Here is a 70,530-nt window from a genome sequence, read left to right on the forward strand (position 1 = left end):
CGGAATGTGGATCTCCAGGAGCGGGGCTGGCCACCCCTGCTATAGGGGGAGCTAAGCGCAGGTAAATGCGGTACTGTCTCTTTAAGAGTCGGCTTGCACAGGGAGAAGTGGAAATGAGTTGTAGGCCACGCCCACGCCCATCTGGCACTGACTGAAATACTACTAGTCATGCAAAGTTGAGTTGCATTTAAATGCTTAAAATACATTTTATAAACGTTAAAAGAGAGAGAGGCAGAGAGCGCGCAACAGTGTGGGCTGGGACTGGCTAATTGGGTTGTTTGTGATACAAGTAGCAACACAAGTCGAGGTCTGTGAATTAGCAGTGTGTGTTGGATTGCTATGAAGAACATGACTCTGAGGCGGCTGAAGCAGTTAAGCCGCAAGGAAGAGGAGTGGGGGAGCGCCACGGACCGGGATGTGTACAGTGCGGGGAAGAATGAGATTTACCAGCCGGCTTCGGAGACATTCAAAACCCTGGATTCGTACAAAAACACCTCCGACGTTTACAACTACAAAACGCTGGCTTACTCCGGAGGAACGCTGCCCAGGAATCACAGGAAGGTAGCTATGTGGTCTCTTAATCATTTCTTTTATAACTTTTAACGTTTATAAAATGTATTTTAAGCATTTAAAATGTAAACGTTTTGCGGCTTTTATTAGTACCACCTCACCTTTTACAGCAACGCTGTGTTTGATGCAGTAATAGGTTTCGTAAGGATGTCCTTCTAATCGTATCCAGACCCAATGTATTCCTTCAGTAAACCTCTGTAGGGTGTATACCAGCGTCTCTCTGTCTTACTCTCTGTAAGGAAGAGGTTCTGTTTTGAAGTTTCTAAAAGGCTACAAGCCTTGCTTACTTCGAGAGTATACTATACCGCTCCTGCTGCTCCCAGCTGTAGACGGTGAACTTTTCTATTGCAGTACTCAATTTATAATGATAATGTCGTGTGGACAATGGACATCAACCTGCAGGTTACTTAATTATTTTAAGAAACAGGGTGTGTGGTGTGTGGTGTGTGTGTGTGTGTGTTTAACAACTTAAATAAACGCTATCGCCTCTCTACATTAAATACTGTACATTCGTTTTATAGAAGTTTCGCGATGTCGTGTTTTGTTTGGCACACTTGTTGCATGTAGGGTAATTAAGCACTCCTACAGATTGAACAAGAGCCGGTTCAAAAACTTAGTGGTTCTTTGTCACCCTAAAATATTCTAGAACCTACAGCACAATATCGGATCTAGAATATAACTTCACATGACTAGATTTGCATGCGCGTGTATCTCGGATTTAACATCAGTTATGACCTTGAAACAACACCTGTAAAACTCAACTCTTCCCTTCTGGTCTATATAGCACTCTGCCTTTTAATGTGCTTTAATTTACACTTATCTGATCCCTATTTTACTGTATTTAATCCTGCACTTAATCCAATCTGTAGTATCTCACTTGCACCCGTATCTAACCCGGGTGTAACTATCAACACTAATCTGCTCTGTTGAACTGTCCCGATATCAAATCGTACTGTGTTTGGTATTTGCTCTTATTAGGACTGGAGTCATTGTGTTTTGTATCGAGCTCTTTATTGTACTGTAATTCTTTATTAATTTTGTATACAACTGAAAGTCGCCCTGGGTAAGGGCGTCTGCTAGTAAACACATAGCAAAAGCACGAGCAGCATCCTTTATAAATACACGCGATTGTGTGAATTCAATGGGTTGCGACTCGTGTGTGTGGGTTTTTTTTTTTTTTTTTTTTTTTTTGTAACGCATCTTGACGGCACATGTGTGTAATGATAGTCTGCAGTCAATTAGCAGCGGAGACAGCGAGCCTGCGTGCGCCTTGTCAATTCGAGGGGAAATGCATGTGCAAAGTTTTAAAAGGGCGAGTTTGATGCCAGATTGATTTGTAATTTTATACGATAGTGTATCTCTCTCTCTCTCATATTAATGAAGGGTGCGGTTTTATATACACGGCTGTAGTTTTATTGAGACGTGTGCAATTTACCACTGGAGTCAACCTCTTAATGGTCAGAAGAAATCTCAGTACGTATGTACTCTGGGTCCGCGTATAGGCCTCTGGGTCTTAACGAAGAACAATAACAAACCTGAAAGGGGCTCTCTTAGAAGAGCAAAATCAAAGGGACATTCTCTCGGAGGAAGAAAAAAACGGTATTTCCCAGACACGTGTGTTCAGCTTACATATTTATCTCTCTTTGCTTGCATGTGAATGCAGCATCTTACAATTTTTTTTTTTAAATACACACCTTTTGACCAGTTCTGTCTGTTTAACCCTTTAAGGTACAAGTGACACGTGTCCCACAAAATAAAGCGATGTTATCTTTATTAATTTTGCAATGTTGTGGGTTTTTTTATTATAAATTCTGGTCAGTTCTGGTCACCTCGTTACAAAAAGGATATTGCTGCTCTAGAAAGAGATCAAAGAACATCAACCAGAATTATCCCGGGTTTAAAAGGCATGTCGTATGCAGACAGGCTAAAAGAATTGAATCTATTCAGTCAACAAAGAAGACTACGCGGCGATCTGATTCAAACATTCATATGTATAGACAATGTCAACCCAGGGGACTTCTTTGACCTGAAAAAAAGAAACAAGGACCAGGGGTCACAAATGGAGATTAGATAAAGGGGCATTCAGAACAGAAAATGAGACACTTTTTTACACAGAGAATTGTGAGGGTCTGGAACCAACTCCCCAGTAATGTTGTTGAAGCTGACACCCTGGGATCCTTCAAGAAGCTGCTTGATGAGATTCTGGGATCAATAAACTACTAACAACCAAACGAGCAAGATGTGCTGAATGGCCCCCTCTCGTTTGTAAACTTTCTTATGTTCTTAAATACTGACGGGTTGGCTCTGCTCGTCCAAATTGTCAGTTTCTTCCTCGTGATACTTGAGTCGCTCTCGGATGTATTTTAAGAAGAAACCGTTTGAAGAACCTCTCCATTCTTTATATACCTGAAGGGGTTCACTATTTCTTTGTCGGTTCGTGCTGTTAATGGTGTTGCGTTCATTTGAATGCTGCTTTGTATAATCTAGAACGTATGTGTCGGGGGCGCGCGCTTGTTTGCATGACTGTCAAACGCTGTGTTTTATAAGAATCATTCTGCATGCATATTCTAAAATGTTGCGCATTCTTTGCTCACAAAGGGCCGTGGTTTGAAGCTGTGTCGCTCTGACCACCCCCTCACCACACTGTTGCGCTCGGAGACAGGGCACACATTATGCCGCTCCGTTCCCCAGCCCGGTGCCTCATTTGTCGTGGGCTGGTTTTTATTTTATTGGTGCTATTATACATTGTCATTTACAATGAGGGTACTGTGCACACTGGCAAAGGAGCTGCACCCAAGAATGTATGGGCTGGCATTGGTGACATGGAGGCCCAACTTCAAAACTGGAAAAACAAAAAACAACTCGAACTTTGACCAAACATTTTGACAAGATGGAGCTTGATTATCAAACGTTGTAGATTTCGTTTAGTTATACTGCACAGAAATGTGGTACCTAATGGGTAAACAAGTAATCAAAAGTGAAATGATTGTCTTTTAATAAACAAACTGCCAATTGCCTGCTAACTTCCAAAGTCTACAAATTCCAGAACAGGTTTGTTACAGATTAATGGCGTGCTTTTGTTAAATTTAACGCGCTGATGTCGTTAGTGCAGAAACAGACCATACCATAAACATGCAAGGATTTTGAGACAGTAAGGAGAAAAATTGAGGTCTGCTTTTTGGGGTTAAATGAAGCCCGATTTCTGCTCCCTGAATGTAATCTTCATGACGTACCATTGGTTCTTTTTTGAAGGGTTAAGCTTTTTAAAATCTCTGTTCCTTTATGATGTTTTGCACAATGCACAGATCGTTTCTTTGTGCTGCAATTGCAGAAAACTGACTTTAATCACTCTCAAGTGATCCGTGATTAAAAGGGGGCTATTGAACCAGGTGCAGTTCTGACGCTGTGCGAATGAATGGGACCCACACGTGCCTCCCACACAACCCACATTGTACTGCAGTCGCGTGCGGCTCTCTGGAGTCTTTAAGGTATTTAGGGAAACAAATGAGATCATTGAAAAAAGCCCTGTGAAACGTGCAGGTCTCCCGACCGCGTTGTTAAAAAGCTCCCCCTTTGTCTTCACGCTGGGCAGGTTCTGAATGACCCATTGAACGACGCGCACAAAGGAGAAACCCCCATTTAGCAAAGCGTTAATAGAGCCTGAAATGGAGAAGATTAAATACATAAATAATTTAAAATTATGCAAATACAAGGCGGGCAGTGAAAGGGGGATTTTATTGTGTGTCCGGTCTAATTTGAGACGGATTTATGCACCACATTACGGGAGCTTTAAACATATCGGCGGGGGTGACCGTGTTTGAGATGTTAAACAAAGCTTTGTTTTATTGTACTGCCCGTGCTCTGTGTGTGTGTGTGTGTGTGTGTGTGTGTGTGTGTGTGTCATGCATGGAAAATGTGTTTTAAAACACACAGCTCTGTCTGTTTTGTAACCATATTTTAATACTAAATGATCTTATCAGAGCTGTCAATGCCTGGTCTGAACAAACTGTTGTCATACATTTGGTTCATCAGACAATGTACTGTATTATCCCTTCTAAGCATAACGGACCATATTACTGTTCACGAGTGTTTTTTAAGGTTTATTTAGGTGGAGACATTCCAAATATTCTATTAAAGGGAGTGTACTAAAAGTAGATGTTGCAACCACTAGGGTTTTTGTGTTGGCTTGTTTACTGGCACAAAGGCTTGCTGTCCTGGCACCAGTCCCGGATTTCCTCCTGACGCGTGCCTCCTTGCTCGATACCACCCCTAACCTGTGGCTCTTCTTTTCTTTGCCTAGGGGGCATCTTTGAAGTGGAAATCTCTGACTCACTCGCCTGCACAGCAGAGGTAAGGCGGAGTGGTTCATTCACCTGTATCTTCTCAAGCCTAGCTGCACCGTGCCAGTGTTATTTGAAAGGGGGAAACCCTGCAGACAATGCGCACAGAGCACTGCGGTTAGAGGTAAAGGGAGCTTCCTCTGTTCAGTGTAAAAACCTCCCGTTCACTGACTTGTTTTAAAACCAGATCCCGCAATGGCAAGTTTCATTTGTGTTTTGATAACGGCATGTTTATATTTGTATTGATTTTCTGCGTGGTTCTCAGGTTACGCACATTCTCAAAAAAAAAAAATCCCTAAAACCCGGGACGTTTTTTCAAACGTCAGTGTGTGCTTTTCAGTAGGAGGGGGACGTTTTTATGAATTCTTTTTTTACTTTCCCAGTATTTACTATCGTATGGATGGAAATAAAACAGCAGTTTGACCCATTCCAAGTTTTACTGGGTTTAATGACACACACCTGAGCTTGTAACCGGTACACTGTGGCTATAATCAAGCTTTTAGTAAAACCTGGAATGGGTGAACTTGCTATGCAGCAGGAGGCTTGTTTTCATCCTAATATAGGTTTTCTGGATAAGCCCAGAAGAGCAGCGCGATTTTTTTTTTTTTTTGCCTCATTTTTGTTGCCAGGCATTTTTTTTGAAGCTCGTCAGGTAATCGATCACGCGCTGTACTTTAGGCTACTGAAAGAGATTTAATACATTTTATTGGATTGACTGGCATGTAGGTCAAACGCTGAAACAGGTGAGTAGATTTGAGGAGTCGATCCTCTTTCGCCTGGAAATACAGGCTTGATAAGACACATTTTTACAGCTGTCAGAAATAAGCAGATCATATATATACAGGGCAAAGCCATGCGTTTTAAAGCCGCGCCTGCGTATTGGACTTCCCCCATGCAGCACATAGTAAATACTAGGCCATGTGCAACTGACGTCTAAACAGGTTAAGGGATTTTTCAAATAGTTATTTTATAATGTACACAAGGACCGCATTTGCACACCTAATCCACCAACCTGAAATGCGTTCTTTAGAGGAGATTTAACAAGAGCCTGATTGAAGTCGATTTGGGTTCACGACCCCTCCTTCCCCTTATGTTGGCTGTGTTGTGTCAAAACAAGTCGCATATACAGGGATGGAAAATAGACTTCCATTGCATAGCAGTTTGATCCATTCCTGGTTTTACTGTGAGTTTTTAAAGACACACCTGAGTTTGTTGCCTACGCACTGTGGCTAATCAAGCTTGTATTAAAACCTGGAATGGGTGATACTGCTATGCAATAGAAGTCATAGTATAAACTTTTTTTTTGATAATCTGCTTATTAGATCATCGAGCAGAGCTAGTTAAAAAAAAAAAAACCGGATGACGTAGTGACGTCTTTGTTTTGTTCCAAACAAAGGGGATTGCCAATGCTTTTGATAGGAGTTGTTTTCAGTACGAAGTCTGTTTTGAAGCACATCTGCTGTAACTCCTTGTAAAGTCTTTGCACTTCATTAGACTCCTTTTTACTTTGGAAATCACCCTTTGGAACGCTCCAGGGTTTTGTTCAGAAGTTTCCAAAGCGAGTTTGCTTTTTGTTTTTATTTCAGTGGAGAAGTTGAAATATTTTTAGGCGGCGATGTCTGAAAACAATGCAGCAGCTGTGCAGCCCGGGGCGCGGCCTCTCGCTCGTCCCGCTGTGGGAGCCGCAGTCCGCGTCCTTGTTCTGCTTTTCGTGCTGCTGGCTCTGAATATCAAACGTAGCGCTGTCTGTTGGGGCGAGATCTTTGCTGTTGTATTTCTTTTTGTTATTTAAGTACATAATCATTTTACAAACGAGAGGAGGATGTGTGGCTCGATGCCTTGTCCCAAGTCTAGCTCCACTTAGTTCCTTTTCAGAGTCACCTGGTCCTAGTTTCTGTGCTGATTTTAAAGACCCCTTAGTTTTTAAATAAATAAGTAATGCGAGCAATTGGCTGGATTCTCTGTCCTTTTTTAAATCGTCATTGGCGCGCTAATTTGAGCTGTATTTAAAACATGATACATTTCTAATATATTTAAATTGGGGGTGCAGTGTTTTAAAGTTTCAGCTCGGCTTTGCACTTCCTATGAGACATTCGAGTGGAGTCTGTGTGCAGGTATCTCTGGACTGTTCTGTTGGAAGGGTAGTTGAAATAGTTTCAAATCCAGTCTTCTGGAAGTCAGAGTATCTTCTATCAGATTCGAGGATTACCTAAAGTGGCTTAGAACCGCCCTGCTGGGGGCCAATAACTTCCAACACTGACTTTAAGATAATGCGCAGATGGTGTCTGTCATTGCTTTGAAGACCAGGTCCCATCATGTCTCTGCCTTCCCTCCCCTTCAATTAACACATGATGACTGGATAGAAGTGTAAGCTTGGTTAACGTGTGTTTTTACCATCAGTTTTCTTTGTTTTCAGGAAAATTATTATCCTGGAGAAGGAAGACAATGAAACGTTTGGCTTTGAAATCCAGGTGAGGGGCCGGCCGTTCTTCTTCTCATTCTCATAATTATTTTATTGAAAGTAACACCAATTCACTAAATCTTCACTGGTGTGCACTTTCACTCACGACACAGGTTTCCACTGTGCAGTTTCTAACTAATAATTGTGTGTGTTCTTTGTGTCGTTACCATGCCCAGCGTCAATGCATTTCTTTAAGGAAAGTTTTCTAAGTAGGTTGGAATTACCAGGCAGGATTGAATGGAATGTATTAACAGCTGTGACACAGACAGTTGGTTTTGGGGAAACAGTGTTCACATGAAATATCTGGGCACTCTTCTCACAGTTTGTTATTTTAATATCTTTTAAAAGCTGCTATAATTACAGCAGCACCCTGATTACATTTCAATAGCTTTTGGACATCAGTTCCAATGGTTTTGTTTGCCAAAAAAAGCTATTTGAAGTCAAAGCCAGTGGTATTTAACTGCCGCGTGTTTTGTTTTCCAGACGTACGGCCTGCACCACCAGAATGAAAACTCGCTGGAGATGTGCACATTTGTGTGCAAGGTGCACGACCACAGCCCTGCCCATGCAGGAGGGCTCAAAGTTGGTAAGTGCTTTTGGATTAAGAGGGAATTATCTCTCTCTGCATTGTAGAGGTGGGGAGGGGGTCTGTTTGAGACAGTCTGTCTCTCCCTTTTAAGAGTTCAATAATGAAGAGATTAGATCCCTGCCCTTTTGAAATCCACATCAACCCTTGTGAGCTTCCTGTCTTCGCTGCAGTCAGATTGCATTCTGGGTTTGTTTGCTTCTCGGTTTGCCAGTTTCACTTCCTGCTTGGAGGCGTCTCTGAATACAGTCCTTGCTGCTGTGGTTTCATACAGTGGCAAACCTCTCGGCAGAGACCTCCTAATGTTCTTGTGGTCAGAAGTCATGCCAGGTTGCTGCCACACACACACCAAAACAAACAATAAAAATGGAAAAAACAATGACCTAATTGTGACGCATAAGTTGAGCTACAGTTTGTTAAACCACGGAATATTTTCCAGATCAATTTGTCAACAGCTATTAATGTACTGTATATAGAGAATGGATTGTAGTCTGTAACCAGTTTCACTGTCGCAGTATATTACTTTTCTATATAGACAAGCAATGCTGAGAGGACTTGGTTTTAAGTCTCATGATGAGTAGGGCTGACTGATGTAATAAGAAGGTAACCCAGATTCACTCGGGACGGGTCCAATGCAGTCTCTCTCTCCCTTATTTCCCATGCGGTAAGCAGCTGAAACAATACAAGCAGTCAGTTACTTGTGAACATCTCCCTGGACCTCCTGTTTTCCAGCTCATTTAAATCAAGACGTTTGAGAGACAATTTGGTGCTTTGAAATGTTTGACTGTGCCTTTTAGTTTTACCCAAATCTGTAAACGTTCTACATTTCTGAGGTGGCCTGTGGTGGAGGTGCCCCGAGCAGCAGCAGTAGGCTGGACATACATTGATCCCCCTTTATATCTCCCATGTGTATCTCGCATGTCTCCTGATCCCAATGTGTTCTCATCCTTTGCTAAACAAGTGTTTATGTGGAGTCTGGCTGTGAGGGGGCAGTTTGTCTTCTAAATGGAAATCTCCAGTAAATCTTTCTGCTGGTTTTAATAACGCACACAAACACAGTGGGGCTCAACGGATCGAAACGGTGGTGGCTTGAAACGCTGCTCTTGTTTTAAATCATTAAAGAGGGGACTTTGAGAACCAACATCTCTAACAGTACGAGTAAGATGACCGGTTTGGTCCTGATTTTATATTCAGGGACAGTGTTAAGATTTGCCATGGTTTGGATCATTTTGAAAAGCTCCCCCTCTGAACTGTAGAGGTGTGATTTTATTGTGTAACCCCCTCGGTTGTTCCCTAACTCAGTCCTTCCATTCTGTGTGTTTATCAGGAGACACCATTGCCAGTGTGAACGATGCCAGCGTGGAGGGTTACAAGCACAAGGAGATGGTGGAGCTCATCCGCTCAGCTGGAAACTACATCAGGTAATAGACTGACTGTGTTGAAAGAGCGTCTTCTTGAGCCTTTTGGGTGGTTAAGAAAAGGCCAAGAAACAATTTTACTGTCAGGGGCAGGATCATCTGTACAAATTAACCTATTATAAATCTTTTAAAGAGAAACCCTATAACTTTGTTAATGCCATTTTCCGCGCCTTTTGAAATGTCGGATTGCAGCCTGTGTAAGATGAACTGCAATGTTATTAATTCTGACGCTTTGATTGGTTGAAACCAAAACATTAATTCCCCCCACAATTGTAGGCATTAAAATATCCAAATACAAGTTGCATGGTATGCATGTCAGCCTTTGATATGCACATCTTAAGACCCATGAGAAATGTGCAATGCCAGCACATGGAGCAATGGTTCAAACTGATACTCCTTGGTGTGGACATTGTAACGGGATACGCCATGTTTCCAAGACGATAATCCAGGAGCAGCATGTGTTTGAGCGACATTCAATCTGTACACTACGTTTAGATGCACTTGGTTCTGCTTCGGTGTTAACAAACAATATCCTTGTTCTCAGGCTGGAAACTGTGTACGGAGATTCGATCAGGAAAGCCGAACTGGAGACCAGATTACAGTATTTAAAGGTAACAGACTCTTCTGTTTTGAACCCCACTCCCTAATTTCCTGTTAACAATTCTGTGGATCGATGCTGCTAAGAAAGTGTTAATGCCTGTAGCATGACCTCTCAATTCTGCTTCCTTCTTTCCAGCAAACCCTTCATGAGAAGTGGGGAGAGTACAGGTCCTTAATGGTGCAGGAACAGAGACTAGTTCACGGTGAGTCCACTTTCATTCTCTTTCTCGCTTCTCGTATCGTGCGGTGCTTTTCTTTAACCCTTTTTAAGGTGCAAGGGACACGTGTTCCACAAATAAAATAACTCATTTTTGCAATGAGGTGCACGAAACAGGGTTTAAAGTGTACTGAGGGGTTGGATCCGGTCGTCCGAATGGTCAGTTTCCTCCTCGTGATGCTCGAGTCGCTCTCGCATGTGTTTTAAATAGGAAACCGTTTGAGCAGCAAGCACTCGATTCGTTGCGTATCTTAAGGGTTAAATGCCGTTGGCAGCCCCTCTTGCTGGTACGGCATAGGGGGTTGAAGTGTAGCTGCAACAGTACAGTGGAATCTAACCACCTCGCTGGCCACGGGGAATGAGGGCTCGATGAGATGACAAATTCATACCTTTTTCTGGGACCCTGTTTGGAAGAGAGATTTGTGTAGCTGACTCTTCTCGGTACCAAACCCAAGTGCTTGTCTTATCTTTTGATATCCCATCAAAAAACAGGAATAACCCTTTGGATGAAATACAGAGGCTAAGTGTTTTACACATCCAATCGTAGAATTAGGATTCTGACACTTTGTTTTCTACAGCTGCTATCAGCCTGCATAATAGCATGGTTTGGATTACAGGTCAGTTTGGACTGCCAGGGTTGGGGTGACAGTCCACCTGTAATGTGTATTTAAAGCATGCTAGTGTTTGTCCCGGCTCACATGGAGATAGATAAGCTGAGCCCACACTGGTCCAATAAGAGTTAATAGGGAGCTGGTCCTGATTTTGAGGAAATCTGGTTGAGGTTAGTGTACTGTGTAGAAATCGATTCGAGGTATTTGTCTACTGTACAGTTAAAGATTGTTTGAGTTTCCTGAAACCTGTGTACTAAGTTTCATGCCCTCAAGCGCTTCAGCTAAACTGGTTTGGCAGACGGGCAAGCTGTTCATTCTACTTACTAGTTTTTTGACGAGTTGATTTGTCTGCATTCCTACATGACGTTGCAGTTCACACTGAATTCCTGCAGAGGTTTTTGCTGTGCTGTACTTTTCGGGTTAACAGTGAAACTTTTTCTGTTGGTTTAGGGAAACTTAACCCATTGAGTTATGATAACTTGCTCTACATTTGTTATAAAATGTTTTCAAAAGCTTATTTAAGTATCAAAGATCCATTAGCAGCACGTCTTATTATTATTATTATTATTATTATTATTATTATTATTATTAATAGACTTTGTGGTGAAACTCAAACCCGGGAGGGTTGGGCGTACATTGTGAAACGACATTGGAAAACCAGATGCCTGGTGGTTTTATGATAATAAATAGTCTTCCAAGCAGGGTACTGAAGGAAGTGTGTTTACTCAATTCCATAAACACATTAGTGTTATTTCCATCCCTGATGTGTACAAGACCCCCATTGCATAGCAGTTTGATCCATTCCTGGTTTTGCTGAGTTTAAGACACACCTGAGCTTGTTACCTAAACACTGTGTAGCTCTTTACTCTTGTGTAGTAAAACCTGGCATGTGTGAAACCACTAAGCAATAGGAGTCTTGCAGTATATCTATCCCTGCACATTAATACTGTCAACAACATATTTATTTTCAATTGTTTTATTTTAAAGGGGATGATCCGAGTGGTTATCAGCATATCCCAGATAAAGTTTAGGAAATTAAATAGAAACTATAACTGTTTTTTCAGGGATTGTTCTGAATGACCCTGCCATGTATGAAACGCTGGAGTCGGTGAGAGCCTGCATCTACGGCACCAGCAGTGGAACCAAACCCATCCCGTCCCCGAGTCCAGCCTCTGATCGGCAGCTCTACTCCACCGGGAGGGAGCCCATGCAGCACCCCGTCCCGTCCTCGAGTCCAGCCTCCCATCAGCAGCTCTACTCCACCGGGAGGGAGCCCTTGCAGCACCCCGTCCCATCCCAGAGTCCAGCCTCCCATCGGCAGCGCTACTCCACCGGGAGCCCCTGCAGCTCAACCAGCTGTGTGAGGAGCAGCACAGTGGAGAGCGAGGACGCGCTGTATCAAACCTGCTTCTTCGAGGAGGGGATCCACAACTCCGTGGGGGACAAGGGGAAGCAGCCGGGGGTCCCGTGCAAAAAGGGACTGAGCGACCTGTTCAGCACGACCAAGAGCAGCCTGAGCAGGAGCGCCAGCACCAGGAGCTACCAGACCCGATCCTGGGACAAAACCAGCAACAGCAGCAGCAGCAGCAGCCAGAGCAACTATGGCTCCCTGCCACGTAAAAAGAAGCAGAAGAGCTTCCGCAGCACATTCTTAAAGTTCATCCCAGGACTCAATCGCTCTCTGGAAGAGGAAGAAAGCAAATTTTAGCTGCTTTTTTTTCTGGTTTTTATTTTTTTGGTAAACCTTTTAAAGTTGTGGTTTTTTTTTTTTGGTTTTTTTTAAACAATTTTAAGTTATTTATTTATTTGTTTTTTTGGTTGTAAATAGTTTCTTTAAAAACAATGTTCAAAAGAGGGATGCCAACACACGTTCAGATTATATATATATATGTATATGTAATATATATATATATATATATATATATATATATATAAAGCTATGTTCTATTTTCAGTTTAAAAATAATAAATGCATGGCATTTGAACGTATTGTGTGAGTTGTTTGATTTTTAATAGCAACACAAAGAAGTGGATGCCTCCTCGTTGTAACACTTCTCTCCATTTGAATGTGACCTTTTCAACTGGGATCACTGTCCAGTCCCCGGCAAATAGGATTTCCCAGACAAACTCACGACAAAAAAATGGTAACTCAATATTGGACAAACAGAACCCAAAACCAATCGTGGCAAACCATCATAAAAAGGCAACAGCAAGGAGCAACGCTAATAGCAGGGAGTGCCTCCGATCTTCCTTGCGTAACACGGTATGCTATTCATTCAATCTCATACATTCAAGCTTTTGCTGTCCGGGATAATCCCCTCTTGAGTTGACACGACAGCTTGCCTGTATTGCAGTTGTTCAGTGAACGGTGGCACGCTGCCAGTTCCACACAGATAAACCAGTTCTCTTCTCCAATTCAGAGTTTTAGTTTACTGAAAAAACTAAAGAGCTGTGTGAATAGTAGCAAAACCTTAAACCATTTTAATTTGACTTAAGCAGTCCGCACAGAGACCACAGCTTTAGTAAAAACAAGCAGCATCTGTTTATTTGCATTTAGACTCTGCTTGCTTCTGCCAAACACTACAGACGCAGCCCTTGCAGTCTCTTCATTCCGATTACAGGGATGGAAATGAGGCTCACGTGGGTACAATGCAGTTACGTTAACAAACACTGTGCTTCAATAACAATGGTTCTGTTGCTTCTCAGTTAAATATGTTCACGGTTTGGAATCCGAAGCAGCACCACAAAAGCGAGAGGAATGCAATTTAAACGCTCAAGGCGCTTCTGCTATTCGTTTTTGTTTTTCATGTTTTCACCGCGTCTACAAAAAAAAACACTTGATTCGCGTTGCGTTGTCCGGAGCGTTCTATTCAGCTTACAGCGCTCTTTCAAGGGGCAAGGAGCAAGGAGCATACATCAACATTGTGGCAATGTAAACAAACTGTACTGCTAATTAGGTCAGGCGGTTTTGTGAAAACGAAACGCCCAGCCTCTTGCAACAGCAATTTTAAGCTACGTAAATAAAACAGCAAATTTAACATACAAATCATTTTCTTAAATATTAGGTATAGGGCCTATTATTAATGTTTACATTACATTGTCAATATCCCCTCCGGAAACGCTGTTTTATTGGGCCATATTATGTATTTTGTTAAGAGTACTAGCCAGTGCTTGTGAGTGCGTTTATTTCATACTGCGTAAAACTTCAAACTCATTTGAATACTCAAAACAATTAAGTATTTTTACGCAAAAGTGTGATACGTGTCTATGTAAATGAGTGCATTGTATTCTTAGATTTTCGTGTCCATCTCTGTAATGTTGTTTGTATTGGTTTCCAGGACCCCTCTGTTAATGAGAGCACGGTCTCCTGGTAAAAACAAACACAGTATTCATGGTACACTTTTAAAACGTGTTTTTTTTCGGGGTTTTTTGTTTACAAGAGTATAGTAGGTATTTCTAGTTGGTGGTGGGCAATCCGAGACAAATTCAGAGAAGGCAAAAAAATGCATGACGAAAAGGAAACCTGGCTTCAGAAAACAATGCAGGGCGCGGATTCCGTTTTAAGCGTGTTTGCCGACGCTGGTCCAGCTGGAAGCCTTCGTGGACTGAGCTTCACTTCACATCACAGTGGCTTTGATAACAGGAAGAAGTTCAAATACATCTACACAAAGAAGGAGCAGCATTTCATATAAACAATCAGCTGAGGTTTATGACAACGCAGAGACGAACAGACGTACATAAGAACAAAAGCTTGGGAAGAGCAAGAGGCAAAGCACGCAGGGTTACCACAGGGCCCCGTGTGCACTAGGAGCACGCAGGGTTACCACAGGGCCCCGTGTGCACTAGGAGCACGCAGGGTTACCACAGGGCCCCGTGTGCACTAGGAGCACGCAGGGTTACCACAGGGCCCCGTGTGCACTAGGAGCACGCAGGGTTACCACAGGGCCCCGTGTGCACTAGGAGCACGCAGGGTTACCACAGGGCCCCGTGCTAGCCCCTCACCTGCTAGGTTCGTCCATAACAATGTCTAAAAACAAAAAGTGCTTCCTTCCATATAAACGTACTTGCACACTGTCTCCATTAATGCTCTTGTAAATTTGATGGTAGGATGTGATGTAGCTTTTTTGCATGATCTCGCCAGATTAACGACTTATGCAAACGTTATCGCTTTCATCAGACTGGAGCGCTGCCAGTCTGAGTAAAGAGCTTTCTATATTTCATTTTGTATTTGCATCTTTGTCTTCTGTATTGCTGGGACAGATATTGGAATATGCAAACTCTGCTTGAAATGTATTAGTGTATCTATCATTTTTAAATGACTCTCAGAAAGATATCCTGCAAAGGAAACCCAATGCATTCATGGGAGTAAAAAACACACGCATGGTTCTGTACAGTGTGCTTCTCTCCTTGCTTTAATACTTCATCATTAACAATTAGGTGTAATTGAATCCAGTGAGATACTGTAATTACACACTTGTTTTCCAGATAATTCCAGGGAGTATTCTTTTGCATTTTGAATTAATGAAACACTCGTGTTTGGCCCAGCAGTAGCATTATGTGAGCACGGCACTGATGTCTCTTGTGTTGCTTTTGAGGTCTGTGTTGAAGAGACTATACTGAGTGTTTACTGTAAAAGCACTCCCAAAGGGACAGGGTTACAGTAGCTGTATTAACTTCTAACCAAACCTCAGCAGCTCATCTGTTTATTGGCTGAGTTCAGTTTCGTGCAGACAGGTGCATGGCAACCAATTCACTAATGCAAATGTGTGTGCGTGTGCGCGTGACACTGCAGGCACCAGATACTTCTGATAGGCAGGAGTGGGAGCGTTTCAGAGGAAGTGGAACTGAGACCACAGCATAAAAAAAGATGATATGTATATTTAGTCTGTGCGTAGCCAAAGCCGCGCTTGCTTGAGGAAGTGTCCGTTTCTGTTGTGAGAATGACGTGTTCCTCCAAAGTGCAAAACAAACAAAGCCGCTTGTCACAAGATGCTGCCTGTGGCTCGTTATTCGAAACATGCAACAAGCTGAGCGTGATCTAAAACTGGACTAAATTAGAATCCAAGCTAACCCTAACAATGACGTCTGCCCCGTTTACAAGCTGAGCGTGATCTAAAACTGGACTAAATTAGAATCCAAGCTAACCCTAACAATGACGTCTGCCCCGTTTACGTCAGTTGTTTAAACTGCTGGGCTTTGAAGACTGTACATTTGAATTACAGTAACGGATAAATTGAGATTTGTTAAATACGAATCAGTCAGGGTGCTTGAACTACTGTAGATAAAACGAGGTTTCTTATTCTACGTTTCTTTCTGTACTAAAACTCAACCTCATCTCGTTCCACGATCTAACAGAGGCTGCAATCATTCTACAATACAATCTGTGACCAAACTCAGCCATCAGCTGTGTGATCACATTGTATCCGCTGCTTATCAGTGAATTCGCCAGCCTCCAGTATTTCCCTGTCTGTTTAACGCATCCACAGCACTTGTGCTCTGCCTACAGATTTTTTTCTGCAGATTTAAAACCCGCCTCTAGCGTCCTTCGTTAGACATCTTCCACCATCAGTGTGAAGAGATGGAGTCCTGCCAGCCCGCCATCCTAACTGCGGCTGACAGACAGAGTCCCCATTGAAATCGAACTGATCTCAATCTGCTGTTGCTAATGGAAATGAACAAGTCTGAATTCAAATCGCTTCTAAGTCAATCTCAGGACCATATCAATGAGCTGCCAAGTCCAGTCCAAAGTAATAGCTAAATCTGTGGTGCCTTTCACTGCAGGAGGCCTGGGTTCAAATCTTGTGGCCTTGACTTGTTCCCATTGGACAATAGTAAACAGTTGGGCACTCTTCAGCACGATTAGGGTCTGATTTTAAGAGAGGCCCAGGACTGACTGGCAGACAGACAGATAGGGGGTGCAGAGCTGTGAGTGGGATGTATCTGACACTGACAAGACTGCCATTCTTTCTACTAGATTTGACTAACGTTACAGGATGTGGGGAGCGCCATCAGTGTCATCTGAGCCGACCAGAACAGCGCAAAGAGAGGATGTGGGAAACACAGATACTTCAGACACGTCGCCAGGGAAACCACGGCAGGAAACGCATCACTCCCGGCCTAGCGCCAGCATTCTACCCACTCTGAAGTTCATACCAAGGTTTAGTCAGAGGACTTGAACTGAAGTTTTATTTGGGGTGCAAGTGGCCAAGAGGCAGTGTGGCTGCCTGGTTACAAAGTTCACTGCGGTTAGAGATGAAAGAAACGTTTTAAAAAGACACTTCGTCCGCTGGCTGTGCGTCTCTGTGTTGTGCAGGGTGCTGTACGATACAAGCTGGTGTCCACACTACGACAGCTCAGAGAACGACTTATAGGCTTCCTGGCTGGGCTGAGTGTGGTCAACAGCATCTCGCACAGCTTTCTTATGTACTATATATATATATATTATAATACATAATTATATAAGAATAAACATACAGCTAATCTTAATGCCATGTAGTTTTCCAACTGCGTGATACAAGCCTTCTGATGAGAAGACTTTTCAGATGGCTGTATTGCATCAATATCGGGGTTGACTGTAGTTAAAATATATATTTTGTGTAAACAGTCGCTTAGGATTTTTATTTTCATTTAGCTTTACAGCCTTATTTTAAAGTTACGGATGTCGCATAAAAAGCATGATAAAACCAAGGTGATTCTGATACAACCACGGTAAGCTGCAGAAATATTGTTTCATTTCCTACTAGAGTTCTGCTTCTTTAACCTCCCCCAATCTCCCAATAGAACCTCCAAAGAACAATAGCAGGATTCCTATTCTTAGTGTTCCGGAACACGCTGTCGAGTTTGCAACACATCTTTTACTGCTGTCAGGATAATGAAGTTAGCACGTGCCTGCACAGATGGAGTCAGCTGTTTTGATATGTATAAGGGTAAAGGGTAACATAGACCAACCTCTTAGATTAGATTCTCAAAGTCATCATAATCCCAACTTCTTAAAGGAAAAATGCCCCCAACAATTGGCTTTTTTGCCCTTCTGTGGGTTTAGGGAGTAATAGTTGTACCTCATCAGGCTTCGACCACCCCAGCAACAAGCCTTGTTTTCAGTAGCCTGGCAACATAAATGGATGAGTCTGTCTCAACAGGAACATGAATACCTCGGTGTGCTGGGATAGAAGGGGGTGCAGGCAGTATGCTTCTGCTTATTTACTGTCAATGCTCCATCTGTTCTCTGTTATAAACAGCTAACAAGTGTGTGTATGTTTTAGGGGTGGGGTACTGGTATAATGTTGTGATCTTTTTTTAAAGTGTTATTATTTTAATTGTTTATTTTATTTTAGTCCAGGCAAACTCCCAGGTGTTTTTGTATTTGGCTTACCAGCAAGCTGCAGTAGGATTTGAAGCACTTCGAGCAGGAGGGTTCAGTGGTCGCACGCGTAAAGCAGCAGTTATTACCTGCGTGGCTGATCAGAAAGTGAAACTGACCTCTGAGGTTAGCGATGTAGCAGCTTTCACCTTTGCAAGTCACAAGAATCCCACCCGCCTGTAATACAACCCGTTTGCAATGTCAAGCACAGTCTGTCTGCAAATGTGCCCCAAAATAGAATCACACTGATGGCCAGTGAGTGCCAGCCCTGTGTTGCTGAATCTCTAACTTTTAAAGGGGTGCTGACTCAAGCTTTAAGAACAGGTTTTGCAAGTCCCTTATTCTTCTGTGTCCTGAGTAGCAATGTGATGTGGGTCTTAGAACCTGCTGCACAGGGAGAGTGAATCTACAGTGTGGGGGTGTCAGGATGTGGGGTCCCTGATACCTGCTACACAGGGAAAGTGAATCTACAGTGTAGGGGTGTCAGGATGTGGGGTCCCTGATACCTGCTACACAGGGAGAGTGAATCTACAGTGTAGGGGTGTCAGGATGTGGGGTCCCTGATACCTGCTGCACAGGGAGAGTGAATCTACAGTGTGGGGGGGTCAGGATGTGGGGTCCCTGATACCGGCTGCACAGGGAGAGTGAATCTACAGTGTGGAGGGGTCAGGATGTGGGGTCCCTGATACCTGCTGCACAGGGAGAGTGAATCTACAGTGTGGGGGGGTCAGGTGAAAGTGAAAGTGCGGGGGGGGGGGGGGGGGGTTCACTTTATTAAAGATTTATTTGCCACTGATTAGATCATTCCTTGTCTACGAAGGTTATGCAAATCAAACATGTAACAGTGCATGTGAATCTATTTCATGTAATTCTCTGTATGTCAAATATGTAAACAGCGTAAGAGGGTTTTAAATTGATTTAAAAGCAATGTTTACATTTTAAATGTAGCTGGTCATGAGAACAGAAATTCATGTTCACAAATAGGGTTCCAACTACAAAATATAAGAGCTTATTTATATACAGCAATTACATGGTGTTTTTTTGGTTAATTTTGCAATGTGTACAAAAAAAACAGCTGTGTCTGAGATTCTTTGTTTTGACCCTGTTTCTTTTAAAACAGAAGCCAGGGGAAATGATGCTCAGGGTTTTTTGTGGGTTACTAAATTTCCCTCTCAGCATTAAAGAATTCAGAGTGTTTTAGTTTCTGTGGCCTTATACAAGGTCTGTGGTTTAAAGACTGATTTCAACAATTGATAAACACAGAATGCAGGTACAGTCACACATGAAGCATTAACACAGGCTGCACTGACAGCAAGACAGTGGTATTACAGGAAACAGCATGGCTTTATACTTCTCATGAATCAAAGCTGTGAGTTTTGTACACTAGGGGAATGCCTACCACAGCTGATGGCTTTCCTCTTAACAGATGCATGTTCAGAAATGACACTTGTGCTTCCCGAGCTCGACGGGGCAGGTGCTGCTGGATTAAGAGAGCTTTACCAGTTTACTGCTTAAGAAAGACCAACTGTTAACCCCCAGCACAGCAGCCGTGGTGTGGTTTCCATCGATACTGCGGCACAGGTGATTCCCAAACCTGAGAAGCAGTGTGAAACAGCGGAGCACATTTATTTAGGTCTTGGAGTTTAATATATATATATATATATATATATATATATATATATATATATATATATATATATATATATATATATATATATATATATATATTATATATATATATATACCAGTTGGTCTTTCTTAAGCAGTAAACTGGTAAAGCTCTCTTAATCCAGCAGCACCTGCCCCGTCGAGCTCGGGAAGCACAAGACCTAAATAAATGTGCTCCGCTGTAATGTTTTTTTTAGTGTTGTTTGTTATTATTATTATTATTTACTCACGGAATTGTTCCTTATCTTCTCTCCACATTTGTGCAAAGGATGACATTGGATATAAATTATGGGAGAGTTTTTAGACTCACAGATCTGAGGCTCCAGAACTAAGAACACCAACAATGTTGGGTGTCGTCTACACCATTGTGACATCACCTCGCCACACGTCATGAGCCCCATTATGACATGAGCCCGGCTCCCCAATTTATGAGTGAGTGTTTCAGTAAACAAGGGTCAGTGCACCTGAACACTTCAAGGTGACTGAACACCAGATACACCTGTTAGGAGTTTTTTCCCCTCTGTATTGGTTTTACTGTTAGCAGCAGATGTGCAAATGTTTATTCGCCTCGCTGTTGAATTAAATGCTGATGCGAAGGTTGAGGCTAACGAGATGGAAAATATCGGAGCAGGTGCAAATCAAGGTGCAATAATAATAATAATAATAATAATAATAATAATAATAATAATAATAATAATAATAATAATAATAATAATAATAATAATAATGTTGAGATACTGTACATCTAGAGAAAACATGGCGAACGAAGTTGTTACTTTTTCAAAATATTCTCCAATCCAAGCTGTTGAGATATTAACACTGTGTTTGATCGCTCGGGCCGGGACAGAGGAGTCGACGTGACGTTTGGACAGTGTGTCCTGCGAGGAAGTTCAGAGCTGCAATCAGGAAGATAATATTTCAGTTTTACTTGGAATCGGTTCCTGGAAGTTAAGAAATCGTTATCTTGCAGGAAACTTTACACAGCACAGACAATAATACCCATATGAAAATCATAGGTACAGGGTGATTATACACACACACTCACACACACCCCCCCACATCCACACACACACACACTCACACATCCACACACACACACTCACACACACACACACACACACACACACACACACACACTCACACACACACACACACACACAGAGTTTCCGATGCAGTAGTTTTTTGTGTAGCTATTTTATTAGTCAATACCTCGTGTGTAGGGCGCCTCTTATTAATGGAGGGGCGGAGCAACATGCCGGTTACTCAGACTGTGCCAAATGGTTTCCGCTTTATTATTATTTTTTTTAAACTTTCGAATTGTGATCTATGTTCTATGCATGGGATGACGTAACCACAGAATTAGATTACGAAAAAAAAAGCTTACGCAGCGCTTGGATTCTCATACGTGATTTAGAACTCGTTTTAAATAAAAATGGGCTGTACAGCTGAAGAACAGACTGTCCTCTTGTGTTGCATTTAGAAATACTAAAATGAACTTCATACATTCAAAGACAAATGCTTCGATTTGAGAATCATTTCTCACTGTTGGGAGCCAGTTGAGAAAGAGTTCAAGTCGAAACACTCGTCCTTGAATTCATGTATCTTCTTTAAGCTTTTCTAAGTTTCGTGCTGTTGGGTGTTTTAATAGCTGTTGATGGCATCGCGTTGTGTGCAGTGTACTCAGTAAAGGCAGAGAAGGACTCCTGTTTCTTTTTATTTTTTGTTTAATTGCCATCTGGCGGCCCCTATAGTTTCCTGTACAAAGGAAGTGTGCTTGCAAAGGTCAATGACCTCTGAAATGATACAGCTGGCTTTGTCACTGCGTCCTCTCAAAAGAGTTGCAAATGCAGTAGAAACGCTTTATATTAAAAACAAATATTCCGATTATGAACTTGTATTTTCTCTGGCTCTCTCCTCTTCTCTTAGCTTCTTTCTTCTCTCTTAATATCCCCTTCAATCACAATTGTTTAATTTCTTTTTTTAGACATTTTAAATCCGCTTGTGAACTCTTTGGAGCTCAAGAAGTTGCCAAAACTTAAAAAAAAGTATGTTATATAAAATAGATATAGCAGGGAACTTAACATGGTACAATTCTACACACAGTGACTGAAGGGGATATGCAGACATAGAAATGCTCAATTAATTTAAATTAATTCAGTTACGAACGTTCACATTTCAAACCTGAAGACATTGAAGAAGTTTTTCTGTATGTTGCACTGCTGAATGTTTTATAGTTCTAGATGTTATAGTTCCAGGTGTTATAGTTCTAGATGTAATAGTTCCAGATGTTATAGTTCCAGATGTAATAGTTCTAGATATTATTCACAGTCAGTTATTGAAACATGTAAAATATCTGACACTGCAAGTTAAAAAGCTTCTTCATTCTGCCTGAGTGGAGCTGAACTTCATTTCAGTGACTGTTTTCTGTGAGTGTTTTGTCAGTTTATCCACACCCTGCTGCTGGTAAGTGATATTTTCAGAAAGCTCAAGTGCTGAGCCTGAAGAAATAGCCCGTTGCCTGCTGTCTGCAGCGAGCTGATAGCTGCGTCATTCTGTCATTGTGTAATCTCGCTGGCCACTGTGTGCGTTCGCTGGCCTGTGTGTCAGTCAATTAAACTGGCTTCAAATGAAAGCAGCTGAACAATCGCGACGACTGTTATGGCTCTAAAATATAAATTCCAAGTCCTTTTAAAGGAATTGGAATTGGGAATTGATTTTAAAAAGGCTCAACTTAGCTAAACCTCCCTCTGTGCTGCAGCAGGTTTTGATGTGATTCACTTGGACGGCCGGGTTTCCTGTGTGGTTAAGTTTATATCTGTATTTCTTTCTAAGTTTCTTATGATGGAATGAAAAACATATATATTTGAGATGCTGTCTGCTACCGGGTCGCCACGGGGGAGGAAGCAGGCCATTTCGAAACATGGGTACCACTTCCTGTCTGGGAAAGAAGGGGTTGAGGGGAGCAAGGCAGCGTTGCAAAACCTGACAGGATGTGAGATAAGCAGGCTGAACTATATAAGCGTAGGGAGATATTTCAGGCAAGACACTGTCTGTATTGCTTCATTTGTGCAAGAAACGAGAACCTGAAACTTGAACTGAATGAGTAAGGTTATCCAAGTTTAATGCACTTGGGAGTGCTGCAGAAAGACAAATGGATAAGCTTAATTTTAAGTGGACTTGCGTAGTATTGAGTTGACTAGTTTCATAGACTCTGAATAACTCTATTTTTGGACTTTGGCCACTCCAACATGACTATAGCATGCACGGTTATTTTTTTCTTGTTAATTTTGAAGACGCGACCTCACAGTACAGCGATCGAGCGGGCTCCTTATAGTGTAACACGTTTTTGTTGGTCTGACTCTTCATTGAAACATCATTCAGACGTTGTGCAACAGCTTTACTGCTGCGTGAGATAATATCCAAAGATGACTCGAGTGTACAGTGTATTGTATAGTTTATTATGAATCTATCACAATCCATCTATCGACGTGTCACGATAACATTGAAAAATAGACTTTCGCTCTCAGCTTTTGTCCTTGAAGTTATTGAATTTATTTTAGTATTTGTGAATTTTGCACGATTGCGAGTTTTATAGTGCCTCTGTGTGTGTGTGTATATAGTATTGTTTTGCGGGTTTCTTCAATAGCCCTTTACCAATCGCTCAGCCCAGCCGCTTGGCCCCTCTCCCCGCTTCCTGTGGGACTCTGGGAAACATGTCGAGAGGAGTTCCCACCCAGCGCCGCTTCCTGTACAGAATGTGACGTCCCTGTGTTGAAAGTCGACCCAGAATCCTCTAAAGAAGCCAGCGTTGTAGTGCTCTGACAGCGCGGGTCTGTGTGTGCGGGTCGGTGTGTGTTTACACAGAACAGGCAGTATGGATGTGCGTGCTGGGATTAAACGGGTTTTTGTTTTATTTATTTTTTTATTTTTGTACCCTCTTTCAGTCTGAACCATTTCAAATTTCCTGTGCATTACTGCCGGTATGCGGGACCACTAGCCTGAGAGCTAAACTAAATTATTTATTTATTTATTTATTTATTTGGCACAGGCGTGTATCCAAGGCGACTTACAGGTGTTGCAGGGCAGTACAGTACAGTACAAGGTTACAATGCAAGATTCATATTTAAATACAGTATAGTTTACAGTAAGTGCAAATAAATCTACTATACTAATATGAAATACGATGCAAAAAGTTAGGACTAGAACAAGTTATATCTACAGTGACATAGTAGTGCAGGGACAGCGCACGAGCGTGTAGAAGATGAATGATGTCGTAATCAACGCACCTTCTCCCGTAGGGATCGCTTGGGCATTACAGGGTTAAAGACCACCTAAACATGGCCCTTTGGCGACACCTTGTGGATGAATGCGTTAGGACCATACTTAGGGCAAGCGTCTGTTTTCTTTTCTTTTTTTCTTATTTTTTTTTTACTTTCCAGTAAAACTCTGTCACTTCCCTGCTCCCAGTCGTGGGTTTCAGAGCGATCTATTTCAGTATATTATTTAAATGATCAGGAATTGAAATGTTACCGTGTCGCCCCCATCGCTGCTGTGGAACCTGCTGCTGGGACATTTAAAACAAAGTGATGGACAGCAACGAAATAATCAGGTGCCGGGAAACGGCTTTCTTTAGATGTTTGCAAACAAATATTCTACACAAGGGACAGGGGCCGGGACTGTGTTGCTTGTGCTAATAAAGAGATCATACAAAGGGGTTTAAAAGCGTCCTTTTATATCCGCGCCTGGAGTCTAATTTTAGCTGGTACACAAAGCACCCGGATTGGCTCCTGTTGGAAGTGCGCTGGCTGTTACTGTGGCGGCAGACAGTTTGCTCCTCCTCACGCCACCCTCTCCGGTAATGGACAGCCAGTGAGGTTTGCATCGCCCTGTACAACTAATTCGTTTTGCTTCATGAAGTTCAGTTTAACCTGCTGAATAATGTTACGTTAACACATTGAATTACATACCGGTTTGTAGTTTTTTATATACTATACTTAAAACTATCTCAATCACGTATATATATATATATATATATATATATATATATACACACACACACACACACACACACACACACGTGATTGAGATATGTTTTATTTTTGTATTGTCTCAATCCTAAAGTTCTAGGCGATGTTAGTGTGTGTTTTTGTGTTTTATCATGGTTTATCCCTTCTATTGTTAAAATGCGTTAAAGCGTCACTGTGTTTGTTAAAGTTTAACTCGCTAAGCCAGTTCTTCTACGTCATTCATAACCGGCAAATAACAAATATCCGACTATCTGCTTGTCTGGTGCTTCGCCCCGCGCACCTGCTCCCTCACGCGCCTCTCCGCAGTCTTCACTTCCATTGTCTGAAATTAATTTTAGATATGTTATCAATTCATTTATGTGTTAAAAGACCCCCCCCCCCTTTGGGAAAAAAAATATGTAAAACTGAATCTGGAATTAACAGTCTCTGACTCCCTCTACAACACCGTCTTCAGCGCGGATTCGTTTTATGATGCAGGAGCGGCTGAATGGTTAGCATAAGTCGCCCTCTAGTGTTCATCTATTGTCATTGCAGTTACTGCTCAGTCAGTGAAAGCAAGTACATTTACGGCGGCTCGCTCAGGCCATCGGGGAAAAAAAACACTGTTATGTCGAGATCACGAGATAATTTATCACACTTGCATGCAAAAATGTAAGTGTGATAAACTAGGGTTGCCAACTGGCCCCCAAGTTCCGGGACACTAAGACAGGTCGGATTTTTTTTTTAAGACGCCTTAAAACACAACAAATGAATCGATTTTAAATAAATAAAAAGTGGGTGTGAATGGCGTGAGCGGGTTCAATAAATGTGTTGAATTGTTTATTTGATCTAATAATACATTGTCGCCAAACGACAGGCGAAACTTAACAACGATGCAAGTAAACAAAACAAAACAAAAAGCGCATTTTTAAAACTTCTGTTTGAAAACTTGATTCTCTGGTCATAATCGCTAATGTGCGCGTTCGATTCCAGGGCAATCCATTGCAGTTTTTTTCACTTTTGTTTTCACTGATGCTAAAACAAAATCTATGTTATATGTGTATATCTGGTAGGATGCGTTCAATTTGTTTTGATAGCGGTGTATTTTTTTAGCACTGAAGTAAAAACTATTATGATAAAGGGTAGCCTGTTATTGGCACACATGCGCATAAAGCATCATGGGGATGTAGCTCAGTGGTAGAGCGCGCGCTTCGCATGTGTGAGGTCCCGGGTTCAATCCCCGGCATCTCCAGTTATTTTATTTAATTTTATTTCATTAAAATAATGTATACATTAATTATATATTTATTTTTTTCTAAATTTGCATTTCTAAACTTAAAAAAGCACCTTTTATTCTTACTATAAAAAAATGAAGTTGTAATTTAGTTTAAAAAAAGATTGAAATGAATAGAAGCTACACACAAGTAAAGTTGTGTGCTCCACTCGTCTTCAATTTCTGGTGTTGTCAGCTTCTGCTATTAACTACATCCGCTTTTCTTGGCCAGACTTTCTGATGTCGCCGATTTGATCGAGTGTCGGCCGGCGGGTACAGAGTCTCGAGCTTGGCATGCCGCCGGACAAACTCTCAACCAGCCAATCAGAACAGCCCGTGGAGCGACGAGCCACATCTCAGCCTCTCAAGCCCTGTCTCTGGTGATGTCACTCGTCCTGTGGTGACCATGTGGAAAAGCAACCCGCAGCTTGTGAAATCCATACGTCACGCACTGTACTTGTAAAGCAAGCTGTTTTTTTGTTTTTTTTTTAAGCTGGGGACAGTTATGTAACTTTCACAAAAGCACCCTATCTATCTGTCTGTCTGTCTATGTGTCTGTCTGTCTATCCAGCCCTAACATATAAAAGGGCACTTTTATTACAGTATGGATGTGCATCTATTGACGGCAGTGTAAAGCCAACTGCAATATTAAGATTCTGAGAACAATAAGCTACTAACAACCAAACGAGCAAGATGGGCCGAATGGCCTCCTTATGTTCTAATATAAATGTAGTTTATTTTTGCCGCTAGAGGGCGAGAGGCGCTTTTCTTTAAATTGCATGAATTACAATTTCCGTGGGAGTCAGAACTCGACAGAGAAAATACTTTAGAGACCCGCCCTGTTCCAATAGGGTTTCACATGTGGAACTGGAAACGCCTCGGTATTGTTCTGATGCACCAGACCCGTCTAGAATTGTGCAGCACACCTTCCGCGTCGTTCCGTGTAGGAGACATTATTTGGTGCAAAAAGAATAATGGTTATTTATAATGCAAAGACAGTGATAAGACGCGCAGTTAAAGAAAAGCTCATTGCTTTCTCCTTACCATTACTCCACGAACGGAACTCATTTCCAATGTAGTGTTTTCACCTACTAAGAATAGTGTCTGTAATTCTTAATACGGTTATCAGAAACTAATTGTTTGGTTTTAGAGAATGAGAACGTGTTTGTGATCGTGTGTAATTGGATGTTCTTGTTTTAAAAAACGAACAGTCAAAAATAGAATGGAGGTGTGATGTAACTGTACCTGCTTACTTCTGTAAAATCCCTGAAATCCTATAACAGGTATACTATAGTGATCCGAGTTCCTTTTGTGTCAGAGCCGCGGCAGACACAAGACACATTGTTTCAGTGCGTATATTTAGCTCACTTCGTGTTTGTGTTCGCAGCCCATTGACTTAACCACAAGGGATTCCACCTACGTCAATGGAGCCCTGAATTGACGTCATCGGAGAGACTTGCCCCTGCACTGCGAAAGACAATGATCTCGTAGTTTCTGGCCAGAAAAAACTGCATAGCGCAGTGTGTGCGACTGGAAAAAACTGAGGCGGGAGCGTCAGATTACAGCGGCGGAGAAGAAAACCCGCAACTATTGTTACCGGGCTGGTTTTCCTTGATGCAAATTGCAATGGCAAAGCGTTTGAAAGGGCCGATTGTGAGACAGTGGCGGCATTGTAGCGGTATCCGCGCTACGAGGAAGAGAGTGAAAGGAAAAGCGTGTCGGATGCTGGTGCCTGGGTAGAGCTTTGCGTTCATCTCTCGATCGTACCCTAATCCTTGCAGTCTCTCTTATCAGGAGCGTTTATGAAGCAGACACCAGCGGTGCATCCGAATACCTCGGCAAGATGAGAAGCGAGCGGTGAGTACTGTGCAGTAATGCGAAGCATCTCAATACATCCCAATTGCGAAACGCATGTTTTATTTGTGTTACTTTTGGTTTGGTGCTGTTTGTCTGTTTATTTTTATTTTTATTTTGTTTTTTCTTCATTAATGTATCAATGCCCTCATTCATTTTAGACGGGGTTTGAGTTTTTTGCATTTATTGAATATCATTCAGTGTCTATGAATAATATCATAATAAAACCCTATATACGCTTTTTATGAAAGTCTTACTCGTGTAAAACTAGTACTGTGCTGCTGTCCGCGGTCACAGCTCCACACGTGGATGTGCGCTGTACAGATAACCCTGCACATCACACATCACCTGTCTGCTGATTCACCTGCGTTTTTATTTAATTAAAACTAGTACTGTGCTGCTGTCCGCGGTCACAGCTCCACACGTGGATGTGCGCTGTACAGATAACCCTGCACATCACACATCACCTGTCTGCTGATTCACCTGCGTTTTATTTAATTAAGCCATTTGTATAATTGTTAAAATCGTGTGCAGAGCATCTTTATCCATCTACAGATTAAAATCAACATATCTGTAATTCTGTTACTACAGTAACAGACCGAAATGCTGCATTTTACAAAACAAAACAATACAATACCATACAATACAATACAATACAATACAATACAATACAATACAATATAGTGTTATTCACATTTCAATAGCGCCCTTCATCACAAGAATCCCAAAGACAAGCATTACTGCCGTTCATCAGCCGTCACTGCGAGCTTATTATTATTATTATTATTATTATTATTATTATTATTATTATTATTATTATTATTTATTTATTTCTTAGCATACGCCCTTATCCAGGGCGACTTACAATTGTTACAAGATATCATGTTATTTTTTACATTTAATTACATTATTATTATTATTATTATTATTATTATTATTATTATTATTATTATTATTATTATTATTATTATTGAGCTTCATTAATCACACCTCCCGGGGCTGCTCAATAAAACAGAGGCGTGTTATTAATACAGTGACCGATAATCAATGCTTGCCAACACTCACTCCTGGTATTACTAACATACTTAATTAGACAGGCCTGAGCATGATCTGGAATGAATCGAAACGCTTTGCAGGAAGTGTTGCACCGGAAGGTTTAATAGGACAGTTCCAATGCTACAAGTTAAGCTTCTCAATCTGAATGCTGACTGTACCAGTCCAATCAGATAACACAACCCATATGATGTCATCGTCGCTGCAGATAGAACTCACCCAGGACCTTTGCTTTAACTTTGCAGGTTCCTCGGGATAAATATAGGGGGGGAGGAGGAGGAGGGGGAGGAGGAGGAGGGGGAGGGGGGAGGAGGAGGAGGAGGGGGAGGGGGAGGGGGTTCAAATGGACAAGCCTTTATTCCTAATCCTGTTTAATACTGCCACCCCCTTTCTGCATGCTTATCGAGTTTTGTAAAGCTGTTTTCGTAACCCCAACCTCCAGTGGGCTCTGGCTATTTTTACTGCATGTTCAAGCTCTTCTGTATCTCGTTTCTTTTAGCAAAGCTGCAGTGCTGTAATTAGTAGTAAGACTGAATTTAATCTGCCCTGCTTGGCTGTTGAAATCAACCTCTGACAGCTAAGTAAACTCGCAGCTCGGGAGGGCAAAGATGGATTTCGGCTACAATGTCAAGCGCAGTGGCTTCTTTTGAAACCAGACGCTTTCTTGTGAGGGTCTGTTGGGAAAAACCAGTGTCTGGAAACACAACAACAAAAGAATAATAATGGGCAAAAAGTTTATTCAGGTATAAGGGACATACGTGTCCCACAAATTAAAATGATGCTAACTCTCTTATTTTTGCAATGAGGGGCGGTTTACAATGTACTGGCAGGTTGGATCTGGTCGTCCTATTTGTTAGTTTCCTCCTCACTCACTCTTAAATGTATGTATCCTGTGCAAAGATTGTGATCCTGTGCTTAGAACATAGGACCTGGTTATGAACCCATTGTATTTGCGTTTAATAGCAGTAGTTTGTGTGTACACTTTTCATTGTTATGATTTTATAGGAAGTGAATACATTATGAGCAGGGTGTCTGAGTTTGAGCCTGTAGCCTCAGCTTTGCTTTGAGGTCACTAAATGCACGGCAGCTTACGACTGGAGCTCCACGTGACGTGTGAACTCAGAGCATCTGTTGTGTTTCGAGGTGGGGTTCATGGGACACTGATTTTGGACAGGGGTGGAAGGACAAACCTATGCAGTTGTGTCCACACACATCAGCAGGCTGTTTTTGGAAGCCTGTGTGCAGGTGATGACGAGACTGATCTACCTGCAGCTGATTTTAAGGTATGTGCTGGCTGGGGAATGGCTGTGGTTACCCAGCGAACCAGGAAAAGATAACAAGCGCTCATTCATTCTCCCTGCCAAGCTGAATTGTGTCTGTCAGCAGGTGGAAGGGTTGCACAATACATCTATGTGTTTCCTGCAAGCTATTAATAGAACCAGGGGAACACGGGACAACACCTGGACACTGTAACCAGACCCAATGTTAACCAAAGCCCTTCCGCCCCCTCTGAAATCAATGCATCCAACCATGAAACACAATAGACATCACGTGTAGGGTCTCTAAAGTCGAGGGAACACAAAGCCACTTTGTGGCTTGGACCACCAGGAGAGACTTGGGGTTTGATTCAGCACAGTTGCCTCAGACTAGGTCTCCCAGTCTCCTGGAACCAGGTTTCAAGCCACTGCTCCTGAAAAAGTGGCTTTGTGTTCCCTCAGCTTTACATTGTTTCTTTTTACCTAAGTTAACATTAAGTAGACCAAGATTAGTGCTAACCGGGGTCTGTGAAACCAGTCGTAACTCTTACGCAGCTTTAAGTGTGTTTTCCTGTTTTGTAATACAGAAAGAAGTTTTGTGCTGGATCGTTCACTAAGCATGTAAACTATGTGAACTATGTTTTTTTTTTTTTTTTTATTGCTATTTCACTAACATTAGTTGTTGATTTAGTTTTGTGTCTGCCTGTTTTACACCAGAGTAAAAAGTTTAAAGTACCAGAACGGTCTTCAGGACCTGGGTTGAAATCCACTGTCTGAGTGAATGGGCTCCTTTTCAAGTTGAAGACGAGCTAGCAGAGCCTCCCTAGTAAGGACAATGTTTACTGTGTCTGGCACGCTCACTCTGGCTCGGCTGCGGGAGGTGTGTCAGTATTTATAGCTTTTCCATTTTAGGAGTTTGTGGAAAGTGTTTCCTGCAGCAGATGGCTTTGGCGCTTTTCTCAGGGATCTCCCAGGCCTCTGCTGTAATCCTTTCTCATTCTTGTCCCCGTCTATTACGTAGAGGCACGCTCTCCTCTGCCATTGCCATTCCTGGAGAACTCCTGGAATGTGAATTCGCTGTGAGCAGAGCGGCTGTCAGAGGGACTCTGTTTAGACCAGGGATAGTTTTGTGCTCTGTTAAATCATGCAAGCTCTTGACTGATCAAAATCATCCGAATGTGTTCTGCTTTGCTTAAAGACATTCACACCTGAAAGAAATGGACACCACCGATGTTGGCAATCATGCGTGTGATGCCCTGTATATCTGTGATGCCTTCCTCAGAGGACACCCTGTATATCTGTGATGCCTTCCTCAGAGGACACCCTGTATATCTGTGATGCCTTCCTCAGAGGACACCCTGTATATCTGTGATGCCTTCCTCAGAGGACACCCTGTATATCTGTGATGCCTTCCTCAGAGGACACCCTGTATATCTGTGATGCCTTCCTCAGAGGACACCCTGTATATCTGTGATGCCTTCCTCAGAGGACACCCTGTATATCTGTGATGCCTTCCTCAGAGGACACCCTGTATATCTGTGATGCCTTCCTCAGAGGACACCCTGTATATCTGTGATGCCTTCCTCAGAGGACACCCTGTATATCTGTGATGCCTTCCTCAGAGGACACCCTGTATATCTGTGATGCCTTCCTCAGAGGACACCCTGTATATCTGTGATGCCTTCCTCAGAGGACACCCTGTATATCTGTGATGCCTTCCTCAGAGGACACCCTGTATATCTGTGATGCCTTCCTCAGAGGACACCCTGTATATCTGTGATGCCTTCCTCAGAGGACACCCTGTATATCTGTGATGCCTTCCTCAGAGGACACCCTGTATATCTGTGATGCCTTCCTCAGAGGACACCCTGTATATCTGTGATGCCTTCCTCAGAGGACACCCTGTATATCTGTGATGCCTTCCTCAGAGGACACCCTGTATATCTGTGATGCCTTCCTCAGAGGACACCCTGTATATCTGTGATGCCTTCCTCAGAGGACACCCTGTATATCTGTGATGCCTTCCTCAGAGGACACCCTGTATATCTGTGATGCCTTCCTCAGAGGACACCCTGTATATCTGTGATGCCTTCCTCAGAGGACACCCTGTATATCTGTGATGCCTTCCTCAGAGGACACCCTGTATATCTGTGATGCCTTCCTCAGAGGACACCCTGTATATCTGTGATGCCTTCCTCAGAGGACACCCTGTATATCTGTGATGCCTTCCTCAGAGGACACCCTGTATATCTGTGATGCCTTCCTCAGAGGACACCCTGTATATCTGTGATGCCTTCCTCAGAGGACACCCTGTATATCTGGTTTCCTAAATAAAAAAAGTGAAATATTTAAACGCAGTTTAATAGTGATGTGTTTGGTTAACTGGAAACGTTTGAGAAGCGATCATTGGTATCTTCTCAACCTGCTAGTGTATGTAAATCCTCTCTGTGTGTAAACAGGTTTTTTTTCTTTTGTTATGCAATCCGTCAGAAGTGCTTTTATTATCAGGAAGAGATTAACCCCCCCGCCCCCGGTCCCTCCCCCTGCCCCGGTCCCGCCCCTTTATCTTTTTTCCATGGCAGTTGTACGATACCTGTGGCCTATCCTCTCTCTGCTGTAAAAGAGGTTGTTAAATTCATTTCTAAAAATGCAAAGCAGCGGTGTGAAAGTGGTTGTTTTCATTCACTGAGGAAACACGATAAGAACGCTTCCCTTTTCTCAGCTGTTAGGATTAGGGAACCCTTATAAATAATGATGTTTGGACAACAGCCAAGCATTATACTAGTGTTTACAATGACAGGTGTGCATTTTATCAGCATGTTTTCCTTACCCTCTAATGCAGAATATGTAAAAGCTTTAAACATGTGGGCACAAATGTATCCAGGTGTTTGCACGGTAGTGAGTGTACAGCTTAAACCAGTTTATTTCCCATTCTAATTTTCTTTCACAGTCCAGGGACAGAAATAAGACTCCCGTTGCATAGCAGTGTGGTCCAGGTGTTTAATAAGGTGCACCTGAGCTTGTTACACACTGCGGCTAATCAAGCTCCTAATAAAACCTGGAATGGGTGAAACTGCTATGCAATAGGAGTATGATTTCCATCCCTGCTGTCATTCCCCTATGAAGTGAAGTGATGTACACACAGTCCTATACACACGCAACGCATGCTGCACTATTTTATCAACACTAATGGAGGACTTCTTTTGATGGCTTTTGTGATTGGTTATAAACACGCCAGATATGGAATAGGAACGGATCACACTACTCTGCGATGGGAGTCTCACTTCCACCCCTGCTCATGGTATATTGCCGTCGCCTTTAAGAGTTCATTCTCTGTATATACCTATTGTATATTACTGCTGCCCCTCCACAGCTAATGCGCCTGCGCAGGAGGGGGCGTTCTGACCCCGATCATTGTTAGATACTGTGTTGACGATTACTAAGGAAAGAAAAACATAGTGCTTTTGTTTTGTTAGTAAACGAAAGTCTCTGTAGTCTTTAGAGGCGCAGTGCTGTAGCAGTCGCTGTTGTGTTGACTTGAAGAACACTCCCTATTCAAAATACTGACAGGGGGTATTCTTAGTGGAGACGTTCGGCACTGTTCAGAGGCGTCTGGGACTAGCAGTCGCGCTTGCTGCATTGTCGTCAGCGCAAGTTTGTTTGCGGTGGCTTTCCTTGTCACACGCACGTAGCCGTGCATTGAGCTCCAGTCCAAAGCGAGCAGGGAACCCCTTTTTGAGCAAACACCAGCAGTGTATGATGTCAATAATACAGTAATAATACTTTTCATTGCCCAGTCATGCGACCTGCTTTTACTGTCGTCACAGACGTTTGTAAACCCTGTATTCGTGTTACAGCATGATTAAATTAAGCGTTATCCCTTTTCTGCCATGCCGGAGCCTATTTATGTCATACCACGTCTAAATTTAGTTCATTCCGGCAGTTATACGATCACTCGTGTAGCCTTGTCGCTCTGGGCTATTTTTAGATCACACAATTCCGCCTGTTTGTGCGTCAATGGAACCCCGTTTGTGCGTCAGCCTGGAGGACGTCTGTTAGTGCCGGGCTTCCTCATTGGTCGGCTGCCGGAAAGATCTCCGCCCGTATCCTTAAATGGGCTTCGTGTTTTAATACAATAATGTTGCGCTGCAAGTGAAACGCTCAATGACAGAGCAGCTCTGAGCCGGGAGATGTTATGAGAGCGAGTTCTGTATAGGCGCTAACTCACTCTGCTCGTTGGATTTAAAGATAGTCGCAGAGTTTCTTGCACGTCGTTGTATAAGAAGGAACATAGACGCAGGTGAGTTCTTGTGGTTATTATTATAATTATTATTATAATTTTTAAACGTAACTAACTTGCATGTGATTGTACTTCTTGCAATGGGCGTGCTATGCTTAGCTACTCTCTACACATTTCATATCGACAGTCCAGTAATGTTAACGTGTTTTAATGTATTCAAATGATATATAAGACTGGACCAGCTCAACAGTAAAGCAGCAACACATGAGTAGCGTACAGTAGTGTTGTAGGCTTCGTTTAATGATGAGGTGGGACACGATAGCTGAACAGCGGTCACTGGGGGCACGATTACTAGACACGGATCTATGCGAAATAACACAGGTGTGGAATATTTAGGGGTGTGTGTGCGTGTATTATTATTATTATTATTATTATTATTATTATTATTATTATTATTATTATTATTATCAAGCAGAATGCATGTTTAGGGGGGTATCTCTATTACCAGGTAGAATTAGTCTTCTCATTACCTGTATTTTTTTAAATTGACATTAAACGAATATTGTGATTTTAAAAAGTTATGTTGCCTTTTAGTGATTAAATTTATTTTTCTGAATGATCATTTCCTCGCAATAATAATAATAATAATAATAATAATAATAATAATAATAATAATAATAATAATAATAATAATGCAATGTAATCTATTGCTTTGTGTATCTGCACAGTTCTTATGTGCAATAAGCGTAGCGTTGCTGAATATTTGGGTATACACAACTATAATACTATTGTAAAGAAACGAGCGAGTCAATTGCATTACACTGATAAAAAATAAACCATACACATCCCAGCTTTAAAAAAAAAAAATCATGCATTACTAACTCACTTCCCATTTGACATAAGATTGATGCGTTTTCACTCAGAAGTGTGAGTTGCGCTTGTGCTGCATTGAACAGCGTGCGTGCGTGCGCGGATCGAGCGCTTCTCTTTCTCCAGCAAGGTTTAATCACAAGTATGGTTTTGCATTCATGGTCATTTCAATGTATCCTCGAGTCGTCTAGTCCGCGGTGTGTTCCGCGGGTATGCTCCGCCTCCCGAGAGGGTTCGTGTGCGGAGATTCTGGAGTCCGTCCTTGTTAATCTCGTACAGTGGGAGGGAAGGAGAGGGGGGGGGGGGGGGGCGTGCGCACACTTTCAACTCGAGAGGGCAGAGAGGTGTGTGGAGATGGAAACGTTCATGCAAAAACTATAAAAGGTCAAATGAGCCCTATTTTAAAACAGACCATTAAATGAAATGGCGTGCCACTGTAACGACGGTTTGTTTGAACAGCAGACTCGCGTTGATACAGCGCTTTGTATTCTATTGCAGTTCTGCTAGAAGAAAGAGGCAGCCTCAATAGCGTGGAGGTGCAGAATGAGAAGCCGCATTCATTTTAACCAGCCTTTCAGGAAAACACTGAAATCAGAGATGAAATGCAGGTTCCTAAGCAGCGAGCTGATGAGGCATGTTTAAAACTCCTGTGGAGTAGCCAGTATTACCTGAAGATTCTCCGAGGCGTGGGTGTTCACTGTGGAATTGCTGGAAACCTGTCTCTCACTGGCACACTCGCACACAAGGAATCTCCCCATTTGAACCATTGGCATGATGTTCTCAAGTGGTTCTGTTAACTGTGCGGTTCTCTGTAGCTTTGTATTGTCATGTACTTAACAACAGCAGCGATTTACATTTCTATACCGCCTTTCATCACAAAGATCCTAAAGCGGTTCACACGCACACGCACACGCACACACACGCAGGCACGCACACGCAGGCACGCACACACAAATAATATGGAATGTGATCAAAACAGAACTTACAAAAGAGATACATGTTTTAATTGTATTAGATAAACTAAGATAACAAAAAACAGTTTGTAACAATTTTTAAAAACAACATTAATAAAATTGAAAAAAAGGATGTTTTGATGTAGGTACAGGGAGAAGGGGAAGATTAGGGTAAGCAAACACCCACCCCCACAACACCAACCCACCGTCACATTGAAAAACGACCCCTTCTCTAAGCCCTGTCTATCTCCCTGGCGCGTTGCGTTTATATGTGAGATTTTTTCAGTACATTAAGTCGTAACACGACACCCGGTCTGTGGAGCCCCTATCGGCATCCAAACACTTCAAGACTCCTGGAAAAACACCAACCCGAAACTGCCTGGACGGGCTTAACACATCTATTCAGGGCATCTGCACTGGGATCACCCCTATCGGCTGCTTGTGATGTGGGAGCAGTATAGAGCAAGGCTTCTAATAGAGAACTTATACTGAGAACCTTCTCAAAGGTCCAGGAAATAGCGAGCTGATTATTATTATTATAATGATGATGATGATGATGATGATGTGTTTGATTTTTTAGTCTTGTCAGAAGAGCTTGCGAGATTACTGTAGTACTAGTAGTAGTAATGGCAGTACTATTTTGCGTTTGTTTGAACTTCATGCAGGTCGGCACAGACTTATGACAGTGCTCATGGGTCCCGGTCTTGTTCATGTCTAAGAACAGTGCTTCAGGGAAATAGTCCCCATTGTGAGCTGAAACGTGCACCCACCAGCATTTCACACAGATTCATTGCATTCCTTTAATTTTGTTTTATTAACCCCTTAAGGTACACAAGGAATTGAGCGGTTGTGCAAACGGTTTCTTCTTAAAAGAAACATTTGAGAGGAGGAAACTGACAATTTGGATGACCAGACCCATCCTGTCAGTACATTTTCAAACCCTGTTTCTTGCCTTTCACTGCAAAATAAATAAGAACGTTTGTATAATTTGTATTTATGGGACACATGTGTCTCTTGCACCTTTTAAAGGGTGAAAGCGAGTGTTGTGAAGCCCTCTCTGTCTGTGTTGTTGCAGAGATGCCCTGTGTTCAAGCCCAGTATGGAACATTACCCCAGGCAGCTGGAGGAGCATATGAGAATTACAGCTCTGAGCAGTTCCTGACCCCTGAGTTCTGCAACAAGTTCGCCATGGACCTCACCAACCACGGCCTGTCTGCCGCCGCCTCCACCTCCCTGCCCAGCTTCAACACCTTTGTGGACAGCTACAGCGGGGAGTTCGACGCCTACCTGTGCCAGATAGGCTCATCCGCCAACACCAGCACCAGCACCACCACCACCAGCAGCCAGCAAACCCCCTTCAAGCTGGAGGATTTCCAAGTGTTCGGCTGCTACCCCGGTGCCTTCAACACCTCCTCCGGGCTCGTGGATGAGACCTTATCCTCGTGCGGCTCGGATTACTACGGCAGCCCCGCCTCCATCCCATCCCCCTCCACCCCCGGCTTTCAGACTCAGCATCAGGTCCCAGCTTGGGAGAGCTCCTTCAGCCCTTACTCCCCCACCCCCGGCTACGACGGCCTGAACTCTTGGGTGGCCGACCCCCAGAAGAACGCCGCCGCCCAGCCGTCTTTCTTCAGCTTCGCAGAGCTCGACGGCAGGCTCCAGTCGCCCGTGCACGGGCTGGAGCGGCACCTCGTCGACCAGGAGGTCTTTGGCCTTGTCCAGTCGCCCCTGGCTTTCCCGGCCCTGCCCCTGGATCACCCCTCCCCGGTCCTAGACAGTCCTCTGTCGTCCCCGAAGGTGCGCAGTCCCGGCTCCAGCGAGGGCCTCTGTGCGGTGTGTGGGGACCACGCGTCCTGTCAGCACTACGGGGTGCGCACCTGCGAAGGCTGCAAAGGGTTTTTCAAGGTAAGATTTCAAATGTGAAAAGCTGTTGTCTCTAAACCCGCTCCCCATGCCAGTAAGAACTCATTTTAATAGCAGGCTGGTGTTTGTCGACGCACAGTCTTGCCGTACATGATTGGTCCATGTATTTTATTGCGGTGCTGTAACTCTTTTGCTGTTTGAATCCTGCATTGTTCATATGCTGGGTGGTAACGTGAGTGAGAATGTGAGAGTGTAAATATAGAGGGCTGTGTCTGACACTGTGTTTGACCTCCTGCTGCTGCATTCCAGTATGATCATGCACTCGGTGAACCTGCTGGTAAACAACAATAAACACAGACACACACACAGAGACATGCACGCACCCGCGCACACACACACACACACACACACACACACACTGTACTGCTGAGGTAGACTGATAGCACACAAACAAAGTGCTTTAGTTTAATTTTAATATTAAAGCTAAATATAGTTTGCAGAGAGATATCCTCCCCCCTCCCTCTTCTAGATTTTCTTTACAGTTGCTTAGCAACCATGGAACCATAACACCGCTTCACTTCAGAGACTGGCATTTGGGACCCTGTGCTAACCATGTATCTCCCGTAGTGTAAGGAAGAAGCATGTTTGATAGTTGGAATTGAATCCTCCCTGTACTCTTATGAGGGAATGCACGACGGCAGTGAAGCAGTCGCTCTCATGCGGGCACAGTGCTGTGGAGAGGTTCATGCGTTGCTGTTTGTTCGCTTGTTTCATGTTACTATATAAAAGACAGTGTGTACTCAGATAACAGATAGCAGTTACGCCTATATCAGTGTCCTTTGAGGAACTGTGATTCGCTGCTCCCCAATGGAAAAATCACTTTCAATTGGTCAGGGTTTTTCACTTCTCTCATTGTCTTGTGAGTTCAGTCATAAGGTTACAGGTTTATGCTTGGCGGTAATGGGGAAAGCGGGATTACATATATTTATTTATTTATTTTTTTGAATGAAAGACCAAAGCGAAGCTCCATGCCTTTTGTGTACAATGTAAATCTGCGATGGATTGTGTTTTTTTTTTTTTTAAATAAATCGGCCCCTTTCTCTTTTCCAGCGTACCGTACAGAAAAATGCCAAATATGTGTGCCTGGCCAACAAAGACTGCCCCGTGGACAAGCGGAGACGGAACCGCTGCCAGTTCTGCCGCTTCCAGAAGTGCCTCAACGTGGGGATGGTCAAAGAAGGTGAGGATGAGGAGGGTCACGATCACTGTGATAGGGGTGTGTGTGTGAACGTGTGTGCGTGTGCATGAACGTGTGTGTGTGTGTGCGTGAACACTGCATTTTTGTATGGCAGTTTTCCCCCTATGCTTTTCCCATAATTATACGATGCATTTACCATAGTTTACCCTGGTTTGTCGTATTTATCAATATGCTTTGCCATACCTCACTGTTCTTTACAATGCTTGCCCATGCTTTGTTATACCTTGCTATGTTTTTACTATGAGACACTTTAATAAGGGTAATAATAGCTAAATAAAATTTAAAAAACACTACAGTATACGCCAACTTATTTCTAGAACAAACAGCAATGGAATCTCTTCAAAGGGGCGATTGGCTCGAGCACCAGGATTCTAGAATGGTCTGATCTTTTGGCACTCGAATGTTCCAGGGAGTCTACAGATTCCTCACTGGTTTGCTAAGCGCTCTCAGAAGGGACACACTAAGCCTCTCAACTCTCCTATTGCAGGAATTTCTAGTGGTTATTATTGCTCTGGGCACGATAAATAATAAACCACACTACTTGTACTTAAAAAATCAAATAAAATGAAATAGATGCAAGTCAAATTCCCATACGTTTAACAACTTCCCAATGGACCATCTAAAGGTGGTCTGCATCTAGTCTATATCCAGGTGATCTTCCCTTGCCCACAGTGAAAGCACAGCAAAGTGCAATAAATCATATTGAGAAGCTTGGTAAACATTGTAAAGAACAGCCAGGTATGGTCAAGCATGTGTATAAACATGGCAAACCAGGGTAAACTATGCATCATATAACCATGGGAAAACTGTAAAGATACTGTGCACAAATACCATGGTAAACTTTTACAAAGGTTAGTCAGGCATCATAGGCAGTATGATAAGCTGGTTAGGATGTTTTCTGACAGCCTGAACCACACTGATCTGAATTTGCTTGAAGACGTTTTGCACCTGAAAGGAGCCGAGAGATGACCAATGTTAACATATCTGATGCCTGACTAATGGGAAGCCCTGTATCTACTACAGGACTCTCAGATGAGCCTGCAGGTTAACCGTGTCTTTTCTCTTTCTTGTGCAGTTGTGCGAACGGACAGTCTGAAAGGGCGCCGGGGCAGGCTGCCCTCCAAACCCAAGAGCGTCCTGAATGGGGGCTCCTCGTCCGCCCCTCCCGTCAGTATGATCCCCTCGCTGGTGCGAGCTCACATCGACTCCAACCCTACCCTGGGCAAGCTTGACTACTCCAAGGTAACTGCTGTTCCACTTACTTACTCATCCAGAACTACGAAACGCTCAGCAGTGCTAGATTCAGATATGCTGAGCTTAATGAAGAGAAGTCCTTCACACCTCTGCAAGGTTAAATGTCTAATGAGGGCAAAATCGTCACAAGGACATTCATCCTAATGGGACCGTTTCAGAGATCCTTCACGCTTTATCAATGGGGGAGTGGATTCTACAACCCCCAGTGATGGATGTATAGAAATCAAAACTCATTGCAGCATCGAAGACATTGAAAAGGACTTCATTTGTGTTTAAATGAAGAGTTTATTTTTGTATTTAGTCTTTAAGTGATCAAGGGGACACTTTTATATTCCATTGAGATGGCCAAGCAAAAACTGCAGAATACTTTTTTGATTTAGTTAGAACTTATCAGAATTTATTTTAAATTTGCTATAAAATTCTAAACTTTAAATTTATTTTTTACATTTACATTTGGAAATGTGCCCAGATTTAAAATCCCTGCCCAGGAAATGCATTTGGAGTTTTCTCCTTTGTCTGTTTTCTACACCTCTGTTCTGTATTCTTGAAATCTGTGCACAGTTGTATCACTTGGTTCTCTAAACCAGGTCTTTCTCACCCTTGTCCCTCCCCCAGTATCAGGAGACGATGGCCAGCCTGTCTGACAAGGAGGACGCCAGCGACATCCAGCAGTTATACGACCTGCTCACAGACTCCATGGACGTGATCCGCAAGTGGGCAGTGAACATCCCGGGGTTCAGCTCCTTCTCCCTGGAGGATCAGGAGCTGCTGCTGGAGTCTGCCTTCGTGGAGCTGTTCATCCTGCGGCTGGCTTACAGGTGAGCACAGTGTCAGAGAGAGTCAGAGAGAGAGGGAGTCAGAGAGAGGGAGAGTCAAAGAGAGTCAAAGAGGGTCAGAGAGGATCAGAGAGGGTCAGAGAGGGTCAGAGAGAGTCAGAGAGGGTCAGAGAGGGTATTAAAAGACACCCCCGGATGCTTACCCTTCCCTGTCTCCTCCAGGTCGAGCCCTGAGAAGGACAAGCTGGTGTTCTGTAACGGGACGGTCCTGCACCGGCTGCAGTGCCTCAGAGGCTTTGGGGAGTGGATCGACTCCATCATCGACTTCTCCCAGAGCCTGCATCGCATGAGCATGGACGTCTCGTCCTTCGCCTGCCTGGCCGCGCTCGTCATCATCACAGGTAGGGGCCTCTGCCTACAGTTATATATGTATGTATGTATGTCTAGGTAACAAGCTCAGGTGTGTCTCATTAAACTCACCGCAAAACCAGTAATGGATCAAACTGCTGTGCAACGGGAGGCTTATTTCCATACCTGGTGTTGCACAGTAAATTGTAATCCAATGAAATCGGACCCGAATCTAATCTCGTTTTCATTTATCCCTCCTCTTTGCTCAGATCGCCACGGCCTCAAGGAGCCCAAGAAAGTGGAAGACTTCCAGAACCGGCTGATCACCTGCCTCAAAGACCACGTGACCACGAGCATGAACGAGCCGAACCGGCCCAACTTCCTGTCCAGGCTGCTGGGGAAGCTGCCCGAGCTGCGCACGCTGTGCACCCAGGGTCTCCAGCGCATCTTCTACCTGAAACTGGCGAATCTGGTGCCTCCTCCGCCCATCGTGGACAAGATCTTCATGGACACCTTGCCGTTCTGATCACCGGCCCGTGACACGCACCCGGCACCCCGCCATGCCTTTCCAAAAACGGACTGAAGGGTCCACTCAGTGAATTTCAAAATCGTACCTAGATATATATTTTAAAAAAAAAAAGGGTAGCTCCGACATTATTCTTGTGCCTACCGCCTCCTTTTTCCACTTTTGGAAGAAAAACTGCGAAGGATTTCAAGCTGATAGATAGTGGTGGGGGAGAACCTGTCGGGGTTGTTCATAAGAGGACCAGGAATCAGGCTGCAGTTGGCGGTTGGAGAAGGATGTTTCAAAGACTGTACGTTTCACCCTCTCTGAAGTAACTACTGAGTAGCCATGCTGTGGAGGGGCCCAGGCAGGGGGCGGGTATTCAAAGTGTCACTCTATGGACATTCAGTATATGGGCTGGCTGGGGGGGGATACCACTGTTAATATTACAGATGTTGCCTTACAGATGTTCTCCCATGAAGGGGAATAAGCAGTATACACTTTTTAAAAAGGCCTTTAAATGTTTTTTAACGGTCGTATGTACTATGACTAAATGTGACAAAACATGAGCAGCTATAAGCACTTACAGCTAACCGCTTGTACATTTTGTTTCAAATTAATTTTGCAGTTATTTTATGTTTTTTTTTCTCTATGTATATAATATATATATATTACAAAAAATACTTTATATTTGTGAAAGTTTATGCAGTTTTATGGTTACGTGACATGTTATTTTTTCTCCCCGAGTAATATATATTTAATATTCGATTTTAAAAAGTATTATAAAAAATAAAATAACAACCATCAAGTCTTTCTCAGAGTTTATTTTAGTTTATTTCAATTTCTGTGATGCCGAGTCAAGTAGACAAACGTCTGGACAATTCTTCTCTTTGAATTCTGAGCGGGGGTTTAGAAGTTTCTCTCTATCGATTTGTTCTTTACGAATAACATTTCTAAGTGGTGGAAAAAAGCACTCTACAGTAGGTCTGAAATAAACTCAATACATTCAATGACAAACAGTTTGACTAGAAGTCTGTTTCAGTGTCTTCAGCTAAGCAGCCCACGAAACCCAAAGATCATCCTGGAAGGAACCCGAGCTTGTTACTGTGGCAAGCCACTTTAACATTTAATCATTCATTTCTGAGAACAATTCTGTTTTGCATACCAATAATTCTTCTTCTATATTCCTGGGATTTTAGATCCCATTCATTTTCCCAGTAGACAGTCCGTTTTGACTGAGGTCTCGGTCTGAACACCTTCGTTTCTCAGAAGGCTTGAATTATTGTTTTCATTTACAGTGGGTACTTGGAGCCGCAAGCCTCTCCCCTCTGATCGTGTCCATCTGTTCGACTCTCCCTCCTAATTCCAACTTCATTATTATATTCTAAATGTTAACAGCTCCTCTCAACTTAAAATACATTGTCAAAATACAAATAAAGAATCAGCACTGATTTTACCTTTATGAAAGTTCCCCACAGTAAAAGCACAGCAAGGTGTAATAAAGCACAGTGACAGCATGGTAAAGCACGGGTAAGCATTGTAAAGAATAGCAAGATAGGGTAAAGCTTATTAATAAACATGGCAAACCAGGGGAAACCATGGTAAATAAATAATATAACCATGGGAAAAGCATGGGGGTAAAACTGTAAAAACACACTGGTAAACTTGTATATAATATACAGTATATAATGTGCCACCTTTAAAAGTGAATGATTTGTCAGCAGAAGGGAGCACAGCTTAATGAAGGGGAGTCCAGTGCCAGCAGGACCCTCATGGGGAGTGGATTAGAGCCTGACACAGGGAGACTGGAGACGGCCAGGCCGCTGCCAGCGCATGCTGAGCACACCTGGAGCTGTGGATTACAGGGTGTCAGTGACAGCTCTGGTGTGCTAAACCAAGCACAGCCATATATCTTGCAGTCGACAGCTCATCAGCTGGAGCAGACGATTGCAGATGAGGCACAGAGAAGACAAGCCAGGAGACACAGGAGAAAGAGCCAGCTCTGTCACCCCACACTGTACGTCACGTCTGCGATTTTTAAATCAGGTCTTCAGTTCAGCTTGTTACGGTTTACCATCACTTTGAAACGCTCAGTCAGAATACTATTGTAAAACTAGAAGAAACAGTCAGGTAGGGGCAGCAGTGCAAATGCGACGCTCCATAAATTGTATTGTTATTCCAAACGTCTGGGATGGAAATAGCACTCCCATCGCATAGCAAGCTGATCCATTCCTGGTTTTACTGTGGGTTTGATAAGACGCACCTGAGCTTGTTACCTCTACACACTGTGGCTGATCAAGCTGGTAGTAAATCCTGGAATGGGTGAAACTGCTGTGCAATAGGAGTCTTATTTCCACCACTGTATGCGTCAATATTAAATCATTTTTTGAGTAAACAGGTGGAAGTCACCCTGGTCACTTCGTCCTGCAGCAATGCAAAACCCTTTGAGAACGAGGTATTCTGCTGATTTGAGTGATGCAGCTCCAAGTGCTGTGTGTTCCCTGTGAAAATGTCGACCGGCGACAGACCCATATTTTTGTTGTCAGTTTTTCTCCATATTGTTTTGGCTGGGCAGTGAATGATGTGTGTATTTGAAGACTGGAAAGGGATGCCAGCTCAATGTATCTGCTGGCATTGGCCAACATGACATAAAGAGCAAACTGACTCTCTAATATGGATGGTAACAAGCGGGTGTATATGTCACCAGAACCCCTCCAATCTCAATATTATGTTTCAGGATGTATAGCCTTACGTAACCGCAGGCTCTGAATGCATGCAAATTCTAAATCTGTAACTGGAGAGTAACTAAGGAAACACCGGCATCATCCATGAGGGTGGCATTCCGGGGCACGATGACATCATGGTGCTATGGCAACAAAGTCATTCTTCAAGTGGGCTGATGTTCCAGCCAATGGCACGCTGACACTACTTCCAGCCTATGGTGCAGCTGTCTCTGAGGTGAGGACATTGAAGGTTATTGATTATTACAGAGACAGATCTAAAGCAATGCGGTTGCACAAATAAAGGGCTTGGACAAATACAAGAAAAAGTCCCTTTCGTGTGTTTATGTCGCTTGTGTGTGGAGTTTCGATTTTAATACGCAATGTTTGGCAAATCTTTTATTATAAAACATCTTTTCACACAGCTTGACCCACCAGAACCCAAACTAGAGATGCCTGCAGAACTGTGACCCACAGACCCAGCTGGACCCCTCACTCACCAGATAACACCACTGCATTGTATTAGAGACATTGGATCGGCTTTCTTTGGAGATCTACATCTATTTAGATCTTCACCAAAAATGAAAACAGGACTTGAGTAAACCACAAAAAAAGAATGCATTATGAAGAGTGAAACTGCATTTAGATTTGGTAAGAAATTTGTCAACTAAAATAAAAAAAGATAAATCAAAGAAATAAATGGCTCTGCAGCTCCTGCCAATGCTGCAGAGCAGGCAGCACAGCATACCCTGAGTCAAGGTTACCGTGTTGAAATACAATCCCCCACACACATTCAATACAGCCCAATGACAAGCTGCTTTGAAATTTATGGCCATGTTTGTCAATGTGTCTAAAAATGAAAACCCAAGTGAAACATGTCAAGGTTAAAGACATTTTTCTTTTTCTCTGTTCCTCTTTATTCCTTCCTTCTAAAGGCTCAAATAACAAACCACTGTGGAAAAAAAATTAATAGTGGCTTTACCAGGGCTGGGGTCAATTCCTGTTTCTCAATTCCAATTCCTTTTTAAAATCCATTTCCAATTCCCGTTCCCTTTCAATCAATTCCAACACATCCCTGATCAGAACTGCTATTAGGCAGCATTCTGTTAAAATTAGCTTCTCACAGACTGTGGCAGCGAATCACTCCAATTGAAGTCGCTGTTTGTCAATTAAATTGGCTTGAAATGAAAGCAGCTGAACCATCAAAGCAATTTCTAAAAGATTCATTCAAAGGAATTGGAATTGATAAACAGGAATTACTCTGACCCTGGGCTTTCCCATAATCCATAATCTCAAACCCATCCATTAGTTATGTCAGCCCAAGCGTTTCTATGCTTGACGAAGGTTTCTTTAAATATAGTTTTAGAATAAACAGCACTATATATTTTTGGCTTAGGGTGATTTATCTAGTGTTCATTGATCTATGATGAAAAACCCAAATATATCAAATAATTTAAAAAAAAGGTCATTAGGTTATGCTCATTAAAACAACGCGAACCATTCTCATCGTTAACAATTTTTTTCTTACCTGAAATTATTCAAATTGTGACACATTTTAAATAATAATAACAGTAATAACAAAAGCAACAATAACCATAATCATAATAATGACAACAACTTTGCAGCGTTCTAGCCAGCCGCCCATAAAGGAGGCTATCATCTTAGCATGCAGAGATTATGAACCGTGTAGTTTGCATGTGCACTCCCGGCGTTCGATGTTTGGGACACAGAGTTGCGGGGGGAATAATCCCCTCTTCGAGAGCCTCTGGCCTCACACCTGTTACTTGTTGATTGGAGCGCTTGAAATAGCCAGGGAATGGTGATGCCAGCATGGGGAGGGGGCATGATTGGCAGACCTGGTCAGCTTCAGCAGCTCCCGGTTCAAGAGAACACATTTCTTCACAGGGTTGCTTGAGAAACAGCGCTAGACACGCTCGGAGCTCAAGAGATTAATTTTTATTAGGTGGGCGTGGGCCTGCACAGGATTAAATTCAAGAGAAGGGGAGAATGGGAGGGTGTACAGTGAAGCTCCTGAACAGAGACTTGCTGTTTCATTTTCTCTAGGATAGAGATGCTGTTTCATTTTCTCTAGGATAGAAATGCTGTTTCATTTTCTCTAGGATAGAGATGTTGTTTCATTTTCTCTAGGATAGAGATGCTGTTTCATTTTCTCTAGGATAGAGATGCTGTTTCATTTTCTCTAGGATAGAGATGCTGTTTCATTTTCTCTAGGATAGATATGCTGTTTCATTTTCTCTAGGATAGAGATGCTGTTTCATTTTCTCTAGGATAGAAATGCTGTTTCATTTTCTCTATAATAGATATGCTGTTTCATTTTCTCTAGGATAGAGATGCTGTTTCATTTTCTCTAGGATAGAAATGCTGTTTCATTTTCTCTATAATAGATATGCTGTTTCATTTTCTCTAGGATAGAGATGCTGTTTCATTTTCTCTATGATAGAAATGCTGATTCATTTCACTTTCTCTAGGATAGATATGCTGTTTCATTTTCTCTGTGTGTGTGTGTGTGTGTGTGTGTGTGTGTGTGTGTGTGTGTGTGTGTGTGTGTGTGTGTGTGTGTGTGTGTGTGTGTGTGTGTGTGTGTTTGTAGATCACAAAAATCAACTTCGAACTTTCTCTAGAACTGAAAACGAGCTCCTTGATCTGCAAATTCAATTTAATGGTCTTAAAAAAAAAGTCATGAAAATTGCCCTTAAAGTATTGAGAATAGATCTCTGTTTTATTGAGCCTGATGAAGCAGTGGAGCTGCCAAAATGCACTGCCTATCACTCCCTGTGCAACAGCTGGCATTGACCAGATCTGAAACCTTACACTGCTTGTGGTTCTCACAGAACTGTGAATGCTGACACTTACGGAGACGATCCTGCTTCTTTCTGCTCAGGTGGTGAATCTGCAGTGCGCTGGTCGGCTGAACGGACCTCCGTCAAAAGAAAATAAAGTCTTTAAACCGACTCTTGCAAGAAGATTCTTAACCAGAGATGAGAATTCATCTAGAGATGTGTAACCTTGTTTTTTACCACCCTCTTAAATCACCGCTTGTACTCCCATTGCACAGCAGTTTGATCCATTCCTGGTTTTGCTTTGTTAGTTTAATAAGACACGCCTGAGCTTGTTACCTGCACACACTGTGGCTAATCAAGCTCGTAGTAAAACCTGGAACGGGTGAAACTGCCATGCAACAGGAGTCTTCTTTCTATCTCTGGTATACTAAAAGGGGTTCTAAATGAAAACACAATTCCGAACGGAGGTGAAGTTTAGAACTGAATGCAGGTCCTTGAATAACATCGCCTGCGCGACACAAACACGACGGGCAAACCAAGGTCAGGGCCGTTGCTGATTTCGCAATGTTTGCTTCACCTTGACAACACCTCTTTGTATTGAAGTACTGAACATAACCCCGCCTCGCATCACAGCTACTTAAACAAAACACAAAAACACAGCCCAAGTGCGATGGCCTGGCTGAATAGGATCGCGGCACAGGCGCAGACCAAGCAAGATAAATATTCAGGGTTAACTGATCCATACCTTGCCAGTTTATTTTCCTCTGTCCCCATTTACTATAATCAAAGTGGTATGAGTCACTGATGTAAAGGATGGAGAGATCCCAGCACTGCCACTGTATAAATAAAAGATCTAATCAAAGAGGATCAAACTCTCAACAATACATGCTGGGGTCTCTTTTTATTGCTGTTTGTCATTTTTATAATATTTATTAAACTCAGGAATGAAAATTGGTATCAGAATTGTATTACATTTAATAGTTTTCTATGACATCCTAATCTTTAATAGCACAAAAAAACGACTACTTAAATATTGAGGAGGAAAAAAACAGAAGTGAAAAACATTATGTGATTTAACTTACTAAAAACTGAACAACTTCTACAAGAGAAGAGAGCAAAGCTAAACGGCTTTGTTAAAATGAGGAGAAACCATGAATTAACTATTTATACAAAAGGTAAAACACATAATGATCCCAGTTAGGGTTTTCTCTATGGCATTCGTATGAAAGCATACATGCACGGATAATTGATGTGTGGATACGTTTATAACTCTAGATTATATATCTATGTAAGTATATTAAAATGGATATGTACTGTGTAATTCAACCCGCGCTAGAAAGGTAGGGGACGATGGGAGGTGTAGGAATAGCTCCCTGGTCCCTGACCACATTCCGGCGCCTCCTTAAGACTCACCTCTTCAAACAGCACCTGTAGAACTCCTCTGTTTGTATCCTGGGACACTATCACCCTTCATGTAAATGTGCTTTATTTTGCTCTTATTTGCCCCCTATTTTACTGCATTTAATCCTGTACTTCAGAATACTGTAATCTGCCAAGTGTTTAACCTGTAGTACTTTGTATTTAATCATATCCTGATGTAACTATCACTATTTAATCATATCCTGATGTAACTATCACTATTATCTGCTGTATTATTGAATTGTGGTTTGTCACACTTGTACTTTGCTTGAACAAAAGTTATTGTATTTCTTGCTCTTATTGTATTACTTGTATTGTAACACTTGAAATGTATTTGCTTACGATTGTAAGTCGCCCTGGATAAGGGCGTCTGCTAAGAAATAAATAATAATAATAATAATAATAATAATAATAATAATAATAATAATAATAATAATAATAATAATAATAATAATAATAATAATAGCTGCTTTGTAGAGTAGAAGAGTTCAGGGCCGCTCGAGCTGGATTTGCAGCGCCAGCGCAGTGCTCCGATGGTGGGGTCACAAGCTCCCCAGGGACTTTCTTTGTGAGGTGTAGGGCCGCTCGAGCTGGATGGGGGGGGGGGGGGTCACAAGCTCCCCAGGGACTTTCTTCGCGTGACTTGCATTCAGTCGCATCTCTGTTTTTCAGTGAGAAAGCGAATGTGTGTCGTGGCCCGGGCATGCTTCCAGTAAACCAAGTGAACAAGCAATCGCAGGGAAGCAATTTCCAAAGAAAGACGCGAAACTCACCGGACTGCGGCTATAAATCGTTCTTGTGGACGGAATTGTCAACCGTAATTATTTGACCCCCCCTACTGGGTGGCAGCAATGAGTTTTGCATTGTAGCAGCACGAGGACGCAAAGTCGACTGTAAGACAACCCCGTGGCTGTGATGGAGGCCGACGTGAAAGGAGATCAGCGCAGTTCCCAGAACAAACGACATTCCGCCGACACTAATTGGAGTTCGAGGGGCTCTGAAAGGATTGGCTGGGGCTTGGAGTGGGGGGGTCTTTTCATAGAAGGTGGTTTCTCCGGGTTAGGGTTAGGGTGAAGCCATCGATCAGCAAGCCTAGGAGCCAGTGCAACACCCCACAGCCAAGCACCTGCTCCGGGTTACACAGTAAACCTCTGAAAATGCAGAATCTAACATCGCTTTCTATGATAAAGAGCAGCTCGACCTTAAGGTCCGGTGCCAGCGAGTCATGCGGTAGTAATTGGATAAAGTCACTGAAATGTCAGACCCCCCAGTGGAATAACTGATCGCGGGGTTGTATCAGAAATAAATCTAACATTATATCTCGTCAGTAAAAGCAACGCCGGCTTGATTGTGCAGCTGAGAAAATAAGATGTGCTCGCTACGTTGTTACGCGCCGCGGATTTACAGCCGTCATATGAGATTTCAACATTTGTCCCTGCGATTCGGGCAGACACACTCGATTGGAAACTAGACCCCCCACACATCCACGGAATATGAGAATGTTATAATTATAAACGAGAGTGACGGGCCGCCTCGGCTTTCACTCATGGAAAGTAGCGCTGGCATTCGGCCCGAGATCGTGCTCCCTGAGGCAGATATGAGAGGATATTTTGATGCTAGGCTCAGCTTCGAGGGAGACTGTCCTTGTGGCTGAATTGTGTAGCTTTCATTTTTTAACCCTTTAAGGTACGAGGGACATATGTGTGTGTCCCACAAATCAAAACAATGCTAACGTCCTCATTTTTGCAACGAGGTGCACGAAACAGGATTTAAAATGTACCGACGGGTTGGATCCGGTCGTGCGAACGCTCCGTCTCCTCCTCGTGATGCTCGAGTCGCTCTCGAATGTGTTTCAAGAAGAACCCGTTTGAACAGCCAGCGCTGGATTCCTTGTACAGCTAAAAAGGGTTAACATTCGGCGTCATATAGGGTTGGAACAATAATCGTGATATTGTCGGTAATTTGTTCTGTTTGATCATTATAGCGCTGAAAATATGTTATCGATAACGACAGTCATCTAAAACTAAAAAGGAACGCCCTTGTAAGTGTTTGTATTTTTGCAGTGATGCAGGAGAAACAGTCCCTGCCGGTTTTGCATCCCTAACCCGCAGGAGCGTCAGATCCAATACGACACTCCCTTCGGAATGTGTTTAACAGCATTTAATATCAAGATGCAGAGAAGATTAAGAGCCAAGCAACTGGCAGGCCAAATTGACAGGGACCTTTAGCAATTATGAGGTCTGTTCCAATAGTTATATAATGCTATTCGATTTCCATTAAGAGGCATAACTAACAGTGGGGCGATCTAAGTTTACCAATGTTCTGGACGGCTCCTGGCCAGTCTGTCTGAAGAGGGTACTATATTTATTATAGCCATCACTGCCAGAGGCAACATGCAGTAAAAGCACAAAAAAAAAACCTAAACCCACTAAGTCCGCCAGCATCCAGAACACAGCACTTAACCATTAAGCCAGGCTGATAGCTGAAGTGCGCCCCAGGAACTGGCATCGCAGCTTGCAGGGTGAAATGAAGGTACCAACACATGAGTGCTTCATCACAGGGCACATTTAGCAATCTGTACACTGTGTCCCTTCTCAGGTAACGAGACTGCAAGGACTCCAGCAATAAAGCTGTCAACTTCAATATCAGATCCAAACCCTGAGATTGATTATCTTTTATATATATATATATATATATATAAACCAATGCAGCACAGTCAGAGGGACCTCATAATCGAACAGTTTACCTCATAATCGCACAGGGCGTCTGCTAAGAAATTATTAATAATAATAATAATAATAATAATAATAATAATAATAATAATAATTATTATTATTATTATTATTATTATTATTATTATTATTATTATTATTTATTTATTTATTTATTTATTTATTTAAAGTGTAATATTGTTCAGTGGCTGTATAGTAATTGTTTGGAATTATTCATTCGTTGTATTGTTATTTTATTGAGTATAGGTCTACCTAGGTCTCTCGTTGTATTAGTGCTCCGCTATTGAGATGTACCTGTGCTGGCTCTGTGGGCACAAAGTGAATCAACTGAACAAAACCAAATGTACGGGTTAAAAATCTTTTGAGTTTGAGTCTTTGCTTTGTTTGTTTATCGGATCATATCAAACTGTAATGCAATCCGAAACGTCCGTAGGAGGCTGCGGGAGTGTATGATAAAACTCTGGTGAAGATGACTGATAGTGTGTAACAGAAAGACAGACAGGTGGATGGTTGGACACAGTCAGAGAGGAAAAGGGTCGCTTTTAAGGCGCAGGGCTAGTGCACGATTCTCACCCTGACATTGCATCAGGTTTAACGGACACTGGAGTGAAAATAAAGTCGGGGAAACAACACAAGAAAGTCTGTTGGGAACGTGATCGTTTCGCAAAGAAAAGAACTCGAAACTTGAACAATAAAAGGCCTGAGAGCAACATCTTTAAGAAGTGGAATGCCTGGCCGAGGAACTGAAATTGAAATCGAGGGCCGGACAAAGCCGGACAAGAGAGCCATTGATGGCGTGGTAAATCAACTCGAGGCATTAATGCAGCGCAGCATAACAGAGGCACTGTTCCACTGGGCTTTACCCGTCTCCATAATGCACAACGGCTAAAGGGGGGGTTGAGGTAAAAAGCAGAAACACAAAACGGATTGAAAACGCGAGGCATTCCTGAATGCGTAGGCTGAGGAAATCCTGACTCATACATTACCCGAGGGAGACCTCGCCTGGAACTGCTGTGCTTGTGCGAATCCATGCAAGTTCCCATTGCAGCCAACCACAATGCCTTTCTTTTAAAGGGGTGGGATGGAAGCCAGCAAAACAAGCAGTGCCGTTGAAGCATTAAGTGCGCGAAGGGAGACCGAACACTGAGCAGACTCGCAGCGCTGCGCTATCCTGTTCCATTGTAATCGCGTGATCTTTCATTATTATCTGTGGATTGCAGCAGACTACCGTCCACTCTGGTACAGGAATCTGAACTCCCTTTGCAAAACATTTTCAAAGATGGGAATAAGACTCCTGTTGCATTGCAGATTCACCCATCCCAGGTTTTAATACGCGCTTGATTAGCCACAGTGTATAGATAACAAGCGCGGGGTGTGGTCTTAAACTCGTATTGAAACCAGGAGTGGATCAGACTGCTGTGCAATGGGAGTCCTATTTCCATCCCTGAGTTTGATCCATGCCACATTTTACTAGGTGCTTAAATAAAAGAAAATATCCCATATATTTTCCACGTTTGCAAATGTCTTCACTATGGTTGAGCATTTAGTATTTTCATTGTGTCTGGTACTACGCTACGGTAAATAAACCTCTATATAAAATGTGCTTTTTTTATAAGGCTTGATTGGAGAGTAACGATACATCAATGCAGAGTGACAGAGGACACTTATGTAAGATGTTGTGTGTATGTAATTACATAAGGGGAAGAAGAAGCGCCTGGGCAGAGCCATGCAGCAGGCCTGGGGTCAACCAGAATGATACATATAATTAGAATTACAAAGACAGCGCAACTGTTTGCTCAAATTGCAAGTCCCATTCCAGCGCTATTTTGTTCAGTTCCAGGTACAATTATGCTGCAGTAATCCCAATTATAATTACAGCGACACTAAAAAGTAACACACATGTACCCTGTTCTAAATACAGAAACAGAAACTGCAGCAATGATCACCGAGGTCTGAGATTCAGTGTTACATACTGTTCTGCATTGCAGATGCACAGCTAAATCATGCCGTTCTATACAGAGCTCTCATCAACACAATGAGTATGCAGTGTTATCTTCATTCGCAGGGTTAATCTTGAACACTGTGTCCCAGGAACCAGTCTAGCGGTCGTTTCTTCCCAGAGCTAATATTAAAACCCGTAGCCGAGTTACAGTCTCATTACCTAACTTTAGATTGTGGTATAAAAATAGCAGGATAGTTAATTCATCACGACACTTTAAAAAGGCACTGTCTGCTCCTGGGACAGCAGTTTAATAGCACTGCACCTGGCCAGTCCGCTGCGTGCTGTGCTTTAAGCAACAGATATTCAACCTCAAGTCGATTGAATGCGGCGTTAGGAAGGAAAACCATCCCATAGGAATGGTCCAGTAGGTACCTACTACCTCCCAACAGGCAGAGTAGGTCAGGATCAAGCGCTTTAATGGACGTCGGATGTAGTAGCCGCTAGAGGGCGCCAAACAAGCAGTGTTGAAATAATAGTAACAGTTTAATAGCAACACAGTTAGGTTTAGGGGTAGAGATTACGTCAGTGGTACACTTTAGGTTTAGGGGTAGAGATTACGTCAGTGGTAGACTTTAGGTTTAGGGGTAGAGGGTAGATTTAGGGGTTAGGAAGCTAGTAGGTATCTACTGGCCCATTCCTATGGGATGATTTTGCTTGATAACGTCTCGTTAAATCGATTGATTCTAATCAGATCGGCTGCAAATGCACAAGAATTAATCTTCTGAACATTGAGGAATTATATCATTAGCCAATCTGAAGCAAAGAAACGGAGCCATTTGACAATTAAAAAAAAAAAGATGCGAACATAATTTAGATCTTTTATTTACCATCATATAATCAAAGAAACTACAAAATTATATCGCAAAAGTATATGAAAAACTACAAAGCGGTTTGTAATTCAGTATGTTAACATAACACTATTCAGCCAGTTTCATTCAACTTTATGAAGCGAAATTAGTTCATTCTATAGGGTGATGCAAAACGTGTGGCCGGAGGTGTATATAAGACCTTGGGCAGTTAGATAGGAAACTGAGTAGAAATACGATACACGCCCGACCCGGGTCACTTAAAATTATATCTGCAATTCGTCATTAACTGCCTTACGCGATGCTAACACAATGCATGACGTTTCTACACCACGAGTCATTGTTTCTTCATTTTAAAGCATGTGTACAGTATAAAGACATAAAGACCCCGGGCAGTCATTTGCAGGGTAAGTAACACTGCAGGTAACCGCTGTTTTGTTGGCTCAGTTATAAGCTCCTGTATAAATAATACAATTTGAGAATACAGTAAGTAAGCTTCCCTATCTTTTCACCCCGACCCGTTTCAAAAACTGGGAGTGATATACTGCCATCTAGTGGACCTTTCCTGCAACTGTCTATTATATTATACACACCGTGGCTTTATTCTCTTCTGCGGGCGTTCTGTATAGAACGATAATAACAATACGGGTACAATGTACAAGAATGATTTATAGAACGTAAAAGAGATGTGGGTTCTTTAAAGAGCGCTAATGTTCTATAGAAGCAAGCACGTCGAATGAACTAAAACACGCAGTTTACCATGGCTTAAAGAACTCCTATCCGTGTGCTTTACTAAGATTGCTACAGTGCATTGCTTACACTGTTTTACAGCGATGCGTTGCTGTTTTTAACAGTGTTCATCAGGAGGTAACGATACACAAATAAACTCCACACGCGATCGATTTACATATAGCGCGTGCAACAGAATGCTCCTGTGCAGCTCGTACCAATTATGAGTAGAGGGGTGGTCTACGGGTTAGTATAATTGCGTTAAGAAAGCAAATACATTCTGGGCTGTAGGGTCGTATAATAAAGACAATGAATATACCAATTCCTAAATGCTAGTGTCTTATTAAACTAATACAGCTAATAGAATTAGTCTTCTAGCCATTGTATTTATGTTAAATCCCTATTTTTTTAATGGTTGCGACCAAAACTAATATAAAGCCGTGCAAGTTATGTAGCAGGAGAGTCTGGCTCTGAATAGCGTCACATGAAGGAGCGTTGAGTTGAGGCAGGGTAGGGTGCATTATTACCAGTATCGGGTAATTCATGCGAGTAATGGAAGAAATATTAACTCACTTTCTCTGGAAGGCATTGGTTGAATGAGACGTGTCATGCAGTAATCTGGGTTACTTGATTCAGTTGAGGGGGTGCTGGCGGAACGCCGGGTCTTAAGAAGACATAACTTGTTCTGAGTGGGTACTAAAGGGTTAATTAACAACCAGCCCTACAGAACCGCACACCGTCATCAGAGTGTCTTACCACTGGCATGAACGACAGCTTCAAAAGAACTCAAACCGCTGTGCTTGAATGGACTCACATGCAGCAGCCTATCTTTTGAAAGCGATTACTGCACGACAGGAACATGCATTCTAGTTAGTGCTGTCTGGTCCACAGGAGGGATTGTGTGCAATGGTGAAGCTGTTTACATGGTTGCTATGAATTTGCTTGATGAGCCCATTTGGCGGACAGTGACGCGCGAGTGACTGAATTAACGCGGCTCGGCTTCCTTTGTCCGTCATTACAGTTATAAGAGCTTGAGAGACAGTCTGTTCGTTATCTTGAAACCTCTCTGACTGGGCTCTCAACCCTAATCAAGAGCAATCGCTGCTGTTCTAAAATACATCAAAACTGGAAGTCAGGGGGGTAGTAAATGCAGTAATACACATTGGAAATACATACATCATTAACTCAATCAACCGCAGCATGAACTCAACGACCACTGTGAACAGGACAGTAGGGGCTTTTAACCCCGCTGTCGGAGCGGACGTAGTGGAGTCGGTTCTCCGGTGCTGCAATTTCACCGGCTCTGTAAGCACCGACGACGGGTTCGGGATGTCGATCCAGGATGAGCGGAGCCTGTACATCACGCGGGTGGTCCAGATCGCGGTTCTGTGCGTCCTGTCGCTCACCGTGGTCTTCGGTGTCTTCTTCCTCGGATGCAACCTCATGATCAAATCGGAGAGCATGATCGCCCTCCTGGTGAACGACAGGAGACCCTCCAAAGAAGTGGAGGCGATTCTTATCGGCAATTATTAAGTTGCGGGAATCTAGAAATTACTTTTTTTTTCTTGTCAAAATTGGTGGTACTGTAATCCAGTTTTTTGTTTTTTGTTAGTTTTTCAATAATGCATCAATACCAGCGTTTATGGGGAACGCATGAAAAAACGGGCATGTATTTCGTGTTCCAGAAGAAAACGTTTTGAACGCTTAGTTGTTGCCCTATGCAGAATGACCATGCTTTCTCTTAAGGGAATGGAGGGAGCACCACTTCTCCTAGGGGTTGAGGAAGGGGGCTGTTCAGACTATGAGCCCCAAAACCTGCCCTGGACCGAAGGAACAACCTTAAAATTACAACTCCTGGTCTCTTTTGGAGACTGACATGACAAGTCGATCTCTTGTGTAGCATTGCGTGTGAGGGACAATTCTCCAGATACTGTATGCTTTTAACCACGTGAAGAATTAAAGGATCGGTGCATCACAGACAACTGGAGTCCAATTGCAATTAGAATTCATTTAATTACGATCTTTAGGGAGATCGTTGACAGAGCCCAGAGCCCCCCCCCCCGTCCTGTAATAATCTATACCTTATTACAGGACGGGGGGGGGGCTCTGGGCTCTGTCAACGATCTCCCTTCAGCTCACCTTCCGACCGCGAGCACCATCCCTGCCTTTATTTAAAATGCTTTCCTGTTAAAAGAGCATTATCGAAGTCCGCCTTGTTCTTTATTGGTGCGCATGCGTACCTGCGCACCCGTTATGTGAACCCCTGCTTATAGCTGACGTCAGTTTATATAATGTGTATGCAATGTACTGTTGTAGTTTATTTGTCCATTTGTTGCTGCACGGTTTGAACAAGTTGGCTGATCATTTGTACTTGTTTTGTAAAAAAAAAAAAAAAAGTTAAGCGCATGTACAAATATATTGGAAGCAGAACACCAATAAAAAATTGAAACCGTTTGAATAGTTTTTGTTTTGTTTGTTTGTTTTATTTGGTTTTGTTTTTAAGCCATGGTTCGAATCAATCGCGCAATCATTAAACTGAAGAAACCTGTTTGACTGGTAGTGGGTAAACACCCACAGATATTAATGCAGAAATCCATACTGTCATCTTGTCTTAAAGCTGAATCCAGCGTCCCGCAGTCCTGTTCCAATATAATTGCTTGGTGGTTCTGCAGAACAGCGTTTTGTGCTTACAACCCCACGCCTCTGTCACTGTCAATTACACAGGAATGTTTAAAAGACAGAGTACACGTGACGGTTTGTACTTTAAGATGAATCGCGGCGCCCCTGCTGCTTCATTGATTGATTGATTATCTCTGTCCTCTTATTCCTTCCCAAAGCCGCGTGCGTGCCGTGACGCAAGACCCCACGCTCTGCTCATTGGACGAGGGAGCTGATTAGAAATCGTAAAGATGTCACGAGGAAGTCGAGCTGTTGGATTCAGATTCATTGTCTTGTGATGTCTTCAAGTAAACCCATGGTTACATGAAATATAGCGGTGAGCTATTCCTGGTTTTACCATGTTCCACTTTATTAGGCAAACCGTTCTACACGCTATTTATCAAATCGGAATAAAAGAAAATGTAATCTATATTTTTCATCTAACGAGTGTACCTCTAAATATAGCAGCTTGGTGCTCATGTACCATCACCTCTCCTAATTTAAACCCTGAGCTTGATTTAATAATAATAGAGTGCTTATGTAATTTATGTGATATACAACTATACAATTATCATCCAACTACCCTGGCCCCTCCCCTCTTCCCCTCTTAACCTGTTGTTATTGCATCAGAAAGCCCGAAGGACTTCATTATGCAGGAGTAAATGCACACGTGATGACACCCTCAGCACTGGATCTTCGACCTGTTTATGGAAACTTAACTGCTTCCCCATCTTCCCGGACCCCTGTTCTTTACAAACTCTCAAACTTTTAAATCAAGTCCCGCAGTCCCGTCCTGGTCAGCAGCCACGTGAGCTGTGCAGAGCTGGACCGAAACCAGTTCAGCCACACAGGGGGCTCCTCATAAACTCAGACTTAATGTAAGAAATCAGCCGTTTAGTCCATTGATTGAATGCAAATGCAACCTGAGGGGTCTGTCGGAGGCTAGGGGCCTGATTTTTCCGATGTGGGCTGATTGCATTTACCACAGAGAGGATGATTTGCCTGTGATTGGAATCTAAAAGGGCAATTGATGTAGCAGCTCACCCTGTAGAGCGTGACAAAGACAGGCGGTCGCTGCGTAAGGGTTGGTGTTTGGAGTGATTGTGGTTAGAAACGTGTGATTCCACTGTCTCTATGTGTTTTGAGCAGCCTCTGCGCCAGCAGAGGTTTTAAGGGAAATGGGATTTGGGTGTGCATCTGTTCTGAGCTGGGAGCGCTGCTGTCATTGCGCTGCAGCTTCTTCAAAGCGAAGAACATGCATTCAGAAATTATAAGTTTGCGGTTAAGGGTCACGCCGGGAGCGCTGCATTGGCAACTCTACTGATTGCGAGGTGCGGGGAGCTTATATAGGGCAGGGGAAATGATTTTAAAGATTTTAAACCATTTGGAATTCCAATAATGCAGTTCAATAATGGGCTGACTAGCTGTAGTTTAGACACCCTGTCTGCGTGTGCAGATTGCCCAGGGCTGATTGAGCGGGGAAGCGGAAACGTCAGCTCTCCAGGGACATCGCCAGGCACAGCGCTGACTGTGACAGCTGAAATATAAAGTCCTTCAGCGGGGTGTAAGTTTTAATGAGCTCTCCACCCAAACGCGCTCTCTCTCCCAGGGGTTCGGCTAACCTGTTTGTACTCAACAGCTGCTCAGAGCACTGCTGCGGTAAAAGCAACAGGGGAAACTAATTATATATATATATATATATATATATATATATATATATATATATATATATATATATATAGGTCATAGCCTCTGTGTTTTTCTGGAATGAGAAAATCAAAGACGTGCCTTGTCATGCTTTACTCAGGATTCAGTAAAGCAGTAGGTTTTTTTTTTTGTTTTTTTTTAAATATTTTCTATTGGGTGAATTTTCATCAATTCGACATCAATTAATCAGTACGCGTGACAGTAAAGAAGCCGTGTGATAGAAGCCCTTGTTTCTGAGCTCCTGGGCGCCTCAGTGCCACCGCGTTTTGACAGCCGGTCTGCCTGCAGGGATGGTAATTCGCAGCAGTGTAATTACTGCCTTGGATCTGTAAAAATAGACTATGCCTCCTCCCCTGAAAACTGAGCTCAACTCATTAAGTGTGAAAGAAAAGGGAACGAGGCAAAGCCACGTGAAGGGCCATTGCGATTTATACAATGGCTGTGCGGTCATTTGAATTTAAAGAACCGTGGAGATGCCCTGAGATGTCGTCACGGCTATGACTTCACACACCCCACTGAAAATGAACAGAAGGACGATCCTTGCCATTGCCCAGTACAATATGTATTTGACCAGGCTGGGGTTACATTTTAGTTCTCTTGCCATTTGAATGCGGTGCTTTTTCTTATGTACATCTGGCAGGTGGTGTTTCTTTGTTTTTTAATTGTAAGAAAAAATATACAAGCCATGACCGGCTCAGTGCTTTAATAAAAGACACAGCCCCCTGTGTACCCAAGTTAATTAAGAACCGCAGTGAATGCTGTTCAGAATCCCTTAGTACTGTACCTGCGTAATACCCGCTTTACATTTATTTAAATGGGTCTTATTTCTCCCATCTGCGCTCAGGAACTGCAGCAGTAATTGGGCGAATGCTCTCTCGGCTCACACCTGCATCCAGATCCCGCTTTGTTGCCTGATAATTGCAGTAGCTAATTAAGAAACACGCCGGTAAACAACCAAGGCGCAAAAACACCCTTCTTTTGAAAAACGAGACGGTAAACTAAAGCCGATGGGTTTCATCCCCCAAATGTCCATCTTATCTTCAAAACCACGTCCCTTATTCCCCCCCCCCCCCTTTGTATTAATTTGTATTGCAGTCTGCTGGTGAGCGCTAGAATGATCACTGAACCTCCACATTGTTCAGTGTCTCTGTGCTGTCTAGGAAAATAACGCGCGCTTAACAGAGGACTTTCATTTCTGGTTGAAAACACCTTGCTGTTTGTTTTATTTGAGGACCAGGGCTGTACTAAAACACTGCTGGCACATTGTACACGTATACTAAGCATTTGCTGCAGTAAAAGCACAGCAAAGTGTAATAAAGTTAAAATGTGATGAAGTGCAGGTGAGCCTTGTAAAGCACAGGGAGGTATGGTAAAGCATGATTTAAAAAAAAAAACATGGCAAACCAGGATGAACTATGGCAAACGCATAAGTGTAACCATCGGGAAAGCGTGGCAAAAGTGAACAAATACCATGCAAAACTCGCAGAGCACAAAAGTTTCCCATAAAGTCAACCCCATGCTGACGGCATTAGCGCTTGCAACGCTCCACTCCAACCAAGGTTACCCGTGTATAAAAATAGAAGCTGCCCGTTTGCATGTAACCACTGGCGTCTCACAGAACACGATGTGTGTCTCTCTATCCTTCTGATCCGATTCACCCTGCGGCGCTCAAACGTCAAGCCCGGGAGCAGAAATGCTATGTGACCAGCAATGACATCGCCCGCTATCTGCCATGTGCTGCACCTGTTCTTATGATCGTTATTCTTTGACATCACACAGCTGTTAAACGTGTGATTAATTAGTCTCCTAGCGGCCTCCACAGGGACACGCAGCTCTAACTAAGCCCCGAAGAAGTAGCGCGACAATAAGATTATATATTCTAACACGTGTAGCCGCCGCCAGATTACGCCTCTTTTTTTAAAAACCGTCCAAGGCCCTTCTATTTGATTACAAATAGCGCAGTGTATAATAGGAAGCATTTGATATAAGGTACAGTTCAAATGATTTGGCGTTCAACTTTCTAAACTGTTAAATACACACAAATATAACGTGTCTATTCATTAATGGAGCTGTCGTGTTTACATTGTTTCTGGATCTCTAAGAGCCCCAGTTCTTTGGCACGGCAATACTAGTTTATTTTACATTATAAAGACGACGCCACTGTCCGTGGTTCTGAAGAAAGCTTCTGATGACGTCACAATACAACCCAATAGTCCTCACTGCTGTGCAATCATGCAGAATCTTACCTGATTTTTTTTGATAAGGTAATAACGGTGTCAACTGGGTTTGACAAAGTGTGTACTGGGATTCAAATTTATCTACAGAGAAGTGATTCCAATTGCATTTCTAATAAGAAAATATAAAATGATGTGTGTGTTATATTCAGAAAAAAATAGATCAAGTTATGAAGGGAATCGTTATTATCCGATTTTAAAGTTTCTTTCACAATCTAACAGAAAGACCACTTCATCAATGTGCTAAACGCCGAGCTGTTACCTCTCGAACCCCCGCACCTGCATTACGTCACAGAATGCAATCAGAAGTAAAACGCGATTAGAAATGTGTTCGGGGAGCGTGCAGTGTTTAGCGCGTGTGCGCTTAACTTCCACTTGAGATCCCGCGGAAGCCTGGCCTTTCACAGCTGCCACGCTCGCTTTGCCGAGTGAGCGGAGATAAGCCCCGCGGGAGCAGCGTGGGATCTGAAGCACAATGAAGGAGGACAGCTCCACCGGGACGCTCCTAGCCGGGATCAATGCGACCTGACACGGCTGACAGGCGGAGGACACCCCATGTTCACACTCATAATACAATTAACGTGTCTGGTTAGGCATGCACAGTATTGACCCAATCAGTTAAAACCGACCAAATTAAAAAAAAAAATCTCTTAAACTAAATAGCACGGCCTGTTTCTAGCTTGTATGTGTTTCCATAGTTGCTGTGGAATCTACTAGTGTGAAGTCTTATGCAAAGAAGGGCATGTTTTAAATCGGGTCCTGGAAAATAAAGACTTTATTATAACTAATAAATTGTATATATTTTGTCAATGTAAAAAAAATAAATGCATTAAAACCCCACAAGATCCGTTATGTAACCAACACTGGAAATGCGTGTTAGGCTTCCAGCAGACAGAGCAGAGCGCCCGTGTTTCCTGATGCGGTCACAGAAGTAAGGTCACATTGCCGTTATAAAGTTCACTGTAAAAAAAAAAACTAAAGAAAGTGCAGCTTCATGAGCACAGAAGAACAAGGCATGGTTAAAACAAAAAGCCAAACAAAATGAAATTCAGCTGACCGCGAATGAAATGGTTTGACATCCCACGAGCACATTCTATAGTGATACAGGATCCAGAAACACTTTCTCTACTGCGCGACGGCAGGGACAGTGCTGTAGGATTTGTTTTGGTTTGTTTTTTGGTTGGGTTGTTAACCTCGGTAATAGCGCCACCTTTAGGTAAAACGGTGGACACTGCAATATTCAAAAATGACATCCCGTATGTTAATTAGCACAGTGACGTTTTCTTTTTTTTTTTTTTTTTAATTACACATCGCGTTAGTAACATCATATGCATTTTATTATGTGTATAATGAGCTATTAGCCCCTGAATACAAATACAAATGCACATTTTCTATAACTAAATATAGCTGAATGTACACAAATCAGAATAAATGCAATGCTGTCTCTCTCCTTCAGTCGCTGTGTGCACGACTGTACCGCACTGAGGTTTCTATGCATCTATTTTATAATGCATGCATGTTTTGTTTGTTTGTTTGTTTGTTTGTTTGTCTTAAGTTTTGTACAATTTATAATTTATAAAAATTAAAATAAAAACGAGATGGTATGCACAGTATACAGCACAGTCTGCTATCGCTTTAATAACATTCGGCAGTGAAAGAGCTGGACTCCCTCCCCCTCCTGGAAATTTCTGTCTGGTCTTTTCAGCGGCTTTGTGTCTGAACCAATGCAGTTGCGTGTTACTGCAGAGTAGGCTGTACCTGCACCGGCTGAGAGGTTCTGCAAACTGCACAGAATGGTAACGATGAAAACATCTCGCTGCTTTTAATTTTGTACTGCACGTTGTATTTTAGCACTGTGTTGTTTTTTTTTGATGGCATGTAATAATGGTTTGTTACTTTTCTGTATGCTTCTTCCAGTGTAGTGCCAGTTTTCACAGACATGCTTGCAAATAGATCACATAGACAACATCCAGAGAAATGCATGCTCATAATTAATAATATACCGTACACAGCTAACATAGACCATTCTGCATTGCTGCCTGGGGTATGAACAAAACGTCATCATTTATCAATGCATTCCAAAATCCACACTGGAACACGCAAGAATGAATAGACTGAGAAGTCATGCATTCCAAAATCCACACTGGAACACGCAAGAATGAATAGACTGAGAAGTCATGCATTCCAAAATCCACACTGGAACACGCAAGGATGAATAGACTGAGACAATATACTATTTACTGGTGTAGGGGGAGGGTCCAGTCACCGGCCAGAGCACTGGATAGGTGCAACACCAGCACATACGATAAATATATAGATATTTCTATTTTATATTTCTTAACTTTATATATCCTGAATTAAAAATAATTGTTAAGAAAATTGTGTTTTTGTGAGCGACACTGTTAAAAATCTAGTGCTGTGTTTGCACAGAAGTTACCCCTTTTAGGAACATTCCCGAGCGTTCCGTGTAGAACTGTAGAATTTCTAGTTACCCCTTTTAGGAACATTCCTGAGCGTTCCGTGTAGAACTGTAGAATTTCTAGTTACCCCTTTTAGGAACATTCCCGAGCGTTCCGTGTAGAACTGTAGAATTTCTAGTTACCCCTTTTAGGAACATTCCCGAGCATTCTGTGTAGAACTGTAGAATTTCTAGTTACCCCTTTTAGGAACATTCCCGAGCGTTCTGTGTAGAACTGTAGAATTTCTAGTTACCCCTTTTAGGAACATTCCCGAGCGTTCTGTGTAGAACTGTAGAATTTCTAGTTACCCCTTTTAGGAACATTCCCGAGCATTCTGTGTAGAACTGTAGAATTTCTAGTTACCCCTTTTAGGAACATTCCCGAGCGTTCTGTGTAGAACTGTAGAATTTCTAGTTACCCCTTTTAGGAACATTCCCGAGCGTTCTGTGTAGAACTGTAGAATTTCTTTGGACCTTCTCTGGAAGCGTTATGTTGTTCAGGTTCAGTCAATCCCATTATTTTTATATAGAGCCTTTCATAGCAAGCCACCTCAAAGCGCTTCACAATCAAAAGTTCCATTCAAATAAAAAATAAACATTGTTTCCAGTGGGTGAATTGAACCATTTGATACAGAAGAACCTTGCAGTGGGGGTAGTTCTTGGGTCCACATGTCGGGTCGGTACTATATTATAATAAATACCTCTCCGAAGGGCAGAGGGGTACTGAGGCCGTTTCCCAACACTAACAAACTGCAGCCCTGTTACACTTCACACAGCACCTCAACACACTTACTAGATTCTGTATTTATCCACTCGCTCCCACTGAAGATGCTAGAATTGATCAATAGACTCTGAAATGCAACCGCATTCTGTCATTCCAATTTCCCCAAAGAAAAAGCCTGTTAGAAACAGAGCCATAAATCAGAGGAAGAGAACCCCATTACAAAACCCCACTGCTGTAGACCAGACCTTAATGGCAGCTATTCATTCATCCAGTGCTATATTTAGCGTGGGATATATTTAGTACGTTTTATATAGGCTAAATGTATCGTTCTGTAAATGAGAATGGGACACTGTGCTCAGGTGTGTGTCTGCGATGGAGTTCACCTTTCTCTGTCTCTGTCTCTCTCTCTCTCTCTGTATTTATTTGTTGCAGTCTGGGACGGAGTCTGGAAGCGGACCACCAGGACAGCCTTCGCCATTCCCCAGTGCCCCCCCAATGATGCCCCCCCCTTTCGTAAGTAGGGTTGCCCCCCCCCCCCCCCAACAAAGGGTTGAAGTGCTGACTATAGATCATTATTACTTGACTGTTTTAGAACAATTTTAAAGATTCAATTTAAAAAGTTTGCCTTTCCCCTTTCAGATGCCTCCCCCAGGAATGCCGCCTCCTTTCCCTCCAATAGGGATCCCCCCGATGGGTCAGCGCCCCCCGGCCATGCCCCCAATGCCCCTTGGCATGATGCCCCCTGGAATGATGCCCCCAATGAGTGGACCCCCTCCCATGGGACAGGTGAGGAAAGAGGAGGCCTTGAACCTCCTGCACAGAACCACATTCATGAACACCGTTCAGATCTTTCACTTCACATCATGCAATCAGAGAGACTGCAGAATGAAGTCGACCGGAAACCAGAACAGTACTTCATGAGATAGTGCAAAATGTTACATTTCATTAAGTATTCATTACGTTCGTTCTATTGGGGGATGCAACACTTTTGGCCAGAGCTGTATGTTTTTGAAATGGAAAAAATAAATGTTACAGAACTAGCAAGATCTGCAGCAGTCATGGCTTCAACCCTCCTGTCCTGTTTCAAACTCTGTTTGAAGTGACACTGGGTTCCACTGACCTTAGTCACTCCCCTCGGGTGTTTATTTGTGTAGCTTTATCTGCATGAAGAAAATAAAATGCTTTTATTATTGTTATTAGATTTGTATTATTATGATGATGTCTGGAGAAATGTTTTATAAACAAAGTTTATACAAATCTCTACAAGGCAGAGGCTACTAGAGGCATCTCTCTGATAAAGAGGTTCAGAAATGTGGTTATCAGACAAAGACATTTTAGCAGAGCTGGACAGAGACAGTGAAATGGAAGAGGAAGTGTCAGACACTGAAGACAGTAATGATGCTGGTCCTGATTACGGTGACTCATCCTCTGATACAATGCTGGCAAGCTGTATCGACGCAGAATTGTCCTGGAGATGTTGGGCGAGACCCTGGTGACGCCCCTCATTCAAAGAAGATCAGGAGTGCCTGGGTGGGTGACCCATCCCGAAGGGTGAAGCTGCTGTCAATAGGAGTCTTGTTTTCAACCCTGGCATGGTAAAGTAAACGAAACGAAGGTAAAGTCTGATCCTCTGTGTCTCTCTTGTTAGGTGGCGGGCATGATGCCCCCAATGATGCCAGGTATGATCATGCCAGCTATGCCATCTGGGCCCGTCGCCACCCCCACACCGGTAAGTACCCCACTCCTGACATACCCCACTGATAGGTCTTGTAATAAGAACATTGGAGGGATGGAAATAAGACTCCTATTGCATAGCAGTTTCACCCATTCCAGCTTTTAACATGTGCGCGATTAGCTCCAATTATGTAGATAACAAGCTCAGGTGTGTCTGATTAGACTTATAATAAAACCAGGAATGGATCACGCTGCTGTGCAATGGGAGTCTTGTTTCTACCCCTGTGTTGCTATTGTTACTGAACAGATTCATGACGATCAGCACTTGATTTTTCAAACGGTGGTTCCACAGTATTAGTTTGTCTGCCACAGTGACAACACAGGACTCCTCGAGCTTTTCAGTTACACTTTCAGGCTGGTTTCACAGACCCTGATTAGCCCTAATCTTGGACCACCTTACCTAAGGTAACATTAGGCAGCCCAAGATGAGTGCTAATCGGGGTTTGTGAAACCAGCCATGTATTTTATTTTAAATAGTTTAGCGGTATGCTCATGCAGAACTTGATACATTTATGAATTGCATTCAGAAGACCTGATGATTTAAATACTGTTTCCTTTTCTATACTTCTCTCCACCGCAGGCGTCTACATCAGGATCAGACTCTGTGACAGGTGAGTTCTTCAGGTGCTTTATTCAGAGATCTTTGTTTTTTCCTAAACGGCTTCTGTTTACTGGCTGGTTAGAGTGGGGATTAGCTGATAAGCAATAGACATTGCTGTAAAAAAAAATAATAAAATGATAACTTTGACATTTTAAAAATCTCTGCGTGAGGAACGCTCAAACCCAGCATTCTCCTGGCTTAGCTAAAGGAATCTGCTCTCCTAGCAGCCATGGACAGTTCTGCCTCTAATATTGCATTTATCTATTTGAAAATTGTTAATGCTGAGGTTTAGGGTTATGGTAAGAGTAAGGTGATGGTTAGATTAAGGTAAGGGTTAGGGTGAGATTCAGGTAGCCTGGCTGGTCTATATATAGTGTCACCTTTGCAGCTTTTTGATAAATGAAAGATAATTCTAAAATATTATCTCCTCTCTCCTGTTTTTTGTTCCTTTTCTCCAGCATCTCCGGCAACTCTGGTGAGTCACATTGTGTCATGGAGCTCAGGGGAGTCACATTGTGTCATGGAGCTCTGGTGAGTTACATTGTGTCATGGAGCTCTGGTGAGTTACATTGTGTCATGGAGCTCTGAGTTACATTGTGTCATGGAGCTCTGGTGAGTTACATTGTGTCATGGAGCTCTGAGTTACATTGTGTCATGGAGTTCTGGTGAGTTACATTGTGTCATGGTGCTCTGGTGAGTCACATTGTGTCATGGAGCTCTGGTGAGTCACATTGTGTCATGGAGCTCTGAGTTACATTGTGTCATGGAGCTCTGATGAGTTACATTGTGTCATGGAGCTCTGGTGAGTTACATTGTGTCATGGAGCTCTGAGTTACATTGTGTCATGGAGTTCTGGTGAGTTACATTGTGTCATGGAGCTCTGGTGAGTTACATTGTGTCATGGAGCTCTGAGTTACATTGTGTCATGGAGTTCTGGTGAGTTACATTGTGTCATGGAGCTCTGATGAGTTACATTGTGTCATGGAGCTCTGATGAGTTACATTGTGTCATGGAGCTCTGGTGAGTTACATTGTGTCATGGAGCTCTGATGAGTTACATTGTGTCATGGAGCTCTGGTGAGTTACATTGTGTCATGGAGCTCTGAGTTACATTGTGTCATGGAGCTCTAGTGAGTTACATTGTGTCATGGAGCTCTGATGAGTTACATTGTGTCATGGAGCTCTGGTGAGTTACATTGTGTCGTGGAGCTCTTCAAGGGCTCTTGATTGTGGGATTCTATTCATGGTGATTTCAAATTGTAATTTAATCAGGATAACGAATAAGATTAACATTTCCCATCGAGCTAAATAATAAACTCCTTTACTGAGTAGAAATGAACAGGACAATATATATATTTTGACATATATTTCTCCACGACCTCAGACTGGGACCGAGGAGTCCCGTGAGGTGCCAATGTGATTTCCGACAGCCTGTGTTAACATGGGGCGCCAAGATAAGGTGGGACCTCAAGGTCCTGCCAGGACTGAAAGGGTTACAAATCTGCACCCCCTCTAACAAGCAATTGACCCCCTGGCATTAATTAAAAGGGAGTTGATTCACTAGCCTTTCTCTCCCCCTTCCATTTGCTTTATATACAGTATATGAGCTCCGATGTATTTTCAATCACAATGTTTTGAAGCAATCCAATCAAAGCCTAATATTTTTTACAACTGACGTTTCTGCCCACCCCAGATAACCCACTGGTAATTTTCTCTTGTTGCTGTTTTGTCAGACCCCCAACCCTGTGGGTAGCGCCTCCCAGCAGCCAGCGCCTGCAGGCAGCTCTCCAGTGCAGGAGCAATCCAAGAAGGTACGTCCAGGAGCTTCCGGAGCTCGCCTCGCAGTCCCCCGCGGCAGCGTGGCTCTGCCGGGTTAGAGACAGTCACACCGCTGCAGTGTTTTCCAGCGGGTGCCTCCCTCTCTGCTTTCATTATAACTCTGTGTCTGCATCTCTAGAAGGCTCTCTGGACGGAGCACAAGGCCCCCGATGGGAGAACGTATTTTTACAACTCGGAATCGAAGCAGTCTACCTGGGAGAAACCAGACGAGCTCAAGTCTAAAGCGGAGGTAAAAATAAATAAATTGGGGGTGGGTTCCATTCATGATTCTCCTCTCCTAGATTTTATTAGTTTTTACAGCATCAGGGAGTCCCCCTGGATTGCATCAGCCTCTTATAGGGATGGACTCCCATTGCATAGCGGCTTGATCCAGTCCTGGTTTCACTAGGAGTTTAATAAGACACCTCAGCACTTGTTACCTATACACTGTCTTATTTCCATCCCTGGCTTATTTGTAATCTCAGGATAACCACAGATCGCTGGGTGATGCAGCCCAGGTTGATTCCTCAGTGCTGTAAAACACTGTGTAAAATCAGGCTGCGGTTTACATGCTGTAAGGTGATCGATCCTCGAATGGAAGCGTTGCGATTTGCGATCGCGTGTCTCTTCTGCAGCTCCTGCTGTCTCAGTGCCCCTGGAAAGAGTACCGATCGGACACGGGGAAGCCCTACTACTACAACTCACAGAGCAAGGAGTCTCGCTGGACCAAGCCCAAGGACCTGGAAGAGCTGGAAGGTATGAAACACGCTGGCCCTGGGAATACTGCACAGCTCTGAGAGCAGGCATCTGAACAGTGATAGGATTGCACCAGCAGTGCAGCTTCTGTTCTGTTAGTGTCGGTGAATCAGAAAGTAACTCCCCTCGCTCTCTCTCCCCCCGCAGGAATGATCAAGCAGGAGGAAGCAGCTGGGTGAGTTTTTCCCATCTTTTAGGGCTGCTCGGTGTGGCCCATATGTTTAACTTCTGGGACGGGTTTTACTAAGAGTCTGATTAACCGCAGTGTGTTTAGGTATCAGGCGTGTGCTGTT

General features: G+C 42.9%; 4 protein-coding genes and 1 non-coding gene across 9 annotated transcripts in view; all 5 read left to right on the plus strand.

Annotated features, from left to right (window-relative positions):
• The first annotated feature begins 65 nt into the window (after positions 1–65).
• LOC117400897 (general receptor for phosphoinositides 1-associated scaffold protein) lies at positions 66–12,674 on the plus strand. The gene is made up of 8 exons (XM_034001245.3): positions 66–561; positions 4,871–4,920; positions 7,327–7,381; positions 7,855–7,957; positions 9,285–9,378; positions 9,920–9,986; positions 10,112–10,178; positions 11,868–12,674. Exons 1-8 carry the CDS (start codon positions 340–342, stop codon positions 12,509–12,511), a joined length of 1,302 nt encoding a protein of 433 aa, XP_033857136.2. The 5' UTR covers positions 66–339; the 3' UTR covers positions 12,512–12,674.
• Positions 12,675–26,016: 13,342 nt separating this feature from the next.
• On the plus strand, positions 26,017–26,088 carry trnaa-cgc (transfer RNA alanine (anticodon CGC)). The gene has a single exon. It is a non-coding gene; the product is annotated as a tRNA-Ala (tRNA).
• A 1,536-nt stretch (positions 26,089–27,624) lies between these two features.
• LOC117967103 (nuclear receptor subfamily 4 group A member 1-like) lies at positions 27,625–43,152 on the plus strand. 3 transcript variants are annotated; one of them, XM_059013101.1, is made up of 8 exons: positions 34,402–34,572; positions 35,881–36,014; positions 37,411–38,240; positions 39,309–39,438; positions 40,532–40,698; positions 41,326–41,528; positions 41,709–41,887; positions 42,104–43,152. In XM_059013101.1, the coding sequence occupies exons 3-8, from the start codon at positions 37,413–37,415 to the stop codon at positions 42,358–42,360; spliced, it is 1,764 nt and encodes a 587-aa protein (XP_058869084.1). In that variant the 5' UTR covers positions 34,402–34,572; positions 35,881–36,014; positions 37,411–37,412; the 3' UTR covers positions 42,361–43,152. The 3 variants fall into 3 exon arrangements, with proteins under 3 accessions (XP_058869083.1, XP_058869084.1, XP_058869082.1); XM_059013100.1 differs by lacking the exons at positions 34,402–34,572; positions 35,881–36,014 and adding an exon at positions 27,625–27,966; XM_059013099.1 differs by lacking the exon at positions 35,881–36,014 and having other exon boundaries at positions 34,403–34,572.
• A 12,870-nt stretch (positions 43,153–56,022) lies between these two features.
• On the plus strand, positions 56,023–57,594 carry LOC117401159 (protein reprimo A-like). The gene has a single exon (XM_034001667.3). It carries the CDS (start codon positions 56,749–56,751, stop codon positions 57,079–57,081), a length of 333 nt encoding a protein of 110 aa, XP_033857558.1. The 5' UTR covers positions 56,023–56,748; the 3' UTR covers positions 57,082–57,594.
• A 6,234-nt stretch (positions 57,595–63,828) lies between these two features.
• LOC117971065 (pre-mRNA-processing factor 40 homolog B-like) overlaps positions 63,829–70,530 on the plus strand; it is a 13,404-nt gene continuing 6,702 nt past the window's right edge. For all 3 annotated transcript variants that reach the window (XM_034919033.2, XM_034919034.2, XM_034919035.2), the window contains exons 1-10: positions 63,829–63,943; positions 65,762–65,842; positions 65,969–66,115; positions 66,978–67,058; positions 67,644–67,674; positions 68,123–68,139; positions 69,397–69,474; positions 69,621–69,731; positions 70,117–70,237; positions 70,385–70,412. In XM_034919033.2, the coding sequence (XP_034774924.2) occupies positions 63,941–63,943; positions 65,762–65,842; positions 65,969–66,115; positions 66,978–67,058; positions 67,644–67,674; positions 68,123–68,139; positions 69,397–69,474; positions 69,621–69,731; positions 70,117–70,237; positions 70,385–70,412 (698 nt within the window). In that variant the 5' untranslated portion in view covers positions 63,829–63,940. The remainder of the gene's footprint in view (positions 63,944–65,761; positions 65,843–65,968; positions 66,116–66,977; positions 67,059–67,643; positions 67,675–68,122; positions 68,140–69,396; positions 69,475–69,620; positions 69,732–70,116; positions 70,238–70,384; positions 70,413–70,530) is intronic.

The sequence above is a fragment of the Acipenser ruthenus genome, chromosome 45, assembly GCF_902713425.1.
Source record: "Acipenser ruthenus chromosome 45, fAciRut3.2 maternal haplotype, whole genome shotgun sequence".
Lineage (NCBI taxonomy): Eukaryota > Metazoa > Chordata > Actinopteri > Acipenseriformes > Acipenseridae > Acipenser > Acipenser ruthenus.

What these genes read in the sequence shown, in the direction of transcription:
- LOC117967103 (XM_059013100.1), top strand. Translation starts at nt 37,413, where the DNA reads ATGCCCTGTGTTCAAGCCCAGTATGGAACATTACCCCAGGCAGCTGGA. An exon ending in GCTGCAAAGGGTTTTTCAAG is followed by an intron (nt 38,241 to 39,308) that starts GTAAGATTTCAA and finishes TCTCTTTTCCAG; the next exon opens with CGTACCGTACAGAAAAATGC. An exon ending in CGTGGGGATGGTCAAAGAAG is followed by an intron (nt 39,439 to 40,531) that starts GTGAGGATGAGG and finishes TTTCTTGTGCAG; the next exon opens with TTGTGCGAACGGACAGTCTG.
- LOC117401159 (XM_034001667.3), top strand. Translation starts at nt 56,749, where the DNA reads ATGAACTCAACGACCACTGTGAACAGGACAGTAGGGGCTTTTAACCCC.
- LOC117400897 (XM_034001245.3), top strand. Translation starts at nt 340, where the DNA reads ATGAAGAACATGACTCTGAGGCGGCTGAAGCAGTTAAGCCGCAAGGAA. An exon ending in CGTTTGGCTTTGAAATCCAG is followed by an intron (nt 7,382 to 7,854) that starts GTGAGGGGCCGG and finishes TTTGTTTTCCAG; the next exon opens with ACGTACGGCCTGCACCACCA. An exon ending in CCAGATTACAGTATTTAAAG is followed by an intron (nt 9,987 to 10,111) that starts GTAACAGACTCT and finishes CCTTCTTTCCAG; the next exon opens with CAAACCCTTCATGAGAAGTG.